Consider the following 72089-nt stretch of genomic DNA (forward strand, 5'->3'; position numbering starts at 1 on the left):
AGTGTGGGGCCTTCCTGCTGCTGCGGAGTCGGGGTGGTCTGCCTCCCCCCACCGCAGGGAAAAGGGTAACACCACCTGGGTCTGGGTGCAGTTCCCCCCTCCAGGGGCAAGGGTACCTAGACCCGGTTTGTACAGTACGCTTGGGGAGTGTGATCGTGTTTACAGCGTCTCTTTATGTCTGTCTCCACGTTGGTTGAGTGTGGAGTAAGTGCATATGAGAGCATGAGGGTGGGAATGGATGTTTGTATCTGTGTGTGCCTGTATGTCTGTGTCTATATGTCAGGTTGGATGTCAGGCGCCACCTCTCTGGGGACATCTCAGGCCCTCCAAGGTTTGGAGGCCTATCTCCCTCCACCACCACTTCCCCTGCCAGTGGCGGACTCCCTCAGACATCGGTGCGTTGGTGGTTCTTTGTGTCCGGGGATGGGCGTCCAGGTACACACCGGCTCACTCCTTGGCGGCCGCTTATCGGGGCCTGGAGCCTGGGGCTCGCTCGGGCCACTTCGGAGGTGGGGTGCCCCCGGCCTCTCGGCCTGGGGCTCGGTCACTCAGGCGCAGCTGGCTGCCGGCGGAGCTCACGGGCGCGTCACTGCAACTCCCCCTGGCTTCTGCTCCGCGGCTGCTGAGTGAGCCCTCATCTGGGACTCTCCTCAGCTCTTTCTGGGACAGTCTCAGTGATAGTTAACACTGAAGGACCAATGGTTGTAAGAGCCCCAAACAGGACAGAAAGACATAAAAACTCTAACAAAGATGATGACGGTTTTATTTTGTCCATTATTGTAAGTCATTTGATGTAATTGGAGAGAATGTGGTAAATAGCTCAGGGCACTGAAGGCCATATTTGTAAGGAGACCTTTAGAATATTTTGGATATCTCAAGCCCATTACCTTATTTTACACAGTGACTGAGACATAGATTACAGTCATCATCCAAGACTATCAAAACAAGCTGAGCTAAAGGAGAAACAATGTGGTTCATAGTATCAAATAATACCCTGGGATTAATATTCCTACAGTGTATAAAATTTTTGAAATCAGCTGAAGCCTTTAAAACATTCTCTAGGGACAACCAAACCTGTGGTCTTCAATGGACGATCTGATATCCTCGTGTTGGTGTTGTTCCCTCGTCATCATAAATAATGTTGTTCCAGATTCAACATTGCAAGTGACCAATCACCTTCTCCTGACATCATCCGCGACCTCAAAAAAAACAAACGCCTTCAAAAAATCGACTTCACTTGCGAGAAGAGAACCTACCTCTGTAAGGACAATATGTATAATGCTTACCGTTTATTAAAGAAAAGTATCCTGAAATTCAAAGAATTCAAGTTCCTGGATTGGTGGACAGAAGCGGTTTCTCTTCTCGCAAGTGAAGTCGATTTTTTTAAGGAGGTATTTTTCAAAGGCACAAACGGGAGACGTCACAACAATGTGATTGGTCACTTGCAATGTTGAACGTGGAACAACATTTATTATGATGATGTGGGAACAACACCGACACGAGGATATCAGATCATCCGGTCTTTCAATAGTTGTTCTCTTTTTTAATAAGGAGATCAACGGCTTTGACTGTAATCTTTAAAGAACTCCTTAAAGAAAAATGGAGGTATGCCAGTAGTGTTTGTGCTCAAGCAGTAGAAATGGAATCCCATTATGAGTGTCATTTATCATGGATGCAGGAGGACAACACTGGAAAAATACGAGTGATAAAAAATGTAAAGGAAGCATGTTTAAGTGAGAACCTTGTGTTGTCACTTAAATTGCGTTGATCAAGAGCAATAGTCCTAACTCATTACATTCTTTTAATCAGCATGAATGTGCTGTTTTCTAAAGTTTGTCTTGTGTAGATGAGTTAGTAACACAATCAGATGTCTTATCATGCCTTTTGATCCTTTCATCTGCCAATTACCAACCATTTCATTTTGCACAAATCTGGCCAACTCTTACAAGTTTGTGTGTTTTGTGCCATCTTTTCAACTGTCCACCTCTCGATACACTGTGTTTGGGAGCTAAAAGAGAAATCATTTCCTTTTAACTGAAACCTGATTCTAAAGTACAATTTCACTAACTTATCTACACAAGGCATTTTATAGCGTGTGTGAGTGTGAAACATGAAGCTTACTTAATAATGATGGTGAGAAGCCACAACAACACCCTCCAGGAGCCAGAGGCACATAGAGAAAAACCTAGGAGACCCAGACGCAGCAGAGTGCTGAAGATCCAAGGGTACACAGCGCAATGACAAGTGTGTGTCCGCCCCAGCAGAAGAGGGAGGGAGGAAGGTGAGCCTCAGATGGAGCCCTCACAACAAAGAGCAAGAGACTTATAGGCAACCCAGAGGCAACGGGCAACTGACCCCACCAGGCACCTGTCACCCCTGCAAGAATTGTGAATGGACCTCAGGGCCGTTTCGTCTATTGATGAAAGATCACTCTGCATACAAAGCAAATGTCTCTCCTGGAGACTCCTGCTTGGCTCTACAATATGGGACAGATCTTTTCTTTTTTTGCAATTTTATAACTGTGGGTAGATTTCACTATCGGTAAGGGTTTTGAATAGCAAAGTGACTTGAGTTGATTTTCCCTATTTTAAGCTGGTTACTTGGAAATAATGTGTGGTCTACTTCCGAACCTGAGATGAAGGGAGAACAAAATCATCAACTTCTGCCTACAGGGTCGAGATGCAGTACACGAGAAAACAAACTCTGTATATATAAACTTTTGAATGTGCTGCAAGTTTCCAAGGAGAAAGTGGTGGAATGTTAAATGCAATAATTTTTAGAAGTGCTGCAGACCTGACTCTAACTTTCTGGTTTTGTGCACCCCCACCCCCCTTACTTGAACACAGGAACACCACAGATGTAACAAGGTTGAATAAAACACTCAAAATTCAATGAAAGAAGTGATCATCACTTTTATATGTTCAAGTGCTCAGCTCACAGCTGAGCAGTGAGATTTAAAGTACATGGCTGATTGGCCTGAAGAAGGCGGGCAGAAAGATGACTAGACCAATGAACCTGACAGAATGGGAAAGTGGAAGTGATGTAAGCTTATATTAGCCACCAAACATCTGTGAAGCAGCCAGATGTGTGCTTACAGATCTTCTTTAATGAAATGAATAATAATAATAAATTTAACTCATAATAAGAAGTGTACTTCAATGCTGTTTCACTGGACACTTTTTTTTCTTTGTCTTTTTCAAAGTATAATGCAGAAGAGTGAAGAAAGACGATGGGTCATTCCATTTAATGTCAAACAAATTTGAAAACAGTAGTTCCCACTTGACCCTTCACAGTCCTGAAAGACAGAATTTTTCTCTTGTAAATCATAGGAAAACATACAAAACATCCAGGGTACAAATGTTTGTTTCTATTAATTTTAGTTTTGTATTATATTGGTGTAGGTTTTCTACTAAAACTGTAACAGATTTATTCTCAAAAGTCATGTTGAACATTTTTTCCATATTATGATGTTTGGAATAGATATAAAATCAATACAGGTTAAATACAGGTTAAATGTTGTCATCAGCCCTTAAATTTTCATGTGTACATTTCCTGTAATTGTGAATTCATTATGCTTATATTAATCAAAAATGTGGGGAAAATAAGGTGAATTTAAAAGGTGCCAAATTTCTCAAGCCCATCAAAGTTATTTTAGTTATGCATGTTCTAATTAGTCTTTATTTATATTTTAATTATTTTTAGTTGATAGTTTTTAAAAATTTGACAATGTTTATCATTTTTAAATATAATAATTGCCATGGAGGTGGGGGTAGAATTATCACGGGCAATATTTAAGAGAATAGGTATTACAATACACAAAGTCAGTTGACTCACAGATGTGTAGACATCAGTGGGCTTGAAGACAACTCTTAATAACTACCTTATCATGGAGGCTTTGTATCTATGAAATAACAAACACATTTGCTATGATTAATACATATGTGTGAAGAATTTGAAAGTCAAACACTCATTGTGTGCAGGAGAAGGCTAGAAACAATACCTGGTTACATTTGACTCTTTCCCATTGATCAAACAAATTATACAGACTGAGAAAGATTAAATATAAATTAATAAAGATAAAGCAATGCAATAGTCAGAAAACACCTAAAATAACCTTTCATTTAAAACCTTTTGCTGGGTTGTAATTCAATTGCATTTGTAGCTCCCTCGTTGATAGATTCCATTGACAAATATAAGGAAACCCTTAGAAACTACTGTTTCTGCCCTCTTCAAGTGTTAGACAATATCTCCCCCTCTCTCTCTCTCTCTCTCTCAATCACACGCACGCACACACACACACACACACACACACACACACACACACACACACACACACACACACACACACACACACACACACACACACACACACACAGAGTTTGAATTGAAGAGGCACCTTCTCAGTTGTGTATGTGTTTGAAGCTACAATACACATTGTGGAATCAGCTCTTTAGCCTACCAGCCACAGAGGTTGCAGACCAAGCTCCCCTCTGCTCTGCAGCATGAAATCCCTGGCTGTAGAGGGGGATTTGGCTTCTTGGTCTAAAGCCAAGCAGGGAATTGCATGACTGGCCATCACTTGCAGCTGCACCTGAACCTGGGATGTTTCCCCTCTTATCTGCCCCTCACCATCATGCTGCTGCAGCTCCTACCTCATGGTGCATAAGCAATATTTCCACCGGTGTCCTCCTCAAACCCTCCCCAGAGATTTATCTGGCTGTTGAAGTAGAAAATGAATATTTTACAGTTCACTTGCTTGATCAATTACCTACAAGCTGTTGCTGTATTTTTTGGCTGATCTCAGAAAAGGCTTGTAGGTAGTGATAGAACAGGCCATAGAGAGCCTTCTACTCTTTCATAACAACACCACCATTAAAATAAAGAGCAGTGGAGCTGTGCATGGTGGGCTATTTCATTTTGTATGTATGTAGCCCTGGAATTGTTGCAAAACAAATTACAGCTTGTGATGATAATTAGGGCAAGCTAATTTCCAGAGGTTACAGACATACCTGGTTGATTAAAAATTTCCAAATGGTTTTTGGTTCAGTTCCAGTTGAGTACTTAGTAAATAATTATGTGTTCAATCTTCAATAATTAAAATATATCTGCATTTGTCACTTGGTGTTCGCTCGCTCTGTGGTAGAGTATCACTTCCTGTTCCTAAGAGTAGCTTATTTGCTTAGCAATTTAATTAAAAACTTTTAAATACATTATTTTTTCATAGTATAATCTTCACGTGCTTCATCCGAAGCACACATTCTGTGTACTCACTACCTAATTTATAGCCAAAGTATTCACTCACTGTCTCTGTACTGTTTTGCTAGCTTAGCTTAGCTCGTAGCCGACTCGTTAGCACCATGGCTACTTCACCTGTCCGTCCTGCACTTTCTTGCTCATTGTGTCAGATGTTTAGTTACTCCTCGGCCTCCTTTAGCAGTAATGATATCTGTAACAAATGTAGCATATTTGCAGCTCTGGAGGCCAGGATTACTGAATTGGAGACTCGGCTTCGCACCCTTCATTCACCCGTAGCTAGCCAGGCCCCTGTAGCTGGTGCAGCCGAAGATAGTGTAGGCCCCGCTAGATGTTCCCCGGCAGACCCCAAGCAACTAGGGAAAGAGGGCGGCTGGGTGACGGTGAGGAGGAAGCAAAGTCCTAAACAGAAGCCCCAGGTACACCACCAACCTGTTCATGTGTCTAACCGTTTTTCCCCACTCGGCGACACACCTGTCGGGGGTCAAACTCTGGTAATTGGTGATTCTGTTCTCAGACATTTTAAGCTAGAGACACCGGCAACCATAGTCAATTGTCTTCCAGGGGCCAGAGCAGGCGACATTGAAGGAAATTTAAAACTGCTGGCTAAGGGTAAACGTAAATACAGTAAAATCATAATTCACGTCGGCAGTAATGACACCCGGTTACGCCAATCGGAGGTCACTAAAATCAATATTGAATCAGTGTGTAACTTTGCCAAAACAATGTGGAACTCTGTAGTTTTCTCTGGTCCCCTCCCCAATCAGACCAGGAGCGACATGTTTAGCCGCATGTTCTCCTTAAATTGCTGGCTGTCTGAGTGGTGTCCCAGAAACGATGTGGGCTTCATAGATAATTGGCAAACCTTCTGGAGGAAACCTGGTCTTGTTAGGAGAGACGGCATCCATCCCACTTTGGATGGAGCAACTCTCATTTCTAGAAATATGGACAAATTTATTAAACCCCCCAAAATATGACTATCCAGAGTTGGGACCAGGAAGCAGAGTTGCAGTTTTACACGCCTCTCTGCAGCTTCTCTCCTCCTGCTACCCCCCCCAAAAACCCATCTCCATAGAGACTGTGTCAGCTCCCAAACAGACAAAAAACAAACTAAGAACCAGCAATAAACAACTTAAACATAAACAATCACAAAGAAAGAACAATACAGTATCCACATCTGAACCAAAGAGTAAAACAGTGAAATGTGGATTATTAAATATTAGGTCTCTCTCCTCCAAGTCTCTGTTAGTACATGACTTAATAATTGATCAACAAATCGATTTACTCTGCCTTACAGAAACCTGGTTGCAGCAGGATGATTATGTTAGTTTAAATGAATCAACACCCCCGAGTCATTCTAACTACCAGAAATCTCGAAGCACAGGCCAAAGGGGCGGTGTGGCAGCAATTTTTCACACCAGCCTATTAATTAACGAAAGACCAAGACGAAGGAGCTTGCAAAGAAAAGCGTCTGGACTTCTTTAAGTTACTTGAAGACGTTTCACCTCTCATCCGAGAAGAGGTGAAACGTCTTCAAGTAACTTAAAGAAGTCCAGACGCTTTTCTTTGCAAGCTCCTTTGACTACGATGACCTGGATGACTGAGAACCTTCACAGACAGAAAGACCAAGACAGACTTTTAATTCATTTGAAAGCCTGATGCTTAGCCTTGTTCAAGTCTAATTGTCCCAAATAAGTGGCTTTCTCCTGAGCCCATTTTAATTTTGGAGAAACTCACTTTGCAACCGTTCACAACAACATGTTGTGTAGTTCTGTCTATTCAACGTTTGGATCTGCTTAGATGACAGAAAAATTATCAAACAAAACTTTCAGTGTACCATGAGAGTAACAAAATAAAAATAAAATAAAGGAAATAAAGGAAAGCAAAGGAAAGAAAGGCCTTGTTAATTCTCTGTCACGGTCTGGAGGGCAGACCGTGGGGGATGTAAGAGAAAGGACCCAAAACGCAGACTTAATGGAATGAACAGTGGGTTTATTTACAGTGAGGTAATTGTACACCACACATTAAATCTCCAAAAGTGCTCCCTCGACTCCCGTGACGTGTCTTCTCCCAAGTGCTGGTATCCCGTGCTCTCTGCCCCTGTGCCTTCACACACCCCGTGTGTCTTGCAGTCCTGTGTTCCGCTGTCCTCCTGGGGAAAAACACAGACACAGCCGTTATGGCACCAACTCCGGCAGGCATACACTTTAACAACACTAGAAACACTGACATGGAGTCTAACTCAACGATCCTGCGCCGGAGGAAGCTCCATCGCTCTGTTAAGTAGCTCCCCCGACGATCCTGATCAGAAGCAGGTGTGTGGTAAGCTAGGCGTGACCAGCAGCTGGCAGGGCCACACCCATCAGGCCTGCAGGTGGCTGTCCTTCATCCTCCAGCCTCACACACACACACACACACCAGCATGGAACACAAGAGCACAGTGCAGCAAACATACATCCAATACACTAATAACAATAAAGGTCCACACTGTTCACGAACCCCGAGTCCCCGGAACCCGGTCCGTGACATTCACGACACGTGTTCTTCAATTCAGGGGGATAAATCATACCAAACCCAATCCGGTTGTTCAGTCTGACGTCACTAGCCGTGTCTGGGTCTAAACTCCGCTGCAGGTCCATATATCAAACGATCACCATGGCATTACTGAGAGTTGAAAAACTGTCTAAAGTCTTTCATCTTTAATAAAATGATCAGCGTTCTGCTCTACCAGGTATAACAATTGAGTTTAACATCCAGGCATCCACACTCAGAAAAATAAAGGTGCCAACTGGAACCAAAAGTGGTTCTTTAGACTGATGCCATAGAAGAACCTTTTTTGGTGCCACAAAGAACCTTTCAAACAATGGTTCTTTGAAGAACCATTTCTTTCAGTGGTTCATTGAAGAACCTTTAAAGGTGCCTCAAAGAACCATCAAGAAATGGTTCTTTGGGGCACCTTTAATGGTTTTTCAAAGAACCTTTTTAAAAATGGTTCTTTAAAGAACCATTTTTAAAAAGGTCCTTCAAATGGTTCTTTAAAAGAACCATTTTAAAGAACCTTTTTTGAGTGGTTCTTTAAAAAACCATTTTAAATCTTTCAAAATAAAATGCATCATAAATTGAATTTGAGTAGGGTAAAATAAATACGAGCACAGCATAGACATATATTAATGGTTTATTGTCATTTTGTAGTATACCAAAAGACAAAAAGGGATTTTAACCCTCAGCACAACATCACTACTAATACATGTCACATATTAGTGTTTTAAACAGTAATAATTAAATATATTTGCTATGCTATAAATAAATATATATAAATACTATAGCTACAGATAACACAACAAATAATACATGTATTGTTTAATTAATAAAACATCAGAAAGTGATAAAACACATTAGAAATAGCAATAGCTTCATAACAGACCAATAAATCAACCATTAGGGGCAGGGATAGCTCAGTAGGTAAAGTGGTCACCCCATGATCGGAAGGTCGGCGGTTCGAATCCACTTAACGGCTACCCTGAGGTACCCCTGAGCAAGGTACCGTCCCTACACACTGCTCCCCGGGCGCCTGCTTAGTGGGCTGCCCACTGCTTCACTGAGTGAATGGGTCAAATGCAGAGAAAAAACAAGTAATTTCCCCATGGGGATCAATAAAGTATCTATTATTATTATTATTATTATCATTATTATTTTCATCAGCAGATGTTTGCATGTTCAGTAAAAACATTTCAACCAGTTTATGATTAAAATGATCAATGAACTTCAGCCTTACGTTATGTAATGTACGTTTCATGTTGTACTCATGGTCCTTTGTTAGTCCAGTTTAGGACAATGTCTCTGACGTATGTATCATATCAAATATGTCATATCAAAACAAGCCCACACCTGCAGTTGTTTCAGTTTTTCACTGGTGTTTCCTGTCAGCTGGTCAACCTCTCAGGCGGACATCCATATCAGCCAACCAAACGACAAGTTCCTCCCTTTGTGCTTCAAATCCCTCCCACTCTGAGACAAGGAGCTGAAAGAGAGAGAAAAGAGTCAATTATAAAGAAGAGAGAAAAGTGAAACCCCCCTCAGAAGGTCTGACTCGCATACCTGCAGTTGACCTGTGATGGACTCCAGTTTGGCGTTCACGTCATCCCTCGCCGATGCCAGCAGCCGAGTCTGCAGGGTGCCCTGGAAGAGCTGAGTTAATGTTCGACTCCTCCTGGTCAAGCTCTCCAGCTGGATGAGCCGAGGTCTCCCCTCTCGCCGCTGCCTCTGAACACAGAAACACAAATTGCATCTGAAGCAGGAGGTGCAGGTTTTTTTTGCTATTCTTTTCTAAATCACGTGGAGGTATTTGGAAAACTTTTTTGGCCAGTGGACGACTGTTGTCTTGCAGAAAGTCAAATCAAACATATGCGATACACAATCAATTCACAAGAACACATTATAAAAAATAAGTCCAGTTTTTGCCTGATTTCAAGTGAAATCTGCATCAAAACAGGGTGACAGAAGTAAAACGAGTGCACAAAGCCTCACTGTGTACAAGCCTGCTATTACAGTTCTCCTCTATGCAGACGACTTTCCTGTTTTCAAGGCACAACTTGGATCTGCTGTACGAATCTTATGGATACACACTAAATGAAACAATAGTGTGCATGACTCCAGATTCTGATCCCTCATCCTAATATGGTCCCAACATAGCAACAGCAATAAAGCAAATGTTGAGGCTTCAAAATACAAAGTCCATAAACCAATGGCTGACATGGGTGTCATCATAAGGGTGATAAATATACAGATTTCACTCTGTCTTAGAGATTTGATGTTCATTTACCTGCAGATGCACTATACGTACCTGCTCCATGGTTTTTCACAACATTTTGCACATCACTATTTAATACAGGAAGTAGGCGAACTAAAACAAGTCATCTTTCTTTGTGAGAGGACCATATTAATGAAACAAACCTCAATGACATGATAGGGATCCCTAAAGATGCTCCTGCTGCTTCTCTTCCTCCTCATCCTAAGCTTCCTTCTCCTTGTCCTCAACTTCCATCTAATTGTAATTCAACCTAATTGTGTTTCTCCCCCTCCTCTTCCTCATTTTGTTGGAGCTGTGAACACAATTAATGTGACTCTGGATTAATTTGTGCAAACAAGAAAAATCTACAGCTTTTTGGTCAGAGGTGCTCTTGTGATTTAAGCCGGGTAGAGTAGATTTATGTGTTGATGCTACCTGCTTCAGCTCTGGCTGCTGAGTGATATTTACACCCTGGCTGGATTACAAACTTTAACCATGTGCTGAACTTTGGCCCAGCGTTGATACCTCTTGTTAGTATAACGACCTCTTCTTAGCTTGTATGTATGATGTATGATGGTGGATAAATGAAATATACAAAAAAATTAACTATACTACAAAAGAACATCTATCTTGGAAACATCAAATGACCGGAGCATAACTTGTCAACTAGTCCGAAAATAAGTTATACAGGAACAGTCAAAGACACACCTTCTCATGTCACATTTCTATTCATTTCTATATAATTTGATTAGACAATAAAGAGTTACTGTATCTAATCTAATTATTCATTCAAAACTCTTATGCATAGCTGCATTTTATACAGCTCATACAGAATTCAAAGTACAGGTTCATGTGAGTATTTAATGTACGGCTCAGATCTACAGAATTTCAGAGTTTCTAGAGCAGACACAGAGCTCACGTCACAACAGGCTTCAGGCGCCATTTTAGTGACTTTAACAATATATTACATTTTAATTTCGGTCTAGCTGACATTAGGTTATGTACGCAGCACGCAATTGAACCACATATTTTAGAAGCCAAAGGTTGAAATTAGCTGGGAGCAGCTTCACTTAATTATAACAGTGGTTTTGTTAGGAAAACAGTTTCTGTATACCGGATACTAAATTGCGCTGACCTCAACGGCTAACGTATCTAGCTAATCGCTACTGTTAGCACATTAACAGCAAGCTACAATGACGAGTAACAAAAACAAAACAGTAATAAGGTTTTAATGGAAATGTTTTACCTTTTCCAACAGTCCCAGAATCCACAGCTTCAAAGTCCAGCAGGTACTGAAGACTGTTATCCGTTTCGCTGTCACCGTCCGTGAGAAAGTGTTTTTTTTTTCCCCGAAAGGTCAAGGCCCGCCGCTCGCGCACTCTGTCTGCGCATGCGCATCCCAACAACTGACCCTCTCCATCCGCTCCCGGGAGGTTATAGTATGACGTGTTCTGACGTCACTCTCTCTCTCCCTGTCATTTATTTGGCTCGAAACACATATTAACAAATTGATCAGTGATGAAGAACTACTCAGATCATTTACCTAAGCAGTGCGCTTTGTCAAAACGAAGTGTGTTCATCAGGCCCGGCCCTAACCAATCTGGCGCCCTAGGCAAGATTTTAGGTGGCGCCCCCCCTACATCGGCAGTGTAGTGTATGTACTCACAAGAAACCGAATAGCTTTGTCTTTGACCTTTTTTTTTTACTTAAAGAAAGCAAATTCACAATCAGAATAATTAACAAGATAAAAAAATATATGAATAAATAAATGAATACAAAAAATAAAAAGTGAATATATGAAATACAATAAATTTTACATATATAAACACAATAAAACGTGTCAACAAGTTGGACAAAATAAATTAAAAATACAATATAAATAAGGCACTGCACAAAACAAGATATTAAATAAACCAGTATGACTTTAACAACTATATTACAAAAAAGGGGATACTACAGAGTTCTCTAGTTGTGCTTTTTAATACTGCATTAACTAGAATGACTTACAAATTACTGTACACCACCCCCTCATCAACCTCACATCACCTGCTACAGCCTTACTCTCCTAGTCTTTCTCGCAGCAAAGTCATCTACAACATCATCATATGACAACTGATTTTAGACCACATGACTTATGCTTATGATGGAAAGTCCACTGAGACGTTCTTGCATCATAGTAGATCTCAGGTAGGTTTTAATGAGTTTGAGCTTAGAGAAGCTTCTTTCAGCAGCAGCCACTGTAACAGGAAGAGTGGCAAAGATTCTCAGAGCAACCCACATGTTGGGGTAAATTTCTGCCAGCTTCTTCTCATGCAGGAAGGTCAAGAGTTCCATGTTTGTCATGTTCTTTGATGGCAATGGTGGGAAATTCTGCATTTCCATTGCAAGTTCTGTGCCATTAATGTCCGGCTGGCTGTCATGGGTCAGAGTAGTGTTTGGCACTGCTGTAGCAGCTCTTCTTTTTGTAAGTTGTGGAAATTGAGGAGTACTCCAAACTTGTCATTCACCTCTCCAAGGTTCTGAAATCTCTCATCAAGTGAAGAGATGGCTGTATCCACTACCACATTAAAAAATGTGGTTTCCATTTTTTTAAGTGCATCTTGTATGGGCTCATCTGGAGACTCATAACCGAAGTGCCTTTTGGTGGTTCTCAATCGCTTTTGTTTGAGTTCAGCCTCCACATTCATTTCTTCACACATCTCCTTTGCCGTTGTCTGTGCATCAGAAAATCCAGTGTTTCTGTAGCTGGTGAGGGAATCTTTGGTTTTCTTCAGCAAGTCGACAGCCACATCTAGCTGCATGGAGGGCGACTGCATGAGTTTACTCACATACTGGATCTTGCTGAGAATGTCATACCAGATGGCTGTACAAATGCAAAAACGATAGGATCCAATCTCCTCAGCCAAAGACTGGGCTTCAACTCTGACCACAGGGTCTGTAGCTGTTTCCCTCTGACTTGCCGAGCCTGATATCTGACTGCCTCAATGCTTTTTATCCTGCTTTCCCATCTGGTCTCAGCCCATGATTTCAAGGTGGTTTTCACATGTTTCAGGAGAACACCCCACCTATGGGTGGAGGCTGAGAAGAGCTTGAATAATTTTGCTAAATGCCCAAAGTAGCCAAGGGCATCTGGTGAGCTTTTTGCAGCATCAGCTACTACCAGATTTAAAGTGTGGGCACCACATGGGACCAAAAAAGCTCTTGAGTTTAGCTGAAGCAACCTTGCCTGAACACCTTTATTTTTTCCCTTCATGTTGGCCCCATTGTCATAGGACTGTCCTCTGCAGTCTTCAAAAGGAATGTTAAGCTCCTCTATCCGTTTTAGCATGAGAGTTGACAAATGATCTCCTGTTGATTCCTCTGCAACAAGAAAGCCCAGGAAATGCTCTTTAACTTGTGGTATGTCTTCTTGTGACACTATCCTGACTATGACAGAGAGCTGTTCCTTATGACTCAGATCAGGTGTGCAATCTAAAATGATGGAGAAATACTTTGATGTTTTGATATCTTCCACAATGCGTTTTATTATTCTTGAACTGATGGTGTCAATCAGTTCATTTTGGATTGTTTTTCCCAGATAATGTATGTGACTGCTAGCTCCACTTTCTACTCTACTGACATGCTGCTTCATCACTGGATCAAATTTGGCCATAAGCTCCACTTCTTTCAGAAAATTGCCATTGTCTGGTTTATTTAATGTGTCTGTGGACCCCCTGAAAGCCATGTTTCTTTCAGCTAAGGACTGAATTATTGCCACCAAACGATGTAGAACTTCACGCCACCTTTTTCTCTCAGCCTCAGCAAGTGCCATCTCTTGTTTATCTATTGTGAGTCCTTTCGCAAAACGGACCTCCAAGTCCTTCCATGTTGCCATGTGAGCATTATGCTCCTGGCTATCCTCATGGACCTTGAGCAAGTGGCTTGCATTTTTCCAGTCCTTCAGACCTTCCCTACTCAGTTTGTAATCTCTCTTGGAAAACATTTTGCAGCAGAAGCAGTGCAAGCTATCCTCTTTTTTCGAATACATAAGCCAGGTTCTTCTCACCTTTTCCCCATTGATTAAGAGTCTGTTAAAATAATCATGCTGACACCTTCGCCCGTCTTTCTGTTTCGGGAATGTGAAGTCACTATCAATTACAAATGGACCTCTGTGAACTAACTCTGTTCGTACCTTTTCAGTTAAAGCAGAAGGCCAGTCAGCAGGGTCTATTGGTGCAGCAGGAAGACCGCTTGATGCTGCTGCATCACTGCTGGGTTGTGCTGCTGAGGTGGAGGCAACAGGAACACCGCTTGATGCTGCTGCAAAACTGGTGGGTTGTGCTGCTGAGGTGGAGGCAACAGGAAGACCGCTTGATGCTGCTGCAAAACTGGTGGGTTGTGCTGCTGAGGTGGAGGCAACAGGAAGACCGCTTGATGCCGCTGCATCGTGGCTGGGTTGTGCTGCTGAAGTGGAGGCAGCAGCGGTAGATGTGGTAGATGGCCCAGGGGTGGGATTTAGAAACTTCAACAGTGCATCTGAAGAGAGGAGTATGTGACACCACTGAGTATTAAAGTCTAATAATAAAAACATATGATTCCAGGAATAAAATGAAATGATATAATATAAATGAAAAACCAAAGAGATATATGTATGATGTTAACTGATATGCAAATTAGATTAGATTCAATTTATTGTCATCATTACAGTGAAATGCTGAATAGCAGAATGCAAAGTAACAGTATAATATCATATGAGAATGTTATGTTATGATTATCTTTGACCGAATCACAGCAGTGCTCATATTAAAAAACAGCATTCCCTCTCATGTGATATTGCTTAATTAACATTAATGATGTGCACTTTAACAACTAGGCTTACAACTATAATATATACAGGGGTGGAAATAAAGATTTAAAAAAAAAAGAAAAAAAGAAAAGTGACTATTACCTGCAGGGTAAACATTAGCTAACCAGAAGGCAATAACAATGTAAACAAAAAACACCTGCTTAAAAGATGAATACAAATGAGGAATGGTGGGAAAGGTGGGAGTACTGTAATTACCTAACGTTACATTATTATTTTCCATAACAATTTAGCCCCCTCCACAATATTAACTGACGTTAAAACAGTTAACTAGCTATTTATTGATTAGCAATTAGCGAATCATGTAACATTAGCTTAATGCTAAAAATTTAGGTTACTATCACATTCAGACAAATAATTTCATGTAGGCTAACGTTACCTACCTCTGTCTTTTTCTCGTTTCTCCTCCTCTTCTTTTCTCTTTTTTCTTTCTTGGGCACCTGACAGTTTTGGCCTTTTTGACATCTTGTGTTGATTTTTTGATGTGGTGACGTCCAAAAGGAACCATGATACGGGAAGGGAGGGGGCGCACCGTGCGGGGAGGGGGGGGGGGCGTAATGTTGTAACAAATAATATTTCTATTAAATAAGCTTTACTTTGCATTTTAATTAACGTGGGATTATTTTTTGTATTTAGAAATAATAGTACCAATTTTTTTTTTCTTCAACATTTGTGGCACTGGCGTGGCGCCCCCTGATGGACGGCGCCCTTAGCATTTGCCTATACGGCCTATGCCACGGGCCGGCCCTGGTGTTCATTACACTGACATTCTGTTCTGCAATTGTTATTTACTTGTATTTTATAATTTGACTTTACATACTGCTGGGTGGTTTGTAAAGTTTACAATAACTAGTATTATCATTATGCTATATTTTCAAAAATATATAATAATCTCAAAAGTAATGCCTTGGAGTAGAAAATAGTAATGCTTTATTAAAATTTAAAACTAAAGTACAGTATTTGAATGTGTGTATTGTGCCTACTGTTTGTTAACTCACCATATTCATAATGTGTTTGTGGGGTTAGGGGTGTGTGTGTGTGTGTGTGTGTGTGTGTGTGGGGGGGGGGGGGTTAGGGTCTTTAGGCTTTGGCCCCCACCCCTGCTACCAGTATATTTTTAAGCAAATATTTCTAACTTTTATTTGAATATTCAGTTTCCTACCATCTTCTCTTAAAGGGTAATTGCCAGGTATCCCGCCCTCTCCCTTCGCACACACATGCACACAAAGAAAACACACAGTATAATTCACAGCCTCATTATAGTGAATAAATATTTATGCCATTTACACCATCAAACTTAGATTGCTAAGGATGAAGAACCTTTTGTTCTTTAAAGAACCATTTGTAATAGCTGAAGAACCATCAACAAAATAAAAAGGTTCTTTGACGTATGATGGTTCTTTAAAGAACCATGAAGACATCTGAAGAACCATTTAAGAACCATAATTTTTCTGAGTGCATGAAAACGGAATTTATGACATTTAACGGAGTTAGAAGTTAGCAGGGAGTTAGCTCTCTAGCTTCTATCTAAATACAATATAGCATGTCCTGACTGCGGGGTTTTGGAAGCAAATTAAAACGTACTGCTCTGTTATCACTTCCAGCATAAATGAAGACAGAAAACTAAACAGCAGTGACGTTTGTAGGGTTACTGAAGTTTGGCTAGCTGCTATATAATGATGTGCTACGTGACCTCTAGCGACACAGCTATGTTAGCATAATATAAACAAGCTAACTTTTTTCCACTCGATAAAAGTTAACGTGAGTGTTCTCGGTGGTCAGGAACAAATGTAATCGCATGGCAGGATGCTGTAAAAGGACCAAACTTCAGCCAGGAGAACAACTGAGATAATCCATCCACAATACGAGGTTAGTCATTCATATACTGCTGCATGGGCTGGGCTGTAGTTACATCCTAAGGTTTTAAAAACTGAGCTTAAATAAATGATTAGCGGTAATAAAAGCCGAGGGAGGTCAACAGTGGTCGCTGACTGTTTTAGGAGCTTTTTGAGATCAAATAGAAGAAAATACATAACATTAAACATGTTAACAACACAAAAACCATATTAAACGCAGACTACTTTAGGCCCGGAAGTAGGATTCGTCGCATCATCACTGAACAACCGGTTTGGCAGGCTCAACTTAGTAACAAAAGCCAAATCAACAGCCAGTTTAATCTCAAACATTCATCCAATCAGCCACACACAACATACAGCATAACCCTGTTGTCTCATCACATAATAAGTTTCTTCTCATGTAACCAAATGTGTGCCATGTTAAAACTTCTTCACACACCAGAAACTCACAATCAGCTCACTCAGCTCACTCATGCAAGACCCCTCTTCAGCATTCTGTTTTCTCCTCTATGATGCAACCATCTGTCCTACTAATAATATTCAGTCCACTAGTCTATGTATCATTTTCATCTTACTAGTGACTTGGACAAGATGACAAACAGAATCTCATGCTTAAGATGCTGTCTGGTCTTCATGAGTGTCATTGCATGTGTATGTGCAGGTAGGGTTAATGCATTTTCTGTATGTTTTTGTGTTCCTCTCTTTTCATTATTCTCATCACTGCTTAAAACAACACACATCTCTCTCTCTCTGTTTTTTTAAACTGTCCTTTTCTCCAAAACTGTAGCATTGCAGTTGTTTCAGGCTGAGAAACACCTAACACTCTTCGTGCTATCATTCATGAACACCAAGGTTATTGTCGTTAACGAAAACTAACGAAATAACGAAAACTAGAAGTGAAAAAACATTTTCGTTAATGGAAATAAAAACAAAAACAAAAAAAGGAAAACTAACTAAAACTGTAATAAGTGTTCACAAAACTAACTAAAATTAACTGAATTTATAGCAAAAATGTGTTTCGTTTTCATTGATGTGTGCGTGTCATACAATAGTCAAGGGTGAAAATGAAGTTTAGTTTCCAGATTTTTTCTTGCTGTCTCATTATGCCAGCAGGTGGCAGCACGTTAGTCGAGTTGTCTGTGTTGCTGCTCCGTCCACGCGCAGAATCATGTCAGGAAAAGTCAGGAGAAAGCGCCAGAGTCCAATTTGGGATTACTTTGAATATGACTGTGTTTTGGATAAAGCAAGTGTCTTGTAGTGGAAAGAGACAAATTATGAGAGACATTTCTAAAGGGAAAAAAATCCCACAAACCTTAAAGTGCACTTGAAAAGCTCACACAAGAAGGCTAACCTAGCTTACCTTGAGAAGGTAAGGGAGCACACTCAACCCTCATCCCCAGAAAACAGAAGCTAACCTCAGGCAAGGCAGCGTGATGCATCCCGAGACAACAAGACGGGGATATCTACATAACTGTGTGAGTCAATTGCCTTCAAAAAGTTTATCAATTCACTTGAACCAAAATTACGAACACCCGGTGCTGCAAGAATTAATAGTCTCATTGGGGCCAAGATATACATTTTATAGTTGCCTGGTATCAATGGTTGTTCATCTGCCTTTATTTATTTATGTATTTATTTATTTATTTAAAGAACCCATAGATGGAAATGTGAGTTGTCTGTCTCTGCGTGTTAGCCCTGCGACAGACAGGCGACCTGTCCAGGGTGCAGGGTATGGTATAGTAGCTGGAATAGCAACATACCGGTTCAAGGTTCAAGGTTCAAGGTTCTTTATTTGTCACATGCATAGTTATACAAGTATAACACACAGTGAAATGTAGCCTGACACGCTCCTCGACATGTGCAAAAAAATTGGGGGGGGGGGGGGGGGGTGTAGAGGAAAAACATTGTATATATATATATATATATATATATATATATATATATATATATATACATACATATAGTATATACACTGGGTGAATGTGCAGTAGTAGCAGCAAGCAGGTGAATTCCGTACATTAATATGAATAGACATCTGACTATTTTACAGGATAGACAATATAAACATATTTAAAATTAAAGGAATTGAAATGTACATTGTGCCTTGGTTTAGTGTCTGGAAGAGTCCTGACTCAGTCAATTATAGATGATGTGAGAGGGCGGGTGTGTGTGTTTAGAGCACGGATGGCTTGGGGATAGAAGCTCCTCTTGAGTCTCTCTGTCCTTGGCCGGAAGATGCGGAACCTTCTACCAGATTGCAGAAGTTGGAACAGTTTGTTGCCAGGATGGGACGGGTCCTTCAGTATCTGCGCTGCTCTAGTCCGGCATCTCCTGGTGTAGGTGTCCTGAAGCGGGGGGAGAGCAATCCTGCAGCAGCGTTCTGCTGTACGGATCACTCTCTGGAGAGCTTTTTGGTCCTTCACACAGCTGTTCCCAAACCACGATGTCATGTTCTGTGTGAGGATGCTCTCCACAGCGCCTGTATAGAAAATCCTGAGGATCTTTGGAGAGACCCTGAACTTCCTCAGTTGTCGTAGGTGATACAGGCGCTGCCTAGCCTTTTTGGTCTGGACCTGAATGTGGGCAGCCCATGTCAGGTCTGAGGAGATGTGGACACCAAGATACTTGAAGGAGTGCACCCTCTCCACTGGAGCTCCATTGATGATAATGGGCTTGTAGTCTCTGTGCTGACCCCTTCTGAAGTCCACCACCAGCTCCTTGGTCTTGCTGACGTTCAGCTGGAGGTGGTTGTCCTGGCACCACGATGCCAGATTCTTCACTTCATCCATGTAGGCCGCCTCATCGTTGTTGGAGATGGCACCCAACACCACTGTGTCGTCAGCAAACTTCACAATGGTGTTGGAGCCATGGGTGGCCACACAGTCTGAAGTGTAGAGGGAGTAGAGCAGTGGCGAGAGGACACATCCCTGAGGTGCTCCTGTGTTGATGGTGATGCTGTTGGAGAAGCACCTGCCCACCCTCACCACCTGAGTTCTGCCAGTGAGGAAGTCCAACACCCATGCACACAGACGGCTGTTAAGTCCCAGATCCCTCAGCTTTGTGAACAGTCTGCAGGGCACTATTGTGTTAAACGCTGAACTGTAATCAACAAACAGCATTCGCACATAGTTACCCTGTTTCTTGTCCACGTGGCTGAGAGTGGTGTGTAGGACGTGGGCGATGGCATCCTCTGTGGATCTGTTGGATCTGTAGGCGAACTGCAGCGGATCTGTGGTGTCTGGGATGGAGGAGGAGATGATGTTCTTCAGCAGCCTCTCAAACACCTTCATTACTACCGAGGTCAGTGCAACTGGCCGGTAATCGTTCAGGGATGAGGGTTTGGGTCCATCTGCATTTGTCATAACACACACTAAGGTTTGACATATGGAATGTGCATGATGCTGGCTCCAGAGAGAAGTGGTTAAAGATATTTAACCAGCTTAAAAAGTTACAGGCAGACACTATTTCATTATGAAAGACTCATAGACCTGCCTCAGCTATAGATGAATTGAGTTCCTTAATACGTTCTCAGCCTGCTATAACTCTAGGCAAAGGGGAGTAGCAATTTTAATAAATAAAAATGTTCATTTCATAGTACTCACACAGTTATAGATCAAGAGTGTAGAATTCTAATCATTAAATTATCTGTACTAAACCAAAAGTTATGTATTGTCAGTGTATAGGTCCCAAATTTTGATGACCCCTCATTCTTCCAGACTTTTTTACTGCACTCTCTGAACGCCTAGATTGCTTACTTGTTCTTGGGGGCAACCTCAGCTTTGGATTAAATGAAGAAATGAACAGGCTCAGTAAAGCTGGAACTCAGCACAATTGGCAATTCACAAATGTAGTTAAACAGTACATGAGCGATTTCTGACTTTGTGATGCACTTTCTTCTCACATATCGATCACACTTACTCTCGTCTGGATTGTTTTCTAGTCAGTAGCTCACTGCTGAGTGATATTTCAGATACTGAGATTGTCATGTCTAGCGAGGCAAACGGGATGGCATGAGGAGATTGAGCACCCAAGTGCAGACAAATGGACACGAGGGTGGATGATAACAAAAAACAAGCTTTTATTGATGGCTGAACAAGAACTACAAACAGGTGGAACAGAGAAAGCTAACCAAAACCTAAACTGGGGAAAACTAAGCATAAACATATAACCTGAGAGTGGAGACCAGAAGCAAGAAACAAGAGACCAGGAAACACAACATCAGGAAGATGGCCTCAACTAATAGCGTGCTGAGTGAATACGTCAGGTAGCAGAAAGCTGATAGAGAAGAGGAGCATAATGAAAGGACAGGCCCCTGCATGGCATGTACCACCGGCAGATAGAAGATCCTAACATCCATCCATTCGCTTCCGCTTATCCTTTTCAGGGTCGCGGGGGGCGCTGGAGCCTATCCCAGCTGTCATAGGGCGAAAGGCGGGGTACACCCTGGACAGGTTGCCAGTCTGTCGCAGGGCTAACACATAGGGACAGACAACCATTCACACTCACATTCACTCGCACATTCACACCTAGTGACAATTTAGATTAATCAATTAACCTATCCCCACAAGCTGCATGTCTTTGGACGGTGGGAGGAAGCCGGAGTACCCGGAGAGAACCCACGCAAACACGGGGAGAACATGCAAACTCCACACAGAAAGACCCCGGCCTGATGGTGGAATTGAACTCAGGACCTTCTTGCTGTGCGGCAACAGTGCTAACCACCGTGCCACCGTGCTGCCTAAGAGCCTAACAATGACTGCATAGACCCCGGTGCAGGTTGTGCAAAGATGTCACTGAGACAGTCCAGCACATAACAGCAAGGTGTAAGATTCTACCAGACAGGGCCATGGGATGCCATAACCAGGTGGCTCACATGGTATAGCTGTATAGTATAGCATAGTCTGTGCCAACTATGGCCTGGAAGTCCCAAGGTCAAAATGGGATATACCCCCAGGGTGGTTGAGAATGAATGAGCTAAGATCATATGGGACTTCCAGGAACATATGGGCAAACCGGTGATGGCTAACTGTGGTGGAGGTGTGGTCTATGGCTCAGAGGGGCAGTGCCAGGGACATTGGCAGGGCAGCTGCTTCTGCATTCTGTAATCACACTATCACCCTTTTTTTTGATGCCTTGACCTGGAAGAAGGAGAGTGGAGTCAGCTGGGAGGCTGTCTGGCCGTGGACTAAACGGCGGTGCCAAAACTAAACTCATTGTCTATTGCAAATAAAAAGTATCACAAGCACACTGAGTGTTGTGATGTCATGACTCAGGTTCACACTAACCAACTAGACAAAATAGTGCTGAACAAGCAGACAACCATAGTGATAGATGTAGCTATACCAAGTGATAACAACATCAGGAAGAAGGAACACGAGAAGCAATCTTCTTCTTTGTATTTAAGAGTGTGTTTAAGATGGCCAAGCGCATACTACTCTTCACATTCGGTCCTATGTTTTCTATATTTTCTGTGTGTATATGTGTGGGTGTATGTGTAATAAAGTGGGGCGCCAGGTTAGTTCACTGAGGCCATGGTCATCTGAGGAGCTTGTGGCCCTATTCAATTCAATTCAATTTTATTTATATAGCGCCAAATCACAACAAAAGTGGCCTTAAGGCGCTTCATAGGTACAGAGAAAAACCCAACAATCATATGACCCCCTATGGCGACAGTGGGAAGGAAAAACTCCCTTTTAACAGGAAGAAACCTCCGGCAGAATCAGGCTCAGGGAGGGGCGGGGCCATCTGCTGCGACAGGTTGGGATGAGAGAAGGAAAATAGGATGAAAGACTTGCTGTGGAAGAGAGACAGAGGTTAATAACAGATATGATTCAATGCAGAGAGATCTATTAACACATAGTGAGTGAGAAAGGTGACTGGAAAGGAAAAACTCAATGCATCATGGGAATCCCTGGCAGTCTACATCTATTGCAGACCCTATGGGTCTTACAAATGTTGCAATATGGTTCTGCTAGAGGTGTGTTCCTGTTAAAAGGGAGTTTTTCCTTCCCACTGTTGCCAAAATGCTTGTACTGTCTTTCCCTCTTCACACTGCACAGAAGAGGAACCGGCAGCAAGGTTCAACACTTTTCTTCCATCAAGACTCTGAAGACCATTACTCTTTGTCCACAGGTTTAATGATGTAGAAAGTGTGAAACTGAAACAAACATAACACAATTATAATTACAGTATATTCTTTAAATCTTACATATACACTGTACTTACAAGTCTACAATAATCTAAATCAACATAGCGTAGCACTTTAGCTGCAAGAATAAGCATTAGCCGTGCTCTAAACATGTGGTTTCAACAACGTATCAAAGTTACACATTAAACTTCCCTCATGTCACAAAATGCAACCACAGAACTACAGATAAGCATCAAATAAACAATATGCATACAGACGATGCTCCAAAAGACGAAGGATTGAAGGCAGATGCATGTGGATTCATGGCAGTCTCCTTGGCCATGTGCAAACTTCACTAAACCTTACTACTTCCTGCTTCCTGTGATGTCACCAGGTATCAGAACTCTTAAAGGGACAGCTGCCCTAACACTATCGGCACACTCCCCGCCTGGCATGTTAGAATGCCACAACTAACACACAATACAGAACGGTTATACATGGTTATATATGTATATAGATATAGAGTAACAGTTCAGTCTTTGTCTGGATGTAACAGAAGAATGAGCTCCGACACAGGTCTCAAAAATACTTTTGTCCCATCTTGCCTGGATACCTTCACCTCCGCTGTGCGGACCTTATTGTCCTGGCTAGGGAAGACTTGGGTGATTACTCCAAGAGGCCATTCATTTCTCTTGAGCTGCTGATCTCTGAGAAGTACAATGCTCCCAGGCTCCAGATTGGGGTGACTGTCCTGCCACTTTCTTCTTGGCTGCAGTGAAGAAAGATACTGTCGTCTCCATTTGCTCCAGAAAGTCTGGGCCAGATGCTGCACCTGACGCCATTGTTGTTTACACATATCTTTGACATTGGAGTCTTCAGGTGGAGCTGATGGAGTGCCCATCTTCTGAGTTAAGAGAGTGGCTGGGGTTAGTAGAACTGGGTCACTTGGATCAGTAGATACTGGTATGAGAGGCCTGGCATTGATAATTGCCACCACTTCTGCCATCAGCGTAGTAAGGACCTCATGCGTCAAGTTTGATGTCTCAAGATGCAGGAACATTGAATCGAGGATTCTTTTGGCTATTCCTATCATCCTCTCCCATGCGCCACCCATGTGAGACGCATGTGGAGGATTAAAGACCCATGCACAACCTTTTCCAGCTAGGTACTTCTCAACAGACGTGGAATCAATATTGGATGGAATCTTTAGTTCAGTTGACGCACCCACGAAGTTTGTGCCTCTGTCCGAACGTATTTGTTTCACAGGACCTCGAATAGCTAGAAACCTCCTGAGGGCATTGATGAAGCATGAGGTGTCCAGAGATTCTATGACCTTTATGTGGACTGCTCTAACAGCCATACAAGTGAATATAACTGCCCATCTCTTACTATGGGCGAGACCACCTCTTGTACGCCGTGCAACAACACTCCATGGGCCAAACACGTCCAGTCCAACGTAGGTAAATGGAGGTTCCATAGAGAGGCGATCTGATGGCAGGTCAGCCATCTTTTGTTGTTCAGGGAGGCCGCGGAGCTTTCGACATGTGACACAATGGTGGATGACAGTGCTCACCAATCGCTTCATACCTATTATCCAGTAGCCTGCTGCACGGATGGCACCCTCTGTGAAGTGGCGTCCCTGGTGCAGGGTTTGTTCATGGAAATGTCTGACCAGCAATGTTGCAATATGGTACTTACAAGGAATGATCTTAGGGTTCTTTTCTTCATGAGGAACCTCTCCATGTCTTATCCGACCACCAACTCTGAGGATGTTGTGGTCGTCAATGAAGGGATCCAGGGTCCTAAGAGGACTCCCCTGAGGGATCACCTTATTCTTTTTGAGACAGGCCAACTCTTCAGCATATGCCTCTTCCTGCACAGTTTGAATAATGACGTGCTCTGATAAACTGAGTTGATCAGGTGTACCTGCTTTCTGACAGAAATGCCACCCCTTGCATTGCATGGTCCCTTTGACCTTACGTGTGTGAAAGCTGTTCACAATGTGAAGGAGATTAGCAATGGCACGTTTCAAAGCTTGCCAGGAAGAAAATTTGGAGAAACGGTGGGACCCAAGTAGTGTGCGAGAAGCCTGTGTTTGCAAAGTAGAGATTTGCGGGCGGATCTCAGCGTCCATGTTTGCATCCACAAGCTCAAAGGATTCTGGTTCTAGAGAATCTTGCATAGGCTCAGTCAGAAAAGGAGGTCCAGTGAGCCAAGAGGTATCTGAGAGAAAGGCAGCCGGTACAGACCTTGTCGCACAGTCTGCTGGATTTTCCCCTGTAGACACGTACTTCCACTGCTTAGGATGAGAGGACCTTCTGATGCGGACAATACGATTGCTGACATACACATAAAAGCGTCTTGTCTCGTTATTTATGTATCCGAGCACTACTTTGCTATCAGTGTAGAAGGTGATAGCATCGATGCGCATGTCAAGCTCTGATGATATGAAATCTGCTAACTCCACGGCAAGTACAGCACAAAGCTCAAGTCTGGGGATTGTGTGTTCAGGTCTGGGTGCCAGCTTCGCCTTACCCATAACAAAGCCAGTATGAGTATTCCCTGCTTCGTCCACCACCCTGAGATAGGCAACTGCTGCAATAGCCATTGTTGACGCATCAGAAAAGACAAACAGTTCTCTCGTCTTTGTTGTTGAAAGAAAGGCTTTGGTATAGGCTCTTGGGATCATCACGCCACTTAGGTATTTTAGTGAATCCCGCCAAGACTTCCATTGTTCCTGCATCCCTTCAGGGAGCTGAGAATCCCAGTCACATCTTTGTTGTGTGAGCTCTCTTAGAATGTGCTTCCCTTGAATGGTCACGGGAGCCACAAATCCCAAGGGGTCATACACGCTATTTACCACTGATAGGATGCCTCGGCGTGTGAAAGGCTTCTCTTCTTTGTTGACTTTAAAAACAAACATGTCGGACTCCAAGTTCCAATTTAGTCCCAAGCTGCGCTGTACAGGTAGAATATCTGAGCTCAGATCCAAATCCTTCAAGTCATTTGCGCGATCTTCAGGTGGGAAAGCCTCCATGACCTCTTTGCTGTTAGAGGCGATTTTGTGGAGCCTCAGGTTGGAGTTTGCCAGAACATCCTGAGTTTTCTTCAACAGACAGACAGCACTTTTTACAATTGAAAAAGATTTAAGTGCATCATCGACATAAAAGTCATGGCAAACAAACTGTTTCACCTCGGGGTCATGATGTGGTCCTCCATCCATCGTGGACTGCCTGAGGCAGTAAATGGCAACCGCTGGACTAGGACTATTACCGAACACATGTACGGTCATGCGGTACTCAATGACATCCTGTGTAGGACTGTTGTCTCTGAACCAGAAGAACCGTAGGAAGTTACGATCTTCTTCTCTCACAAGAAAGGAATGAAACATTTGCTTGATGTCTGCAGTTACTGCAATGGCATCCTTGCAAAACCTCATCAGAACTCCCAGAAGTAGGTTGTTGAGGTCAGGTCCTTTCAAGAGAACATCATTCAGAGACACTCCCTCATGCTGTGCACTTGAGTCAAAAACAACACGAATGTTGCCAGGCTTCTTTGGGTGGTACACTCTAAAAATGGGTAAATACCATCGTTCCTGGTTTGGAGTGAGAGGAGGAGCAACTTCAGCATGACCATTTTCGAATATTTTCCCCATGAATGAGAAGAAATGTTGGGACATCTCAGGTTTCCTTGCTAAGTTGCGTTTGAGGGAGCTGAAGTGGTTAAGAGCTTGCTGCCTGTTATCAGGGAGGTGTCGCCTTGGCTGCCTAAATGGCAAAGGAGCTACCCAGCTGTTACTGGCATCCTTCTTGAGCTCTCGTTTCATTATTGCCATAAAGGCAAGATCTTCAAACGATGGTGCTGGTTTATTATCCTCTTGAGTAAGCTGGAACACTGTGCAGCCTAGCCCACCATCTTCTACATCATAGGCACACTTTGAATGTTCGGGACCATATCTCTCTTTAACCTGGAGAACACTCGGACATGGTTCAAAAATAGTAGGATGAGACTGTTCAAGAGCATTGGTGAAGTACGTGTTCACACTGCGTGGCTTGTGAACACGTCCCAAACAGACATTGCCCACAATCACCCATCCCAACTCAAGTTTCTGAGCATAGGGGGCATCAGGCGGGCCATTGATGTATTTGTGAACCTTATGAAGTCTAATGACGTCACGTCCAAGTAAGAGCATAATGGGAACATCAGGTTCAAACTCTGGAATAAGGTGAGCAACTGGTTTTAGATGATCATGGAGGAGAGCAGCACTTGGTGATGGAATCTCTGCTCTGTTGTCTGGTATCTCACTACACTCCAACAGGCCTGGTAGTAGCTGAACTGTTTTACAATCCATTGACTCTATACAGAAGCCTGAAGCTATCCTCCCCATGTTCTCAGTCACACCAGAGCATGTCTTCAGTGTGTAAGATGCAGTAGGGCATTGCAAGTCAAACTTCTCAAAGAAATCTGAGTGAGCCAAAGATCTATTACTCTGCTCATCTATAATAACATAGGCCTTTATGGCCTTTTCACGTTCTCCTTTAGGATAGACTCTGGCCAGGCAGATCTTGGAGCAGTTCTTAACAGTGCGGTCCTCTCCACAGATCTCGGTACACTGAGCAGTAACTTCTGAAGTTTGTGTGGGTTCTGGCTCCCCGCCATGCTCCAAAGGCATGCTTATGTTCTTTATCCACGGTGCCTGACCTGGATGTAGAGCAGATGAGTGTCTATCACTGTTGCATTCAGTGCACTTAATGATACTTTGGCATTCACTCGCGGTGTGCGTTGAGGAGTTGCAACACTTAAAACAGATGCCATTCTCCCTGAGAAAGTTCATTCTTTCTTCGAAGTGTTTCTCTCGAAAGGCACGACACTTTTGTAATGTGTGAGGTTTCTTATGTATAGGACATCTCCTATCTGGATCCTCCACGTTCTTTTTGTTTCTGTTGTCTGAGCGAGCAGCAGGTGACACTTCTGTTTTGTTGACTAAAATCTCCCTTTGTCTACTGTTTTTCCAAGGAGGTTTTTCCATTTTAACCATCTCGGTTTGAGAAACAAAGTTGAAACTTGGATCATTCCTCATCTGTGCTTGCTGGTAGATGAAAGAAACGAACACTGAGAATGGGGGGAATGTTACACAATGTGACTGTTTGTAACTGGATCCATGAGAAAGCCATTTTTCTTGTATACCATATGGTAATTTTTGGGCTATTGCATTTACACCTCTGGGGGTATCAAGATACAAAAGACCAGGCAGATCTCCCTCGGCCTTGGCGGCATCTAGTTCCATCAGTAAATCACTGAGGTCCCGGAGCTTGGAGTAGTCTTTATTGCCAATTTTGGGGAAACTATCCAGTTTTTGGAACAAAGCTTTCTCAATAGCTTCAGATGAACCGTAAGAAGCATCTAGTCGGTTCCAGATCATGCTCAGCCCTTTAGCTGGTTGATTTATGTGGATGGACCTAATACGCTTTGCATGCTCAGCTGATTCACTTCCCAGCCATTTGACAAGAAGATCCATTTCTTCATCACTTGTTAGATTCAAGTCTCTCACCGCATTCTGGAATGAACGTCGCCAGGCCCTGTAGTTTTCAAGTCTATCGTTAAATTGTAGTAGACCACTTGTAACGAGCTCACGTCGTGCTAGAAATCTGACAAAGTCTGTCACATGTGGATCAGTGGAGTAACTAGGCCGCTGAGATGGGTGATGGGGAAGAGCTTCCATAGCGCTGTTGGTCTTCCAGGGTGGCTGATGTGCAGTTACACTGCATGAAGGCCTTAGAAAATCTTCATAATCATTTTCTTTGAGTACTCCGTAGTAGTGGTGCTCTGTCTGTTGAGCTGAGTTGCGATTCACATCTGATGTGACAAAGGGATTAAGGCTATTTTGTTTACGTGGAGGAGGCAGTGGAGTATCGAAGACAGTAATAGCAGCGTTGGGGGGACCATCACTCAGAGAATTGAGACGGGGCATGCACACCGTATTATGCAAAGGTTCCTCAGGAAGCGGCTGCTGTGTCTCATCCTGCAAGGGCAAATCCTCCTGTGATGCCATCTGGATGTCTCTTGATACTTCAGCTTGTTTCTCCACATACTCTTTTGTATGCTCAACAGAGTCGACTGATGTTGCAATGAGAGGAAGTTTACAACTGTGTTTTCCTTCACTAACGCCAACCGCTGCTTCTAAAGCTTCTGCCTTTGCTACAGCTGCAGCAGTTTCCTTTTCTGTGGTCAGCATTTCTATAGAAGCTTCCAGACGAGCCTTTTCCATTTTTAACTTCATTTCTTGCTCTGCAAACGCTAATCGTGCCTTTGCTGCTTCAGCATTAGCCCTAGCTCTTGCAGCTGCAGTGCTGGTAGCCGATCCATGAGAACGTGTGGTTGACATAGAAGCATAAGACCGTGTCTTCACTGACGATGGCTTTGAATCCATAGTGTAGGCAAGTAGAGGCTATGTAGCGTGGTAGCAGTAGCTGTTGTCACATGCACTGTGTTACCTTGTCTGTAACTCAACGTCTTTTCACTGTACTCTCTTTCCCTCTTCACACTGCACAGAAGAGGAACCGGCAGCAAGGTTCAACACTTTTCTTCCATCAAGACTCTGAAGACCATTACTCTTTGTCCACAGGTTTAATGATGTAGAAAGTGTGAAACTGAAACAAACATAACACAATTATAATTACAGTATATTCTTTAAATCTTACATATACACTGTACCTACAAGTCTACAATAATCTAAATCAACATAGCGTAGCACTTTAGCTGCAAGAATAAGCATTAGCCGTGCTCTAAACATGTGGTTTCAACAACGTATCAAAGTTACACATTAAACTTCCCTCATGTCACAAAATACAACCACAGAACTACAGATAAGCATCAAATAAACAATATACATACAGACGATGCTCCAAAAGACGAAGGATTGAAGGCAGATGCATGTGGATTCATGGCAGTCTCCTTGGCCATGTGCAAACTTCACTAAACCTTACTACTTCCTGCTTCCTGTGATGTCACCAGGTATCAGAACTCTTAAAGGGACAGCTGCCCTAACACTATCGGCACAGCGGTCATATGATTTTTAGGGTTTTCTGTGTATTCTTGTAGTGTCTTTACCTTCCAAAATGAAACGCCTCGAGGCAACTGTTGTTGTGATTTGGCGCTATGTAAATAAAACTGGATTGAATTGAATTAATGTCTAATATCTTAGTGCATGCTGAGAATGCCACCACCCAGCCCATTCAAAAGCTGATAAAGAAAAAAAAAACACACCTGCTTTACAGGGAGTGCAGAATTATTAGGCAAGTTGTATTTTTGAGGAATAATGTTATTATTGAACTACAACCATGTTCTCAATGAACCCAAAAAACTCATTAATATCAAAGCTGAATGTTTTTGGAAGTAGTTTTTAGTTTGTTTTTAGTTTTAGCTATTTTAGGGGGATATCTGTGTGTGCAGGTGACTATTACTGTGCATAAATATTAGGCAACTTAACAAAAAACAAATATATACCCATTTCAATTATTTATTTTTACCAGTCAAACCAATATAACATCTCCACATTCACAAATATACATTTCTGACATTCAAAAACAAAACAAAAACAAATCAGCGACCAATATAGCCACCTTTCTTTGCAAGGACACTCAAAAGCCTGCCATCCATGGATTCTGTCAGTGTTTTGATCTGTTCACCATCAACATTGCGTGCAGCAGCAACCACAGCCTCCCAGACACTGTTCAGAGAGGTGTACTGTTTTCTCTCCTTGTAAATCTCACATTTGATGATGGACCACAGGTTCTCAATGGGGTTCAGATCAGGTGAACAAGGTGGCCATGTCATTAGTTTTTCTTCTTTTATACCCTTTCTTGCCAGCCACGCTGTGGAGTACTTGGACGCGTGTGATGGAGCATTGTCCTGCATGAAAATCATGTTTTTCTTGAAGGATGCAGACTTCTTCCTGTACCACTGCTTGAAGAAGGTGTCTTCCAGAAACTGGCAGTAGGACTGGGAGTTGAGCTTGACTCCATCCTCAACCCGAAAAGGCCCCACAAGCTCATCTTTGATGATACCAGCCCAAACCAGTACTCCACCTCCACCTTGCTGGCGTCTGAGTCGGACTGGAGCTCTCTGCCCTTTACCAATCCAGCCACGGTCCAATCCATCTGGCCCATCAAGACTCACTCTCATTTCATCAGTCCATAAAACCTTAGAAAAACCAGTCTTGAGATATTTCTTGGCCCAGTCTTGACGTTTCAGCTTGTGTGTCTTGTTCAGTGGTGGTCGTCTTTCAGCCTTTCTTACCTTGGCCATGTCTCTGAGTATTGCACACCTTGTGCTTTTGGGCACTCCAGTGATGTTGCAGCTCTGAAATATGGCCAAATTGGTGGCAAGTGTTATCTTGGCAGCTGCACGCTTGACTTTTCTCAGTTCATGGGCAGTTATTTTGCGCCTTGGTTTTTCCACACGCTTCTTGCGACCCTGTTGACTATTTTGAATGAAACGCTTGATTGTTCGATGATCACGCTTCAGAAGCTTTGCAATTTTGAGACTGCTGCATCCCTCTGCAAGATATCTCACTATTTTTGACTTTTCTGAGCCTGTCAAGTCCTTCTTTTGACCCATTTTGCCAAAGGAAAGGAAGTTGCCTAATAATTATGCACACCTGATATAGGGTGTTGATGTCATTAGACCACACCCCTTCTCATTACAGAGATGCACATCACCTAATATGCTTAATTGGTAGTAGGCTTTCGAGCCTATACAGCTTGGAGTAAAACAACATGCATGAAGAGGATGATGTGGACAAAATACTCATTTGCCTAATAATTCTGCACTCCCTGTATACTGATGCAGCTATTTAAAAGAAGTACCAAAAACTAAACTTTGGAAGACATGTTGTATCCCCAATACTTTATAGACCTTAAACACAGTTTTGACCTCATTAGAAGAAGGTTGGCTGTGTGATTTTTGCCTCATGTCTGTATGCAGTTGATTTTCCTTTGAAGTCAAATTAGTGAAGTGTCTGATTATCTCTCAATCAAACACATCCATTGTCCTGCAATCAATGCCCTGATTGCAGCAGAGACAGAAATTGTGCCTGTCTTTTTTTTTTTTAAATAATAGAGTACTATTCATCAGACATGAAAGTTAGCAATCCCTCCATGCCACATCCCTCCACACTGATCAAAACGTTAGCATTTAGAAATGTATGTACTGCCAGCAGCCGTACAAACTTTTATATGTAAAATAAATAAAAATGGAAGGAAGCACCTGAATATCAGGTCTAGCAAACTCATGTTATGTTCAAATGTGTATTTTTGATTTTTGTGTTTTTGTCATATGCTGTCATGTCCACATGCCTGACTGAAGAATAACATGCTTAAAATAATAACATCAAAAATCAAAAGAATAAACAAAAAAAATGTAAAGAAAAAACCCCACAAACTCCAGTTTGACCATTTGCACAGGCTCTCCTAGCACATTTGGTCCCCTTGCAACATGTAATCATTATTTCTAAGACTAAAAGGCTGTAAAAAGAGCACAACACCAACAGTTTAATACATAAGCTATCTGGGGTTTCCAGTTCATTTAGTAGAAAAAGAAATCAAAACAAAACAAATTTTCTTGTTTACATTTACAATAAACTTTAAATTCCAAACCCTCTCACAGTATTAACTGAGTCCAAGTTAGTCTGAAAGCTTACACAATTTTAGCTGCAATGCAAGTAAAACACAAGACAAATGTGTTTGAATACATTGTGCTGTATTTTTCCTTATTTTTAGCTGGTTAACTGTCTGCTGAAGAACAATCATACCAAATTTGCAAGTCTTTCATTCTTGACTGGTACATTTTCAGCAAGTCTAATTTTCAGATCATTTTAAGTTATAAAACATTTATAGACTGCCTTCCAGTCCTGTGTGCTCAATGGTTTAGCTTAAGCAGTCTTCATTGCCAGTATAAAGATGTAATAATCAACTCTCTATTCAACATTTGGTGATATTTAATATAGTCCTTTTGTCTATCCAAACTGGTATTTTTAAATAGTGTATAATGTGGGAAGTCATGTTGCATGCCATTTGATACAATAAACAATGCCCTTATTGATACTTCAATAAATTATTTATGTTATAATTATTGCTTTAGTGTTCCTTATGCCACTGGCACAGTGTTTCCTTTTTTTTTTTTAAAGAAAAAGATGATGCCTTCTGGAATATGTTTAAAATAAGCAGGATAGCGTATCCTAGATGCATTTTTAAATGTAATATATTTAATTAGAATTATGAAAAAAATATTAGTAGTAATAGAAATATTAGTAGTCTTCAGTTTACACTCTAAAAAATCTATTTGGGTTGTAGTTCATGTTAGGGAATTATTTACATTAATCTCACTTGACTCCAAAAGTCAAACCTAAAATGAGGACGTTGTCCCAGCTAGTGAATTTATAAATACTCACAACCCACTCAAGCAGAAATGCTCCTTGTGAAATTTCAAAAGTAAATGTCTAGTATGTTTAATGCATAATTATTTGTGCAAAACTCAATTATTTGTGACTTTGTTACAATGAAATTAAAATGTTTCAACATAATATACAAGGTGTGTCACGATCCTGGGTCTTAGGACCCAGTGTTTTGAGTTTTAGTTCATTTTGATGTTTATAGTATGTTAAGCTCATCAGGTCTCCTATGTTCATTTGCTTATTAGTTCCCCCTTGTGTTTTCAACCCCTGTGAAGTCTCCCTTGCCCTTCGTGTGTTTCATGTCTGTTGTCTTATGTTGTCATGTCTGCCTCTCATTTTTCCTGTTTCATTTTGGAGAGATCTCGTGTTTTTATATTATGGATTATGTTTTGAGTCCTTTGTGGTACTGTTTCGTGTTTCCCTAGATCTCAGTTATGGTTATCTTAGGTTTTGCTCTTTGGCTTTGTCATATGGCTTCCCTGTGTTCCATGTTATGTCTCCCCTGTTGCAGTTAAGTTTGCATGTTTAGAATTCAGTCAGTGTGTTTCCTGTTTTACTTTGTAGGTCCATGCCTCATGTGAGTGTTTCTAGTTTTGCGTCTCTGTCTCGTCCAGCCTGATTACTCCCAGCTGTGCTCCCCTTCTGTGTCTCATTCCCTCGTTATCCCTCTGTGTATTTAAGCTCTGTGTTTCTCTTTGTCAGTGTCGTAGTCTCCCTCATGCTGTGTGTGATTCTCCCCGTGGTTCCTGGTATACTTTATGTTTAGCTTTCCCAGTTTAGTTTAGTACTGTTTTTGTGTTTCACCCTTTGCCAGCATTAAAGCTGTGTTTTTGAGTTTACGTTTTGTCTCCGTGAGTTTGCATTTGGGTCCTCTCCTGCCTGCCACACAGCCGAATCATGACAGAAGACTACGACCATTACATGGACCCAGCAAACCGCACTCAGCTGTATGAGCGCCAGGAGGCAGCCCTCGCCCAGCTGGAGGAGGAGCTCCGCTGGAAGCTGTGGTGCGCTCCGGATTATGAGCACTTATTCCGCGGAACTCGGCTGGATTTTGGAGGTCCCCGAAGTTGCCAAAAGCCTCCGCCTGTTGCCCCGCTCGCACCCAAGCCTCGGCCGCTTCAGGTGGGAGTGCTCCGTTTTTCTTCGGATGCTCACGCTCCAGCCTCTACATTGCCATCCCGCACGTCAGAGGCTCAGCTGTATGCCCCGTCAGCTTCCTCACCTCAGAGGAGGCGACGCTCACGCCGCCGTCACTTTTCACATGTTAAGCAACTCCCGGTGGTGAGTTACGCTGATTATCCTTCTTCCGCTTCTCTGGACATCAAAAACAATAGACTCACTCCTGATCCTGTCGATGTGTCCCTTTTGGACGATGACATAGACTGGGAAAAGTTTGTTCATTTTGCTCCCTCTGAACAGGGAGAGATCAAAGACAATAAGCGCTCTCCGAAGGCTGTAAATGCGGTTAAAGGAAAAACTGTGAACACTTCTACCAGGTCTACAACACTCAGTTCAGGTTCTGTCAGTTCAGGTTTTGTGAAGTCTGGTTCAGTCATCCCCAAGTCAGCTCACTCTACAACTGTTAACCCAAGGATTTCGAAAACTATTAAAACAAGGACTGCTAATACTAAGACTGCAAAACATGAAGTGGACGGCGGGTTCATTTTTGGTAGATCTGTTTTTGTCGACCCAGTACATATTGACCCTGAGCCTGCCGTTTCTCGGACTGTTTTTTCTGAGCCTGCTCCTTTTCCTGCTCGTGTTTCTCCTCCCGGGGCAGCTCGGGCCCAGCGTTCCTCTGCACCCGTACCAGTTCCTCGGGTGGGGGAGGCTGAGGCCCAGTTGGTCCCCGCTCTGGTTTCCAGGCCGGCTGGGGCTCTGTCCCTTTCAGCACCCGTACCAGCTCCTCGGGTGGGAAGGGCAGTTGCCCAGCCGTTGCCGGTGCCTGTTCCGGTCCCCAGGGTGAGGTCAGCCAGGATACAGCCCGTCTCCGCACCCGTATCTACTCCTCGGGTGGGAGTGGCTAGTGTCCGGCATGTGCCTGCAACCGTCCCTGTTTCTACTGAGGGCTCAGGAGAATTCAGTCCACAACCATCACCACCATCACTACTGCATGCTTTTCAGTCTATAGCTCAGTCATTAGCTCTGTTAGCAGCCCAGTCCATAGTTCACTTTCCTGTGCTTCCGTTAGCTCAGCCCTTAGCCCACTGTGCAGCTCAGCCAGCTCCCCATTGTTCAGCTCAGTTATTTGTTCCATCACCCACTCAGCCTTCTGTTCAGCCAGTAGTCTCTGCACCTACTGGTCCTGCCACTGCTTCAGCTGGAGGGCCCGAGGAGCCCGTCCAGCCTCATGCCACGTCAGCTGGAGGGTCCGAGGAGCCCGTCCAGCCTCAAGCCTCGTCTGCTGGAGGGCCCGAGGAGCCCGTCCAGCCTCATGCCTCGTCAGCTGGAGGGCCCGAGGAGCCCGTCCAGCCTCATGCCTTGTCAGCTGGAGGGCCCGAGGAGCCCGTCCAGCCTTATGCCACGTCAGCTGGGGGTTCAGGAGAACCGCACCAGCCTCCTGTCTCCGCTGGAGGGCCCGAGGGGCCCGTTCAGCCTCCTGTCTCCGCTGGAGGGTCCGAGGGGCCCGTTCAGCCTCACGTCTTCGCTGGAGGGTCCGAGGGGCCCGTTCAACCTCACGCCGCGTCAGCTGGAGGGCCCGAGGAGCCCGTCCAGCCGCCACCTGCGGCCGCCTCGTCAGGGTCTTCGTCCTCGTCTGGTCCGGCCTCGTCAGAGTCTTCGTCCTCGTCTGGTCCGGCCTCTGCCTCTGCTGCTACACCTGGTCCGGCCTCTGCCTCTGCTTCTACGCCTGGTCCGGCCTCTGCCTGTGCTGCTGCTACGCCTGGTCCGGCTTCTGCCGCGCCTGGTCCTGCCTCGGCCTCTGCTTCTGCCGCGCCTGGTCCGGCCTCTGCACCTCAGGATCGCCGGCCCCTTTCTGGGCCACCAGCTGGACGTCACCGCCGTCGAGGTCGGCCCCCTGAACCGTTTCTACACCAAAGCCGTCCGCACGGTCGGCCCCCTGAACTGTTTCCACGCCGTTGCCGTCCGCACGGTCGGCCCCCTGAACTGTTTCCACGCCGTTGCCGTCCGCACGGTCGGCCCCCTGAACTGTTTCCATGTCGCCACCGTTGCCGTCCGCACGGACGGCCCCCTGAACTGTTTCCATGTCGCCGCCGTTGCCGTCCGCACGGACGGCCCCCGGAACTGTTTGACCATGAACTCCTGTGCCGTCGGCCTCCGGGCCGGCCCCCTGATCATATGAACTATGGACTTCTGGACCGTCACCCTCCGGGTCGGCCCCCTGAGGAGTTGTGAACTGTTCCCTGTGCTCCTGTGTTTTTGATGGACATTGTGTTTTGGTGGCTTTGTTTCTGGCCCTCCGTCCTGGACCCCCGCCTGCCCTGGGTGGGTTGTTTTTGGTTTTGTTTTTCGTGGTTTTGGGCGTCTGGAATCCGCCCTTGAAGGGGGGGCTCTGTCACGATCCTGGGTCTTAGGACCCAGTGTTTTGAGTTTTAGTTCATTTTGATTTTTATAGTATGTTAAGCTCATCAGGTCTCCTATGTTCATTTGCTTATTAGTTCCCCCTTGTGTTTTCAACCCCTGTGAAGTCTCCCTTGCCCTTCGTGTGTTTCATGTCGGTTGTCTTATGTTGTCATGTCTGCCTCTCATGTTTCCTGTTTCATTTTGGAGAGATCTCGTGTTTTTATATTATGGATTATGTTTTGAGTCCTTTGTGGTACTGTTTCGTGTTTCCCTAGATCTCAGTTATGGTTATCTTAGGTTTTGCTCTTTGGCTTTGTCATATGGCTTCCCTGTGTTCCATGTTATGTCTCCCCTGTTGCTGTTAAGTTTGCATGTTTAGAATTCAGTCAGTGTGTTTCCTGTTTTACTTTGTAGGTCCATGCCTCATGTGAGTGTTTCTAGTTTTGCGTCTCTGTCTCGTCCAGCCTGATTACTCCCAGCTGTGCTCCCCTTCTGTGTCTCATTCCCTCGTTATCCCTCTGTGTATTTAAGCTCTGTGTTTCTCTTTGTCAGTGTCGTAGTCTCCCTCATGCTGTGTGTGATTCTCCCCGTGGTTCCTGGTATACTTTATGTTTAGCTTTCCCAGTTTAGTTTAGTACTGTTTTTGTGTTTCACCCTTTGCCAGCATTAAAGCTGTGTTTTTGAGTTTACGTTTTGTCTCCGTGAGTTTGCGTTTGGGTCCTCTCCTGCCTGCCACATAGCCGAATCATGACAAGGTGGGCCATTTGTATGGATACACTGTAATAAAATGGGAATGGTTGGTGATATTAAAGTCCTGTTTGTGAGTTTTTCCAGCAAGATGGTGCACCACCACAATATGGGTGCCAGGTCCGAGCATTCCTAGATGAACAGCTTCCTGGAAAGTGGATTGGTCGTCGTGGGCCAGTTGAATGGCCCCCAAGGTCTCCCGATCTGACCCCCTTAGACTTTTATCTTTGGGGTCATCTGAAGGCAATTGTCTATGGTGTGAAGATACGAGATGTGCAGCACCTGAAACTACGGATACTGGATGCCTGTGCTGGCATTTCTCCTGCGGTGTTGCTATCAGTGTGTGAAGAGTGGGAGAAGAGGGTTGCATTGACAATCCAACACATTGAACACATTTTATAAGTGGTCAGAAACTTGTAAATAACTCATGATAGAATAAAGTTACGTTGAAACCAAGCAAGCAAGCAATTTATATAGCGCTTTCAGATCAGCCACCAGAGCTGAACACAAAGTGCTGTACACTTGACATGCCAAACATGATACATTGAGCATGTTTAAAAAATGAGAAAAATATTAATAATAAGATAAGTAAAATATATATATATATATATATATATATATATATATATATATATATATATATATATATATATATATATATATATATATATATATATGAGTATTTTAGTTTAACCCTTTAAGACCTACCATAGAACCAAGTCCGCCAGAGCTTATATTATATTTTTACATGGTGTGGTGCCATTTTTGGGAGCATTTCAAGTTGCTATACATCAATACAACAATTATAGCCCAGATTTTAATAATATGTATTCATTAAGTGCATAGTAATTACATAAATTGCAAAAAAGTGCAATAAACTACAAAAAAATTGAAAATCGTTTTTGCTTTTTTAACATATATTTCTAGTTAGAGAAATTTAACAGTCTTATCCCTCAAAACTGTAAATACAAAAAAGTTGCACAAAACAGTTTCCTACCACAGGAAATTTATTTTGAGTGTCTTCATAGTTTTATTTTTGAAATACACCAATTTTTATACACTGCAGGAAAAACGAAAATAAATATTATACTGCAAATTTGCAAAAAAGCAGCATATGCATCAAAATAAACTATTTCCAGCAGTGCAATATGAGTTCTAAGCATCCCAGAAACGACACAGAAAGTCCAAAAGTCAAAGATAACTTTTAAAAACAGTATAGGCTCTGTGGCCCTGATGGTAAAAAAAAAAAAAAACTACATTTCTGCGAAAATGACGTCACTTCCGGTTTCGGGCAGGTAATGGCGGACATGCAAAAGTTCGTGCTGACGTCTATTCCAACGTAGGAAGTGTTATGAACAGCTGATCGGATCGGCAAAGCGTGACCGAGGACAAGCTGGTTTGCAAAAAAAAATATTGCGCTAGCTTACGTGGTTGCAGAGCTACCGGGATTTAAAAATAGTTATGCAAAACAGAGCGTGCCCGCTCCGACCGGCTCTAAAGGGTTAATATCACCAACCATTCATTCCCATTTTATTACGGTGTATCCATATAAATGGCCCACCCTGTATAATGAGAGTGATTATGTACATTTGGATAATTTAGTTTTTTGATTTAAAACTTTGAGTTGACTTTCCATAAAATTAAGTCAGATGGATTTGAAAGGAACTGAATGATTTGAGTAAGTCTGACTTAAACTTGTCAAGTTAAACAAACTTCATAAATTAACTTGGATAAACTTAATTGAATGACTTGTTACCAATTGAACAATTGAAGCAATTCATTTAAGTTGGATGAACTATTCTGTTTTTTATGTTTAAATTTACTCAGACAACCTTATTCATTCAGAACAATGATAACAGAGTTCTGGCTGATTGGAACTGGCTCATACGTGGTTACAGCTCTTCTAAACCTCACAAGGCACGATTGACGATGGGCAAGCCGTGAGTACACAGATTCTGTTTATTGAACGCAACATTGATGGAGAAGCTCACGGCTCTGCAACGGGAACTGAGAGACCTGATGTTCAGTGATGGACATTTAGACCAACTGAAATTGGAGTGCAGTTGTTTGTTCAAACCCAAACAACCATCTACTTCATGTGGCTATCCAAGGCTAAGACTGGCCAGAACAACAATTCTCCCTGATAACAAGACTGTGTTTTGAGCATCTGCTCCTATCCTTCAAGGTCACCTGCATCAGCTGGAGGACTGTTGACATTTGCTTAACCAGGTTAAAGGACATTCTCTGTCAAGTTGAACACAGGATACACACACGCACACGTATACAGACACAGACATACACTCGCCAGGCTTCCCCCCTCCAAGCGCCTCTGATGCTTGCTCCCACTCGATGCAAGTAGGGGTCAACATGGACCAGCGCAGAGATGCCGCAGGACAGGATGCTGCTGTCTATACCGGAAGACTCTCACCCCATACCCACCCCTGTTGCTTACGTGTTTTCATGGTGTTATGGTGTGAAGATTCATGTTCTTTTTGTGCTGAGGAGTTTCTTGTTTTCTGTTATTATACTGATCCCCTATCAGGAGCACAGCCTGAGTAGAGTTCTCTTTTTCTCTCCTCCATCCCCCTATTGAGTTGTACATTTCATTGTTTTTCTTTATGCTACCTGTTCTGACCTGTCTCCCCGATGTGATGTTTGTGTATTGTATGTATGATTGGAAGAGGTCCCATTTTGCTGCAGGCAGCTGCAAGTGAAAAATAAATGGTTTTATCATCATCATTCATTCAATGAAGTAACATTCAGATCCTGTGTACAGTAGAATAGTCGTTAACACTTTTGCTGCACTTTCCTCTAGCCGTACAATAATTTCTTTGCAGCATACCTGGAGGTGTTCCTACTTTCCCAGATCTTGTCAGTTTGACTTTGTTCATCTAAATAATGGTAAATGGATTAGATCTTGTACTCTACATGAGCACTCAAAGTGCCTCATGCAATATGCCACATCCACCGATTCATTCAAGCACTTTTCTTTTTTTTTTTTACACCCAAGTGCTTTCTAGCTAACATTGAGATTCCAATCGATGCATCGAAGAGTAAGCGTGACTGGAGCAGCCAGGGGTCGAACCACGAACCTTCCAATTAGATGATCTGTGCTACATCCTAAGCTACAGTTTAAACTGCAACTCGAAAGCATTTTAATATCATTATAGAACATTCACCAGCATTAGTTTGCTTCAATTACCATCCTCAGTCATTTGATTGGCGGCCGCTGGTGAATTGACTCACTAATCTTAGAACCTTCTATCTTTAACATTTAATGGAATCCTTGTAACAACAAGGCAGTTTAAAAAAAAAAAATTACATACGTTCTTTGAAACTGTGTTTTATTTCCCCTTTATCTTATTTTGTATAACCTTGGATCTTGTCACCTGGCTGCATCCTTTCACCTTTACCTTTTATTCTGTAGTGCTAGTCTTTGTCTTGGAAAAAAGAAAGAAAAAACTTATTAAAAAACAGAATAAATGAATTGTGTTTAAACAAGAAAATATAAAAACTGAAGTTATTTGAAAATATTAATAATAATAATAATAATAATAAGATGAAGACCTTCTACTTTAAAAAAGAAAAGCCAGGTTTACTGATCCGCTTGTGAGTGGAGTAGTTCAATTCACCTGTTATGAATGGAGCAATCAAGTTCATGGTTCCAGGCTCCAACTCTGGCTGTATCCCAATTCAGGGTCTGCAGCCTTAAAGTACGCAGGCTCAACGATCCTCAAGGGCCGCGTACTTAAAACCAAGTTAGTACAAACATCACTAATGTCACATAACTTTGCCGACATGTGGCCAACAGTAATGTTTTCATGTTCTTCGTTATTAAACATTTGCACATAAATAAGTGACATAATATTCAGTACTTACTTAAAGTTTACTCTTCGGGCGCCCCTCATCCGCCGTTTTTTTTCCGGCACAATTATCCACACCCACCGCCGCGCTATGCATTCTGGGATATGTTGGGCCACGAAGTCTACACCGCCACGTCCTTAAAATTCAGGGAAATGAAGGATGCATTTGAGGTCCGCATTTCGAGCAGCCTTCGAATTGGGACACCCTTTGTCGCGTCGCGGTGACGTATTCGGCCTTAAAATGCGGCCTTTAAGGCTGCAGACCCTGAATTCGGATACAGCCTCTGTATGTTATTTGAGTATCTCCAGATCTCAATTGTTTATCAAAGGGCAGGTGTATTCAGGCATCTGTTTGTCACACGTTAGCACGGGCGATGTCACCTTTGAAACATTTCTGTCTCAGTCTGACCAAACTAATTGTAAAAATCAATCACAGCTAAGCATCCCTCAAGCAGGTCAACCCAGAGCCATTGAATGGATGTTGTAAACTGTGAGTGTTGATGGGCCCTACATACTGGATTTAACAATGCGTGGGACTCTAGCAGTTGCAACCTGATGGTGATGGCTATACTTAATAACAGATTGATTATTTCTTGCGTTAATGGTTAAAAAAAAATTTGTAAAAAAATTCACGTCATTATTAATGACTACTTACTGCTCCGACCTTAGGAAATACATGGCTTGACAGAACTCTGACTCTATCTCAATCTGGCTATAAAGTTTGACAACTGTGTGTTTTTTTGTGCTTTCTTCCTCACCTCATCCTCAACCAGTAAATGCAAATGGCTGTCCTTCCCTGAGCCAGCTTCTGTCTGAATAATGATGTGAGACCAGCAATAAAGTAAGATGTCTCAGCTGCAAGGCATTTTAACGTAAGAAACTTGTAAGCTGCTTTAAGGTGTGCTCCTTTAATTCCCCTTTTCAAGGGAGCTACAGTATATAATGTCATGTGCAGCTACAACACTATTAACAAGATAACCTATTATGGATATAGAAATTACAGGTAACCGTTAGCAGAAAGTCAAACTGTGCAATTAGATAAAACACTGACACCACTTTTTCTGAAAACAATACACACACGCATACACACACACACACACACACACACACAAAGATATTAGTGGGATAATAAAAGCGCAGCAAAGTAAATGTGGCAAAAACTAGGTCATGACACTAGATTCACAAAAGGTTCGCTGGGGTTGGTGTGATTATTTCTGGCCTGGATAGTGTATATGAAAACTGACTTCTGTTTATCAGGAGGGAGATGATAAGATAATCCGGATTGTGAAAATTGCTGGATTAAACAGAAAACCATCACAATGGAAATGATTGAAAATTTGCAAAGCTCCTTTCTGTCTGGCAGAAAGTTGACACAAGTATAGATCATAACGTCAGATATAGTGAAAAAAGTAATTTAGGCTTTTGTGAATTTAAACTGTTATTCCACGCTAAGGGCTGCAACAAAGCTTTGGTAATCCTCACTCTTCATTCAACATGCAAGGCATAAATGATTGAAAAGATTATGGCTAGAATTATTTGATGAAAACTGCTGGCATGTGTCTATTAGAAAACAGTAAGTTTTCTCATGAGATTCTGCATGATGTGGATGTCTTGCAGGATGTCTAGAATCCAGAAGCTTGAATTATGAGCAAAAATCATCTCCATTATCAACGCTCCTTTTATCTGCTTGTACCAACGGAATCCATTCCATCTTATGCTAATCAAGTCATTTGTGAAATCTTGGAAATTAATTTCAGGCCAGTCTTGCTGACAGTCACAGTGAGCACATTCACTGAGTGTATTGTTACCATAGTGACAATGCAGGACAAAGCATTGTATCACAACACTTTAAATTCACAAAGAACGATTACTCTTTTTCAATTATCTTTAATACCTGATGTATTCAGCATATAGTATTCAGTTTTGTAACTGTCCGTGTTCAGGTTTTTGCAATGTTTTTAAGAATCTTGATGTAACTGTGATTACTTGTAGTTTTTAGGCTACACACAAGGTTTTATACACACACACACACACACACACAAAACTGATTTTTCTTTGTTCTATTTTTTATAGATCACTCCAAATCAGGCCACATTCAGACAAGCATCTGCCACGGTGCTGGGTCTTTGACCCAGCATTTTGAGCTTTGTGTGGATTAATGAATCGTTCCTTTGCATTAACTTGATTTCAGTTCTAGCTTTGTACAGTTAGGTCTTGAGTTTAGCTCTTTAAGTATCTGAGTTGGTATTTCTGGTTGTTGGTTTGTTGTTGTTAGGTTCTTTTTGTGTTTTTGTTTCGTTTTTGTGTCTTGTCCTCAGTGTCTCCTGTGGAAGTCAATCTCAATGTTTATTTACCTATTTGTTTCCCCAGTTATGTCTCTATGTCTGTCTGATCCCTCTGTGTTCTCTTTCCCTATGTCGCTCTCCGTATGTAACAGTCCCGCCCTCTGTCCCTCACTCCCTCTCTTTTGTCAGTCATTTGTCTGTCTTGTGTGGTAATGTCTTCCTATGTCAAGCTGTCTTTGTCTGTGTTGTGTTCAGTTTTGCTTCCCCCACTGTTATTTAAATTGGTTCATCTGTGTCTTGTTTTCCCCAGCTGTGTTCCGTCTCCCTACTTAGATTGTGTGTATTTAAATCCTCAGTTTTCTGCTGTTCTTCGTTACTTCTTTGTCATTCTTACCCCTCACGCCTTTTTTCTCCCTATTGCTTCAAGTTTCATGTTCCTGACTCATGCCTTGCTATGTCAAGGGTTTTGTATATTAGTTCGTATCTCCCAGCAATAAAGCTGTTTTTACGATAAAGCTGTTGTCATGGACCCAGTTCCGGGGACTCGGGGTCCGTGAGCAGTGGGGACGTTTATTATTATCATTTTTATTATAGTATTAGTATAGTATTATATAGTATTATAGTATATGTATCTATCTATCTATCTATCTATCTATCTATCTATCTATCTATCTATCTATCTATATATATATATATATATATATATATATATATATATATATATATATATATATATATATATAAGGGGCAGTACCCTCCATATATACAAGGGGCAGTACCCTCCATGGAGAAGGAGGCTAGAGGCTAAGTTCAAGGTAGAACGGAGGGAGGTTAGCCAACTATCGGAGTTGCAGAAAGGTGCAATGAAGAAGGTGCCTAAGAAGTACAACAAGCTGTCCATACCTGAGGCCTCAGAAACTGCCAAGCAATGACTCACAGCCTTGGCCAGCCATTTGAAGAGGTACACCAGAGAGATCGAAGGTAGGAGAATAAACCAACTGTTCTCCACAGAACCAGCCAAGGTGTACTCAGGGGCAGGGGAACAATATGAGAACAGCACCACCAAGGCTGGAGACAGAACAATACTGGAAGAGCATATAGGAGAAGGACGTAACCCATAACGGCAATGCTCAGTGGCTAGTGGATCTGAGGGCAGACCACAGCAACCTCCCTGAACAGAGTCCAGTAAACATCACAGTGGCAGACATCCAGGAAAGGGTCTCCAATATGAAGAGTTGAACAGCACCAGGCCCCAACATGGTTCACGCCTACGGGCTGAAGAAGCTGACTGCACTCCACGAGCTTCTGGCAACACAAATGAACCAGCTACTAGTAGACGAGAGCCACCCAGAATGGCTAACCGAAGGCCGGACAGTCCTGATCTTCAAGGACCCCCAGAAGGGACCCAGAGAAAAAGGAGAAGAGGAGGGATAGAAAGAGAATTGAACAGAGAGAAAAACAGAAACAGAGAATCTGCTTTAACACCAAAAGACAAACAAATAACCAAAAAAAAAAAAAAAAACAGCAGAGAAACCACAGCAAAAAAACAACATATACACACACTTGCTCATATCAATTGATGTGCACGCGTATAATCAGACAACACCAAGCACTACTTGGATCTACGTATTGAACTCTTATGGAACCTCTTGCCACACTTTTTTTTTCACACGCAATGGACGTGGGCACTAGAGATGGCACGATACCACTTTTTTATGTCCGATACCGATACCAATACCATAAATTTGGATATCTGCTGATACCGATATAATTCCGATATAGTGTATTTTTTAATCCATAAAACTGTTTTTTAAATATCTTGCTGCATTTTGTATAAGTTCATACTCAAGTCAAGTTATTCTTTTACACCTGTATGCAAGAACTATTTCATAGTTCACCAATACTGATCAATCTAATAAACTTAAACCTACACCATCCTCCCTATTCTGATATTTTAAAGAGTACCTAGCAGAAATATTAAACAACCTAACTAATAGGGTTGCCAACTCCCAGCAAAAAAAATAAAAATAGGGAACCACCCCCCGCCCTCTGCTTCGTGATGCTTAATCGATGTGATCAACTTTAATTTAATGCACGTGTAAAAAAAATAAATGCACAGAAATCAATTATTTTTCCACAATAATTAAATAGATTCAACATCTTTCTTCAACAGAATTGCAGAATGCACAGATGGTACCTTCCCAAAGGAAAACGTACTATAGCTTACTAGGGTATGTTAGACTTAGTAGTTACTATATACAGTAAGATAAGATAAGATGAGATAAGATAACCTTTATTAGTCCCACAGTAATGGACTTCTATACATTTTTCATCAGATTAAAATTTGGGTGTAAGATTCAAATAATTATTTATTAAAAGCTAGACATTTTAAATACACTGAACAAAAAAATAAATGCAACACTTTTGTTACTGCTCCCATTCCCCATGGGATGGATGTAGAGACCTAAAATTCATTCCAGATACACAATATAACCATCCCTCCCAAACAGTGGTCACAAATCAGTCCAAATGTGTGGTAGTGGGAACATCTGCTATATTGAGATAATCCATCCCACCTCACAGGTGTGCCACATCAGGATGCTGATCTGACATCATGAGTAGTGCACAGGTGTACCTCAGACTGCCCACAACAAAAGGCCACCCTGGAATGTGCAGTTTTTTGCACTATTGGGGGTCTGGGGACCCAGAACCGGTCAGTATCTGGTGTGACCACCATTTGCCTCATGCAGTGCAACACATCGTCGCATGGAGTCTATCAGATTGTCAATTGTGGCCTGTGGAATGTTGGTCCACTCCACTTCAATGGCTGTGCGAGGTTGTTGGATATTCGTGGGAACTGGTACACGCTGTCGTATATGCCGGTCAAGCACATCCCGAACATGCTCAATGGGTGACATGTCCGGTGAGTATGCTGGCCATGCAAGAACTGGGACATTCTCAGCTGCCATCTGCCCTGAACAATGTGAACCATGATTCATCCGTGAAGCGCACACCTCTCCAACGTGCCAGACGCCATCGAATGTGAGCATTTGCCCACACAAGTCTGTTACGGCGACGAGCTGGAGTCAGGTCAAGACCCCAATGAGGACGACGGGCATGCAGTTGAGCGTCCCTGAGACGGTTTCTGACAGTTTGTGCAGAAATTGTTTGGTTGTGCAAACCAATTGTTCCAGCAGCTGTCTGGGTGGCTGGTCTCAGACGATCTTGGAGGTGAACCTGCTGGATGTGGAGGTCCTGGGCTGGTGTGGTTACACGAGGTCTGCGGTTGTGAGGCCGGTTGGATGTGCTGCCATATTCTCTGAAACGCCTGTGGAGATGGCTTATGGTTGAGAAATGAACATTCAATGCACGGGCGACAGATCTGGTTGACATTCCTGCTGTCAGCATGCCAATTGCACGCTCCCTCATTGCTTGTGGCATCTGTGGCATTTTGCTGTGAGACAAAACTGCACATTCCAGGGTGGCCTTTTGTTGTGGGCAGTCTGAGGTACATCTGTGCACTACTCATGATGTCAGATCAGCATCCTGATGTGGCACACCTGTGAGGTGAGATGGATTATCTCAATATAGCAGATGTGCCCACTACCACACATTTGGACTGATTTGTGACCACTGTTTGGGAGGGATGGTTATATTGTGTATCTGGAATGAATTTTAGGTCTCTACGTCCATCCCATGGGGAATGGGAGCAAAAACAAAAGTGTTGCGTTTATATTTTTGTTCAGTGTAGAATAGAATATCATGGCTTTTTATTGTCACTGTTACAAGAACAGTGAAAGGCAGTTTGGCATTTCTCCATGTGTGTGACGTACACAATAGCGTAAGTATTTACACAATAACAGACAAATTTACATTTACACAAGAAAGATATGTATAAGTTATACATAAACCTGCATACATACACGCACATACATACGTATATGTATATATATACATATATGCATCTGTACACACACACACACACACACACACACACACACACACACACGTATTTCCACATACACGCTTACATCTATATACATACACATACATGCCATCTAACTAGCAGGTGCATTGAGAGGTGCAGTGCGATCAGTGATATTGCACATTGATTGGGGGGCTGCTGTTGCAACTATATAAATACGGTTATAATAAATACACTTTAAAGAGGTAGGGGTGTTGGTTGCATTGAAGTATATATAGAAATACGATTTATAAATAAGGTGTAATGTCCATGAGTGTTGGCAGTGCAGTTATCCTCCAATCAGGGTGGAGGTACAGCATGTTTGACAGCCTGTGAGTAAAAACTTCAGTTGAGTCTGTTTGTCTTCGACCTGATGGACCTGTAACGTTTACTAGAGAGAAGGGGGGAAAAAAGTGAGTGTCCAGGGTGCGAGGGATCTTTGATGATGATGCTGGCTTTCTGCTGAAGTCTGCCAGTATAGATGTATCTGAGGGGGGTTAGTGAAGTGCAGATTGCCCGCTCTGCTGCCCTCACCACCTGCTGCAGTTTCCTCTTGTCCTCTGCGGTGCAGCAGTTGAACCAGAGTGTGCAGCAGTAAGTCAGAAGGCTCAGAAGCGGTAGAAGTTTACTAGCAGTCTTTGGGGTAATTGGGCCTGACGTAGTTTCCTGAGGAAGTACAGCCTTTGTTGTGCTTTCCCTACCTGGTGGGAAACATTTGTGGACCAGGTAAGGTTGGCCGAGATGTGGACTCTGAGGAACTTAAAGCTTTCTACCCTATCTACCTCCTCCCCATCAATGTAGAGGGTAGAGCGCTCAGATCACTTTGTTCTCCTGAAGTCGATTACCATCTCCTTGGTCTTGGCTGTGTTCAGATGCAGGTTGATGTCGTCACACCATTGCTTCAGATGCTGAACCTCCTCTCTGTAGGCTGAATCATCGTTGTTGTCGATCAGTCCTATGATGGTGGTGTCATCAGCAAATTTTATAATGATGTTACTGGTGGGGATTGGTGAACAGTCATGGGTGAAAAGTGAGTATAAGAGGGGACTGAGGACACACCCCAGTGGGACACCCACATTTAGAATGAGGGTGGAGGAGGTGTGCTCTCTCATTCTGACGTTCTGGGGTCTGTTGCTCAGGAAGTCCAATGTCCAGCTGCACAGTGAGCTGCTGAGTCCAAAGTTGCTTAGTTTATTAACCGGTTTGTGGGGTTGAACTGTATTGAAGGCAAAGCTGAAGTCCATAACATAGGTGTTACTACTGTCCAGGTGTGTGAGGGCTGTGTGAAGAGCTGTTATTATGGCGTCCTTTGTCAACCTGTTTGCCCTGTATGCAGACTGGTATGGATCGAGGTCTGCAGGGATGGCAGCTTTAATGTGTGACATGATGAGCTGCTCAAAACATTTGGAAATTATGGGTGTTAAAGCAACAGGATGATAGTCATTCAAGCAGCTCACTGTGTTCTTCTTGGGCACTGGAACGATGGTGGCTGAATTAAGGCAGGATGGTACTACAGACTGTAGCAGTGAGAGGTTGAAGATGGTGGTGAAAACCTATGCTAGTTGGTCTGCGCACTTTAAGCACTCTACCGGCTACACCATCAGGACCAGCTGCTTTCCTTGCAGCATCAGGTCAGAGACACACTGCGCAGAGTCAGTGTGTCTCTGACCTGATGCTGCTCCAGCTGGAAGGGAGCATCATCCCTCTCTGTAACGGCAGGATGGGTGATGGTGTCCCTGTTTTCTTGGTCGAAGCGGGCGAAGAAATGGTTTAGGGTGTCAGGTAAGGGGATGTCCGGGCAGTTGGTTTGTGTGCAACTGTCTTTGTACCCAGTGAGTGTCTGGGGTAAAAAAGTCCAGCCAAGTCTCTGTGATGACACAGTAATCCAAACAGCGTGAGGTGATCCGCAGTCGTAGCTCATCCATCTTGTTATTTAGTGACCGTGAGTTGGTGAGGAAGAGACCTGGAATAACCGGTCCGTGTGGGTTAGCACGTAGCCTAGCCCTCAGCCCCGCTCTCTTCCCTCTCTTCTGTTTCCTGTGCCTCCGTCACCTACACCACTTCAGCTGTGGTATAGTCAGTGTTGCCAACTTAGCGACTTTGTAGCTATATTTAGCGAGTTTTCAGACCCCCTTTGCGACTTTTTTTCTAAAAAGCGAGTAACGACAAATCTGGTGACTTTTTCTGGTGTTGTTGGAGACTTAGTTATGACGACTTTTTGACATGAAAGCACGTATCGCTCTTACTCTCAACAAGCAGCGGGTGCAAAAGCACTCACAAGCGGCAGCTGTAACACAGTCAGTTCTTCTTTTACTGTTATTCTGTTTTGTGGATCACAAGGTTTTAAACTACTTATAAACACACACACACAAAGTACCCTGACCAGAGTGCCTATTTCGAGTCACTTTTGCCGGTCCAAGCCTGGAAAAAGGAGGTGGGTTGGAATTGTGACATTAAAAAAAAACCAAACAATAATTGAAATAAGAAATTTAATTTGTAGTTCTATATAAATTCTAAATGAATTTAGGAGGGTTTTTAATCACTTTATGTCTCTTCCAAGAGGTTATTTCTCTCCCCTACAACGTTGGTTACAATTACATAGGTATGACTGATTATGCAAATTAGATGATAACGTCATTTAGCGACTTCTAGCGACTTTTAGGACAGCCAATAGCGATTTTCCTTACTGAGGAGTTGGCAAAACTGGGTATGGTGAAATTAGAGTCAGTGACCCTCAGTGATCTCAGGGGGGATTGAGTCCCAGTCATTGTCAGCGAAGATGTGCAGGTTTTTGTGGTTTAGAACCACAAGCAGTTCAGTTTTGCTGTATTGCATATGTGCTCCTGCATGTCAGAGGAAAAGTGAAACAAAAATACACAAAATAAAAAGAAAACCGCTAAGTTGAGAAGAGCGCCAGGCCGCTGTGACATCTTGCACCGCCATCTTGAATGCTGCTAAATGAGAATAAGAAAGTATTACTTTATACCCTCTTTTCCCTGTTAATGCCCTACCTGCCCCCCTGGCTAAACTTTGCTAGACCCTCCCCTGCACAGTTACCAGCTGTCAGCTATGTAGAAAAGGATCCTGGTGTAGAAAGTAATATTAAATAAATTCTAACAACAGTTTATCAAGCTTAAATGTGCTGCTGTTGTTTATCTGCTGGTTTCCTCTTTCTGGCGCAAAGTGGACCAAAAACAAACAAGAGAGACTCGCGACAGAAAAGCCAATCAGCAGATCATTGATCAGTTTCGTGATTGAAGTAGCAACAGCAGAGGGAGGGAGAGAGAATGAGAGGCAGTCACTCCATATATTGGTTCTTAAGCTTAACGTGGGAATGCTTTACAAATATTCAGATATGAACTTACACAGTTGCTTTACTTCTAACTAACTTTCAAGATAGTTAGATAGGGACCCTGGATTGCTCAGATCCAGGTCCCTGACAGTGTGTGTGTGTGTGTGTGTGGGTGTGTGTGTCTGGTAGGACGGTTTAGAGGCACTATCAGGCCTGGTGGGTGTGCTCTGCCAGGTGGCTGGCCACACCCGAGGAAGATGCACACACACTTGCAGCTGATCAAGCCTCATCGGAGGAGCTACTGAGGAATGAGAGTTTTGTATTTTCGGCTGCTTCTGTTACTTTCCCAGGAGAATTGTGGGATGATAGGGCAACAAACACGGACCACACTAACACTAAGGAGTGGAGGCACAGAGCACTGACACTGGACACACGGGGATTTATTGTTGCTTTACTCCACCACCTTGTAAATAAACTCTGTTTGCACTGAAGAGTCCGACGTTTGGGTCCTGTTTCCCCACCTCTCCACGGTCTGCCAGCGCAGGCCGTGACACTTATGTTGTTTTGTGATTGTCAATGTTGTTGTACTGTAAATAATTGCAAGTTTTTAAATAATATGCATACAACTAAAGATTGGATGTTTATGTTCTTTTTTGTACTAAAATTTTATGTTACACGTGAAGTATAATAAGCCATGTAAATAATAAACATTTGATATAATGTATATTTTTAACGTAAGTAATTCATTTTTCACATAGTTTTGATTTTTTCTGTAATAAATTAATTAAGAAACAAAAATCCTCAAGAACAACTTGGGAGCAAAAAGAACCATCTCTCTTAAAAAAGCCGAAATTCCCGTTACTGCCTGACAGGCAACCATCACTGCGAATTACACCACATTTTAAGAGATACTTTTCATGATCTGTATTCTGGTCTACAAATGTAGAGAACACAGATATATTCAGTATGTATTGTTATTGGCTGAATGACCAAATTACTACTACTACTACTATTAATAATAATAATAATGTTTTATTATTAATGAGCTTGATTTCACTTGTCCTTTTTTATTTCTGCAGTCAAAGTCTTTTTAAATGTGTGCAGGTATATATACGATCCTTCCGTGTTCTATGGATTAGTACTGTTCGTGGCTTTGTATAATCCACCTTTGGACAATCATTTCTGGACTTGACAAATCCATTGTGCTTGCTTGGTTGCTTGCACAGAGCAGGAAACAATGACAAGATTACAGTTTATATTGAAATAGTCAACGTTTGAACTCAGATGTAATCCCATGATTCATCAATCCTCTCTGAGAGCTTACATTGATCTTAAGGATAGAATACTATTTTCCCTGAAGTAAGCAAAGCAATAAAACATTAAAATAAGTTTGTGTTTTGTAGCTTGGGTCTGGAGAAAGCTGTATTTTAATCCCACAGAGCTATTCATTATTTTGTTATTGTAGGTTCATTGTAGATAAAGCTTTCAAAGAAAAAAAATGGAGAAAAGTACTTGGTTTATTTTTGCTGAGCTTAATTATATTTCTAAATGCTTCAGTAAGGTTTTCAAGAGCTGCTATCTGTAATGAGTAATATTTCATATTTATGAAGTATCTGCATAATAAAGATAAGGTATTCAACTAACTCAGTCATAAAAACTCCATGTTATTAAATATTAATCATACCACATATTGCTTTGATTTCTAACTACTTAATTACAAACACATTGCTTTACCGAGGCACTGTGAGGTGGGCATGTGCTGTCTTTTGGAAGACTATAAAATATTTATCAAAGGACTTCACACAGAAATAGAAGCATGTCGGAGTTTAGTGAAGACCACCCAGTTCTATTCACATCACCCTCCTCTTCACAGCCATGGGATATTACAATATAGTGTTTGCTTTTATTACTCATTTCAAACATGAAAGTAACAGTAGTTGCTTATGAGAGTCTATTTGTTATGCAAATATATTCACCTGGCTTTCTCCTTCCTTTCAAAACAATATAATCAAAAATCCAGTGATTATCAGTTTACCTGAAATACCTTTGTCATATCAACTCCATTCTCTTCTATCATATTAATAACAATATGCTGAAAGGGTAAGAGTTATCTGGTGTGTGAGAAAACTACTCCTCTTTTCAGGCTTTATGAAAGCAACTATGTCTGAGCAGTCAAAGCGCTTTACACAACTTGCCTCATTCACCCATTCATACAAGCACTTTTTTCTGTGCTATTCTATTCACACACATTCATACTCTGATGGATATGCCACAGAGCCTGCATGCAGACTGGAGCCTGGAATAGACACGAATGTTGAGGAAGTCCCTCTGAACCCGGCTAGAAGCAGCAGGATGCCATTGTGGGGAGCGCCATGACATCCATGTGTTTGTGGAGCAGACCGAAAAGCCAAAAAACAACATGTCAGGGAGCCGACCCGGAGGTTGACAGCACATGAGTCCATAATTAAACAGTTCTGGAGGCCGACTTTCTGATTGAATTCTGATTGTTACACTGTTGGACAGGTAAAAATTTTTTTATTAATTTATTAAAATAAATTAATAAAATGAAATAAAATAAATGGAGAGCGGGTGAAATATGTTTCCACCTTCAAGTTTCTGGGCATGCAGATCTTCAATGCCTTGCAGCGGCTACACTTCCTCTGTCTCCTGGACCAGAAGCTGTAGCTGGCTCCTCAGTGGAGAGCATGCTCTCCTACTGCCTGGGTGTCTGGTACACTGCTCAAAAAAAGTCATTGGCTGCCCTCTGCCATCCCTAAAGGCCATTACCAGCCCCTCCTGTCTCAGGAAAACCAGAGTCATTACAGGTGACATCTTATAGGCATTCACAGTTTTAGAGGATTGATTTGTCATCTAAGAAGAGAAGTTTCTGGCATTTTAGGCTAAATAATTGAATGCTGCTCAAATTTCTGTGCTGTTTGTTTCAGAAGTTAGTTGTCATAACTGTTCAATAATTTGAATGGCATGTCCTTTTCAATGTCTTCACATTTTTTCTGTGCCTTACACATTGAGCATTTATCTTCAGGTTTAAGGAGTACTAGCGTTGGTAATAGCAGAAGTAGACCACCTGTGTTTCTTCCTGTCCTCCACAGGAGTGATTCCAGCATGGTTCTTAAAAGGTCAAATTGGAAATACAAGCATCTCCATATTTCATGCCATTATAGCAGCATATCCCTAGACACAATGCAGTAACACTTTCCAGTCTTCACTGACTGCAAACTCAATATGCATCTTTGAAAGGGCATGCAATTAGTAAATCGGTATCTCTATCTGTACATGGTGAAATTTCAAAGCTCTTCACTAAATAGGTACATATCAAATCCAGCATGCCCAAATTAACACTGTCAGATTTGATTTCATCACTATTAAAGTGTCTATATGGGTGTTAATTGAACTCTTTTGGAGAGTTGGTATCTTAACTCTGATGTAGCGTTAAATACCAAATCTGTCTGGAGTTGACTATCTCGGTGTCAAGAGTTTATATACTCTCACAAAGTATTCTTATTTTAACTACATAAGAGTTATCTTTTAGAAATTCCTTGGGAAATAAACATCACTATCCCAGCCTTGCAGGCAAAAACCATATTTAGAACCAGAGGTTAAAGCTGAACTAGAAAACAGCTGGAAATTAGTTAGGAAAGCAGTTAAATGATGAGATGCCTGAAAATGTGTAAACCACAGAGATGCATTAATTATATCAATCTATTTGCAGTCAGTTAACTATATTCGGTCAGACAAAGGGAAATGTGAGTATTGTATACCCTGAAACACTGTCCATATTTACTTTTTAAACTACTTTAAAAAACCCTAGGAACCAAAAGAAGAACAATTCTGTGAGTGAAGTGCTCTATACAGTGGGGCAAAAAAGTATTTAGTCAGCCACCGATTGTGCAAGTTCCCCCACTTAAAATGATGACAGAGGTCAGTAATTTGCACCAGAGGTACACTTCAACTGTGAGAGACAGAATGTGAAAAAAAAAATCCATGAATCCACATGGTAGGATTTGTAAAGAATTTATTCGGAAATCAGGGTGGAAAATAAGTATTTGGTCAATAACAAAAATACAACTAGATACTTTGTATCATAACCTTTGTTGGCAATAACAGAGGTCAAACGTTTACTATAGGTCTTTACCAGGTTTGCACACACAGTAGCTGGTATTTTGGCCCATTCCTCCATGCAGATCTTCTCGAGAGCAGTGATGTTTTGGGGCTGTCGCCGAGCAACACGGACTTTCAACTCCCGCCACAGATTTTCTATGGGGTTGAGGTCTGGAGACTGGCTAGGCCACTCCAGGACTTTCAAATGCTTCTTACGGAGCCACTCCTTTGTTGCCCGGGCGGTGTGTTTTGGATCATTGTCATGTTGGAAGACCCAGCCTCGTTTCATCTTCAAAGTTCTCACTGATGGAAGGAGGTTTTGGCTCAAAATCTCACGATACATGGCCCCATTCATTCTGTCCTTAACACGGATCAGTCGTCCTGTCCCCTTGGCAGAAAAACAGCCCCATAGCATGATGTTTCCACCCCCATGCTTCACAGTAGGTATGGTGTTCTTGGGATGCAACTCAGTATTCTTCTTCCTCCAAACACGACGAGTTGAGTTTATACCAAAAAGTTCTACTTTGGTTTCATCTGACCACATGACATTCTCCCAATCCTCTGCTGTATCATCCATGTGCTCTCTGGCAAACTTCAGACGGGCCTGGACATGCACTGGCTTCAGCAGCGGAACACGTCTGGCACTGCGGGATTTGATTCCCTGCCGTCGTAGTGTGTTACTGATGGTGACCTTTGTTACTTTGGTCCCAGCTCTCTGCAGGTCATTCACCAGGTCCCCCCGTGTGGTTCTGGGATCTTTGCTCACCGTTCTCATGATCATTGTGACCCCACGGGATGAGATCTTGCGTGGAGCCCCAGATCGTGGGAGATTATCAGTGGTCTTGTATGTCTTCCATTTTCTGATGATTGCTCCCACAGTTGATTTTTTTCACACCAAGCTGCTTGCCTATTGTAGATTCACTCTTCCCAGTCTGGTGCAGGTCTACAATACTTTTCCTGGTGTCCTTCGAGAGCTCTTTGGTCTTGGCCATGGCGGAGTTTGGAGTCTGACTGTTTGAGGCTGTGGACAGGTGTCTTTTATACAGATGATGAGTTCAAACAGGTGCCATTCATACAGGTAACGAGTGGGGGACAGAAAAGCTTCTTACAGAAGACGTTACAGGTCTGTGAGAGCCAGAGATTTTCCTTGTTTGAGGTGACCAAATACTTATTTTCCACCCTAATTTACGAATAAATTCTTTACAAATCCTACCATGTGAATTCATGGATTTTTTTTTCACATTCTGTCTCTCACAGTTGAAGTGTACCTCTGGTGCAAATTACTGACCTCTGTCATCATTTTAAGTGGGGGAACTTGCACAGTCGGTGGCTGACTAAATACTTTTTTGCCCCACTGTACAAGCTTGTAGCATGAGCGATAACCTTGTGTTTTCTGGTATTCCAGAATCTGCTGGAGAGGAATCGGAAACAAAGGTGAAAAGCTTCATTAAAACCCACCTGAAGCTGCTGGAGGACAGTGTGAAAAACATCGCCTTTGAAAGAGTGCATCGTAAAAGGGCCTTGAGGTTGGTGACCGGGAGACCGCCTCCAATTGTGACCATATTCGTCCACTTCAAACAGAAGGAACAGGTGAAGAGTTGCAGCAGGGAGCTGAAAGGAAAGGACTTCAGCGTGAACGACCAGTTCCCCAAAGAGATCCTGGAACGACGCTAGGTCCTGTTCCCAGTCCGACGTAGTTTCATCCAGAGAGGCTCCCGCGCTGTCATCGCGGACCGGCTCTACGTGGACGGACAGCTCTACCGCGACCCCAGCACCACTCCGTGGTTATATTGACTGCGCTCCAGATAACAATCCGCTACACTCTTTTCTTATCCACTCACAATCTCTCCTTTAACATGTGTTTAGCCTAGCAATATCAGTATGATGTCATAGCAGATATAACATATAATTGGAATGTTTCTGGGTTTTTTTCTTTTCTTTTTTTGTTGTCACTCACCATTCTCGTGGTTTCTTTCTCTTTTCTTTCACTGTGTCGATCACCTACTTCCCCTCTCACCTACAAACAACACCCTCTGTTTCTACATATTCGCACACTACAGTCATGCAAACACATGCGGTCAACGGCAGCACATTTACAACAGCCTCACAAGTGCACACAGACTTATAGGACACACACGCAAGCCACGCTTGCTCATATAAGTTAATATACACACACATAGACTCATGGAGCCTCTCGCCAAACATTTTAATTCTTTCTATTTACAAACAGGTAATGTGTTTCCATTCTCTTCACCTGTCTAAACCCGTATGGCATCTTTAGCCATACACACAAACAAATATGGGCACACTAAGGTTTGTCACATGCAATGTAAATGGAGCAGGCACCAGAGAAAAGAGGTTAAAGATATTTAACCAGCTCAAGAAAACTACAAGCAGACGTTTTATTACAAGAGACTCACAGGGCTGTCACAGGTTTAAATGAACTTAAAACACCTGACTTCCCTAATGTGTTCGCAGCCTGTTATAATTCTAGACAAAAGAGATTAGTAATTTTAATACATAAAATGTTCATTTTACAGTACTCAATACAGTTATAGTTCCAGAGGGTAGATTCCTAATTATTAAACTATCTACACTTAACAAAAAGCTATGTATTGTAAGTATATATGGTCCAAATGTTGATGACCCCTCATTCTTCCACAGATTCTTTAGTGCACTCTCTGAACACCTCTAAGAAATGATACATTGATGTTGCTAGCATTATGTAAACGTTTTATGTTAAAATTAATGTCACCAATTGATTTTTAACTCTAAACACAAGGATATTGTTTTGATTTTAATTAATAACACAATATTTCAATACAACAAAATGCAGTACATTAAATCCAACGTAAAAAGTTCATTTAAAATGAACAGCACTTTAATTTGAAGAGGATTGTCCTAACTGGCTCTCCGTACTTCTCAGTTTACACATGTGCAGTGTGGAAGTTTGAACAACTGCCATTTTCAACCGAAACTTGCATCATGCTCAGAAGCCTGGATAAAATCCATTGCCATTTGAGGATTATTTGGTAAGTACAACCATTTAAGGATGACAAATTTGGTTAATGTGTACTAAATGATAAACATCCGACATTTTCGGGAGTACTTCTGTATGTTTTATTTTAAAACAAATGATGTCTGGTAAAAAATTTTTTAGCATTCTAGCTTGTATGCCTCTCACAGGTGTTAGTAGTCAGGCATTTAACAAATATTATTGGGCCCACTTCGGTGTAATTTCCCAAAATGTTTTACGATTCATGTTAAGCTGCAACTTGCCTACTAAGAACTGCAGCTTTAAAATTACTCCCAACATCTACCGCGCATGCTCCCTGGTGTCAGTAATGAGCACCAGGAGCGCCAGCGATCCTATCCGTTTGAAGAATGAAATATATGTATAGTGTATTTTAGAAACATGCATCAAATAAGTTGCTACATTGTTTGAAGGAATTCTACCCCGTGTTGATATCTGGTTTAGTGTTAATATCAGTGATTAAAGTGTAAGACATGCATTTATCTTGTGTCATTAAAATGCAGCATTATGTGTAATACAGCTATATGTAATGCATTTAACTCCTTGTATCAGTTCCATTGATTATCAAAGTGACAATTTGTGTGTTCCCCCCTTCATTTTATGTTGGTCAGCTAGTTCTGTCTGTCAGTAGATGCAACAAAAGTGGCTCAGATGTGATTGTGGTTACTGGTATCTTTTATTGTAACTCTTGTTATCGTAATAAATACCAGAAAATATTGTGATAGGATTTTGAATCCATATTGCCGAGTTCTAATCTTCTATTTCATTTTAACATTTTTAGGGGTACAATTAATAATTATATTGTTGAACAGTATAGAATTGATTAAAGCAAAAGTGAAAGCTTTCATGTATTGTCAAAATTGAAAAGCTTCTAGTTTTGTGTTCATATATTTGTTGATCTGACTCAGAAGAGTCAGTGCCTAACCAATCATTAACCTCACTGAATGTCACTAATGTGAGTTGTCAAACATTGTTTAATTACTCATCGCTAATCACTCATCTGTTAATATTTTTGACTTTGGTTTGGGAAGAGGTGGAAAAGAACCAAAATCTTGTCTCACATTGAGTTCTTATCTCCACCAGAATATCAGCATTGATGTTCGACGGGAATGCGTTCTAAAAACTATCTGTGTCTACTTAAATAAAAAGCCAGATGACCTGTTCAAGGAATTCTTGGTAAGTTAGAAAAGGGGAAAGATCAGTTCGTTTGTTTGTTTGTTTTTTTTAATTTGGGATAGTAAATTGAAGGTGGGCTCATTTGTTCATATGTATCTATATGCAATTAGCTTTCCCCCCCCCCCCCCCCCCCCCCTTTGTTTTCATTTTAAGGATGTGGATCTTAGTGCAAGAAGAGAAACGGAGCAGCTGACTTTAGGAGTCTGTGTTGTCAGACATGAAGGAGCAGACTCTGCAGATACACCTGAGGACATTGGTGTCATCATAGAAGGATACACTGTGCTGAAAGCTCTTAGTGATGTGGCAAAGGGGTGTGCCCTCCTGCTTGGACTAATCTACAGTCTAAATCTGAGGTACCCAAAACACCTGAAATACATATTTGAATTTCTTCAAAAGGTGCTGATGGAGTTGGATGGGAACAACTTATCCATGAATGTGCAAGTTCTGAAAAACAAACTGCTTGAGTGAAACAGCCTGCACTGAACTATAGAGGACACTGAACTGGTTACAAGATTCTCAAACCCATTTCCTTGCACTTTATAAACTGTTCAGTTTGAATTCCGCAAGAACTTCTGCAAGGCCTCGTACTTTTTGGCATGCTTTGTTCATGTTGAACTTTTACCACCATCCAGCTACATTGAACAAGACTGCTCCTAAGTTTGGACTTCATTTTAAGTTTTGGAAAAAAAAAAGTTTTTTTTAAATATGGACAAAAATGCCACTAAAATCATTTCTACTTGTTGTTTATAGGACTGTATTGTGAGTTTTCCATTGTACCCGAAGCAAGTTTAAATTAAGTCATGTTAATGTTAAAAATATTGGAATCACAACACTTTCCAGTTTTAATAACTTGATTTTAACATTCTGTATTATGTCTTCCTGTACTTAATATGCACTTGCATATATGTGAAGATATTTTTGTTTAGGAAAAAGGCATTGATCTAGAATTTTGAACAGCTCAAAGTTTGCTTCAGCACATTTTACACCAAGTGTTATTAAAGTTGGGTTAACTGAATAAAATTGTGTTTGATTTATTCAATTTACTTTAAATAGAGTAAGTAATTTAATCCTATAGTTTCAGTAGAGCTCGTTTAGGGTTAGTCAATTTATCAGATGTACTTAAAATTTGTTGTTCAAATTAAATGTGTCATACATTTTAGATTTCACTAACCTAGTTGTGTGGAACCGGTTGACATAACTGGGTGGAGTAAATGCAACATCTTATTTTATAGAGTAAGTAGGGCTTGTTTTGGTTGAGTAGATTTTATTTAGTGTTGTCAATTTAAGTCAACATGTTAGTTAGATCAACATTATGATATTTAGTTAATACAACACCATTCTTGTGATTTGCATTTAATTAGCCAAAGCTTGACAGATGTACTTAAAATTTGTTGTTCAAATTAAGTGTATCATACATTTTATATTTCACTAACCCAGTTATGTGGAACCGGTTGACATAACTGGGTGGAGTAAATGCAACATTTTATTTCTTAGAGTATAGATTGCACACTTGTTCTTGGGGGCGACCTCGGCATGGGACTAAATGAAGAAATGCATAGGCTCAGACTTTGTAAAATATTTTATAAAGTCTTTTATAAAGGAGTGGACTCTACGTTTAGACTATAATGGCACTCCTGGAACCTCAGCATTTGTTCTCTGGGAAGCAGGGAAAGCTGTGATGAGAAGTAAAAAAAAAAATTCTTTCTCATCACATAAAAAGAAAGAAGAAAACAAAAATATTCAGGAGCTGGAAAAAAACCATTAAATCATTAGAAGAAGCCTACATGTCACACCAAGATCAGGAAATACTGAACAAAATACACAAAACAAGACTAGAATTAAATGAAATTATTAATAAAAAAAAAAAACCTCAATTCCTAGTACAAAGACTTCGCTTGCAGAATTTTGAACGCAGTAACAAATCCGGTGGATTTCTAGCTAACCATCCATCCATCCATCTTCATCTGCTTTATCTGGGGCCCGGTCGCGGGGGCAGCAGCCTAAGCAGAGAAGCCCAGACCTCCCTCTCCCCAGCCACCTCCCCCAGCTTATCCGTGGGAACACCAAGGCATTCCCAGGCCCGCCGAGAGATATAATCTCTCCAGCGTGTCCTGGGTCTGCCCCGGGGCCTCCACCAACCCCAGGAGGCGCCCAGGAGGCATCCTTGTCAGATGCCTGAACCACCTCCTTTCAATGTGGAGGAGCAGCAGCTCTACTCTGAGCCCCTCCCGGATGGCCGAACTTCTCACAATATCTCTAAGGGAGAGGGTCAGCCACCCTTTGGAGGAAGCTCATTTCCGCCGCTTGTATCGGCGATCTCATTCTTTCGGTCACTACCCACAGCTCGTGGCCATAGGTGAGGGTAGGGACGTAGATCGACCGGTAAATTGAGAGCTTTGCTTTTACACTCAGATACTCCTCCACTTGGGGCAGGAACTCATCCCCAACCCCGGGTTCTAGCTAACCAGTTAAAAATAAATAAAGAAAAAACAACCATATGTGCTGTTAAAGATTTATCTGGGAACATAATATATGACCTTGAAAGAATAAACAACATTTTTAGGAATTTCTATGAAACTTTATATTCACCACAAATAAACCCATCTCAAAATGAAATCAATGATCAATTTATTGACATCGTAATTACCCCATATGGAAAAGAAATAGTAAAAACTTATAAAAGACTTTCATAAGATATGGCCTACTTCTTATAGTGAATCATATAAGGCTTATATGATTTACTCATGAAAGTGGCCACTTTCTCATTACTTTCATATATTGTTTTAGGAAGTATCCAAAACATGCAAGTTTCATTTATCGGATTTATCAGTGGATCTTATATCTCAGCGGTCCCCAACCTTTGTTGCGCCATGGACCGGTTTATGCCTGACAATATTTTCACGGACCAGCCTTTAAGGTGTCGCGGATAAATACAACAAAATAAAACTAGTACCGGTACCGAAAAAAAGAAGATTTATTAATAACACACGTGAAAAGACCCAGGAAAACAGAGTTAACGATAAAAACAATAACAAAATAACACTGAAAACCGATAAAAACCCTGAAAACCAAAGCCTCAACTCTTGCGGCCCGGTACCAAACGACTCATGGACCGGTACCGGTCCGAGGCCCGGGGGTTGGGGGCCGCTGTTATATCTGTTTTCACTCTTGTATGCTTTTCATTCAAGTTTCACACAAGACAGATATAAACTTTATAAGATTTATATATATCTTTTCCATATGGGACTAGACAGTCAAGCAATGGCACTGGATTGGCCACTGACACCAGGTGAACTCCAGAAAGCTCTGATAAGTATGCCCAATAATAAGGCTCCAGGTCTGGATGGATTTCCAGCAGAATTATACAAAGAATTCTGGACAATTCTGGCACCAGTATTCCAGAGAATATTGCAGGAAATCAAGGAAAATGACAGACTACCACCAAATATGAACTATGCCAATATTAGTCTCCTGCTAACACCAGGCAAAGACTCTGTATTTCCCTCAAGCTATCGTCCAATATCCCTTATAAATGTATAACTGCAGTCGGGAAATATAAAATATTTAGGTATCAATATCTCTCCTAAGCTTGCAGAATTAACCAAATTAAACCACATCCCACTTTTAAAGACAGTAGAAGGCGATCTGGCTAGATGGAAATGTCTACCCATATCACTCATGGGAAGGGTTGCTGCTATAAAAATGGTCTTGCCAAAAATAAATTTATCTTCAATGATCCCGAACAAACCATCATCAGATTGATTCAGATCTCTAGACTCGTATATTTCTAAATTCCTTTGGAAAGATAAACCCCTGCATATCAGCTTAAAAACACTACAAAGAACCAAGGACAAAGGAGGATCTGCCTAACTTTAATCACTACTTTTTGGCCAACAGGCTTCAGTTCATTAAAACATACCTTCTTAGATGAGTCTTTGCTAGATGTAGACCAGGCACTTTGCAATAATCTAGAAATGTCAGACCTACCATTTATCAGCTCAAACATCAAACAACATGAATGCTTCTCTGACAGCATGGTGGGAGTTTCTAAAAATAATGGAGTCTTCATTAATCCCATGCAAATGTACACCTATCTGGAATAACGCTGACATACTACAAAACAATAATATGATTAATTTTCCAGATTGGAGTTGTAAAGGAATTCAATACTTGGAACATGTATTAGAAGGAACAGACTTTATTCCGTTTGACAGACTAGTTATACAATATGGGGTCAACAAGAAAAGATTTTTAGAATATCGACAAATTAAGTCCATAGTAAAAAAAGAAATTCAAACTGGGTCCACTTGAATTACAAACACCACCAAGTGTGGTACAATTTCTTACTCTTAAATCCCCCAAATAATTGTTTAAAATATACAGAACACTTTCTAAAATAGATGAAACAATATCTCTTCCTATTGCTAAATGGGAAGCGGATTTATCGATCAGCTTAGACCAAAACCTTTGGTCTCAGATATGCTTAAAAACCTTTCAATTGATTAGAAATCTCAGTCTGCAATTAATACAATACAAAATACTACACAGAGTGCACTATACTGGTCATCGGATGTTCCAGACGGGCCTTACGTCTTCCAACAACTGCTCACACTGTCAAGGCAATACACTGGACAATTACATCCACACTCTTTGGTTTTGTGCCAAGTTTTGGCGCGAGATATGTGAAGACTTATCAAAGTGTCTGAAATATAAAATTCCAACCTTCCCTTTAGTGTGCTTGTTGGGCAAATGTTGTTGCTACAGAAACTAATACAGTCCACATGGTTTTTACTGCCATCTGCATTGCCAAGAAAATGGTCCTCATGAACTGGAAAAATAAAAATAATCTTAATTCTAGCCAATATAGAAACCCTCTAATAGATCACATTAGTCTTGATACAGCCTCTGCCACCACATTAGATCGATCCCTCTGGGCTCCTTTGATCGGCTCTGTCACCTAGCGAGGGTGGGGGGGTCGTGGTTTGGTCCTACCTTCGCTATTGTGGTTGGTGTGGAGGTAGGGACGGGCTTAGGGCATCTGGAGAGTCCCTAGGGACGTCATCCCTGGAGGGCTTAACCTGGCTCACTCCCAGTGGCTGCTTGGCGGGGCCTGGCGCCCGTGGCTTGGTCAGACCTCTTCAGGGGGGCAGGGGGCCCTCAGGCCTCCGGTCTCTGGGCTTGCGGCTCGGTTAACTCTGGTGCAGCTGGCTGCTGGCAGAGCCTGCAGGCACGCCACTGCAACCCCCACTGGCTTCTGCTCCGTGACTGCTGGGTGACCCCACGCCTGGGGCTCTCCTCAGCTCTTCCGATGAGGGTGGCACGGATGCCCCTCTGGTGGTCCTTCTTGGGCTCTCGCACTCTGGGGACTCTGGATGTCTGGGGCGTGGATCTCCTCCATGCCTGCTCCATTCCCTAGTGGACGGGGCTATGGCTCCCCACACCTTCAAGCAGATCAATACAAGCAGAAACCTTTTGAATACAAGTGTGCTGATCCACACAGGTGTGCACACAGGTGTGCACATGGGTGTTCAATGTTCATAGACACAAACTACACCTTTCTTGGCTGCTACCTCAAAGCACATTGTGCGCTGTCGGTCCTGCGTGCTGCACAACGACATTCGTTATTTTGTATTTACTATTATTTTCACTTATCTAGATTAATGCGATGGTGTTGTGTTTATTATGTTGCTCATTTTTTGCTTGTTTTCTCCTTTTTTCTTTTTTTTTTTCTTTCAATAGGTGACCTGGGAGATGTTTTTCTTTTTAAGTGCTCTTTCTCACTGTCCCTCTTCCCCTCTGTGTTTCTTTTCCTTCATCTTTCTTTCTCCCTTTCCTATCCCCCAGCCATGTCAGTCCCATCTGTAATAACTGAAAAAAAAACATGAGATAAAATAAATAACAACAACAAAGGTCAATCCAATGGACCAATATGGCAAGGCCATGATGATCCACTTGGTAAAGTAAATCCGTCGGGTGTCTTTGTGGCCTTCAGACAACAATTCTGACGGCTAAAGAACCAAACAGGACAGGTAAAAAGAAAAAAAAATGTTGTTTCTCTTCCAAAGGTTGTATTATAGAAATGATCCAAAACATAAAGAATGATCTCAAATTTTTCAAATGTTCAAGGAAAAAGGGGGAATTTGTGAAAAGAAAGGTAAATGCTCCAAGGTTCAACCCATTAGGTCTTTGTACTACAGACAAATTTTAGTTGGAACAGGATTTAGAGGCTGCTAAATGATGGTCTGGAGTAATCCCAGGCTAAGCCATGGATGTTTGTGCAGCTGAACCTGCAGAAGCTAGACAGAGAGAGTGAAACTTTGACCTAGTATGCAAATCTATAGATTTGCTGTTTCACAGGAGTACTGCAAATAATGCCTTATTTCACTGCTGCAGGAATTTTGTATCCAAAATTTTGGAACATTATAATTTCCCCAAAATCTCTCAGTATATATGATGTGATGAATTTTGATTGATTGATTGATTGAATCTTTATTTTGAACATGTTGAAAAAGTATAAAAAAAAATAGAATTAAAAGAGACAAATGAACAAAGCAAACAAAAGGAAAACGAGCAACCACAACTCCAAATAACGTCCATGTTCAAAAAGGAGCAGGAAGAAGCATAAGCTTATTTAATCCCACCCCTTTTCCACTATCTAGTATCAATAGACTACAGAAATACCTCCTTGTAATTACATTATATGTTATGTTTCTGTTCAGTATTTAACTTACACTGGTATTGGTTAAAATATAACTAAAGCCCCACCAGGTCTAATTTAACAAGGACATACTAGTAACAAATGGCCTACTAGAAAAGGCAAAACAGTTCAGGTGGCCTACTTCTAACCCCTTGATGGAAACGCAGCAGCTCCGGCGGGCGGCCACAGGTCCGGCAGCAGCGGCGAAACGGTTCTGGTGGCCTGCCACGGGTCCGGTGGCAGCAGCGGCGCTGCTCCTCCGGCGGCCTGCCCCGGGTCCGATGGCAACGGCGCTGCTCCGTTGAGCAACAGCGAGGTGTGGCACATGGCCTATGACGCGCTGGTCGCTGACATGGACGCACTGGACGTGGATGGCATGGAGGGCGCGCTAGACGTGGGCGGCGTGGAGGGCACGCTAGACGTGGGCGGCGTGGATGGCGTGGAGGGCGCGTTAGACATGGAGGTCCCTCCGGCTCGCTGACCTCCGGCTTCGGCTGAGCGGGTCCCTCCGGCTCGCCGAGATCTTCCGCTGGCAGCACGGGCTCCTCCCGCTTGCCGAGGTCTTCCGCTGGCAACGCCGGTCCCTCCGGTTCGTTGAACTCCTCAGCTGGTGGCACGCTGAGCTCCGGCTCCTGCTCGCTGAGCTCCAGCTCTGGCTCCCGCTCGCTGAGCTCCACCGGCTGCGGCGCGGGCTCCTCCCGCTCGCTGAGCTCCACCGGCTGCGGCGCGGGCTCCTCCCGCTCGGTGAGCTCCTCACCTGGCGGTGATGACGGTGACACGGCAGCAGCAGGCAGTGGATGTGGAGGTAGAGCAGTGGATGCGGACGATGGAACGGATGACAGTTGAGCGACTAGCTGGGCGGCAGACAGAATAGGGGGTGATATGTCTAACATGAAGGGTGGAGAGGAGAACAATGTTACCGCTGGCTCAGCAATTTCCAGGGGGCCAGAGGCAACTGAGGCCTCCAGTTCAGCCTCTGGGGAAGCCCTGGGGAGAATCTCAGTCTCCCGATTGTCTGTAGTGGCAGGCTCGTGTTCTTGCACCGGGTCCTGTAACAAATCAACAGCCACAAAAACAGCTTCAACTTGCGTATTAGCACAGTGCAGTGACTCCGATTTAACGGCTTCTGTCCAGTTAGCTGCCACACCAGCGCCTTCAGAGTTCACCATCTCAGAGCTAACTGGCTCAGAAATTAAGACTCCACATCCAGCACCCGAAAAACAATCATCACTACTCCTCACATTAATAAATGACCCAGAATTAGCTTCCGGCCCATCTCCCTTCTCTTGCAATGCAGACCTTTTAAGCTTATCCTCCATTGTGAGCCCAGTTTTGTTGTTAACTGACTGGGCACTGTCCCTAGGTTTAGATGAAGCTATTTCTGTTTTCATAACAAAAACGTCTTTACTGAAAACAGAGTCCGTTTCACTCACTGCGGCTCCTTGTGCGGTTAAAATGTAAAATGGTAAATGGCCTGTATTTATATAGCGCTTTACTAGTCCCTAAGGACCCCAAAGCGCTCTACATATCCAGTCATCCACCCATTCACACAGACATTCACACACTGGTGATGGCAAGCTACATTATAGCCACAGCCACCCTGGGGCGCACTGACAGAGGTTAGTCCAGAGTCAGCTGGTTCTTCCGAAACCCCAGGAGTGAGGTGAGCTTCGATTTGACGAAGATGACTCTTTCGTGATGGCGGGGCAAATGAACCTGTCCCCTGTTCATCTGTGACTGGATTAATTAAAATTTAAAGTTTACTCACTGTGGTGACCAGCACTGCTGGTCTTTGGTCTGCCGACACAGAGGCCATTGAAGGAGTGAGAGGAGATGGAGTAGGGTGCCGTCTTCCTTGCAGTGGAGGGTCCAATAAGTGAGCAGCAAGCGGCGGTAGGAAAACCCTCTGCCTATTAAGAAAAAACCAGGCAGCAAGGGCTGCCAGGGAGGCAGCCGCATCCTCCTTGCCCGGACAGCCCAAACCAAACAGTTCAAAGCTAGAGCTTGCCCTCAGCACAGTTATAATTTGAATTAGTTTTGCAATGTCCAGAAAGTTCATAGAGAAGGTAGAGGAGAGGTAATTGTCAAAAAACACTACCTGTATGTGTCTTTTGTGTGGATCAACAGCCCGAATTACGCTTCGGCAGTAACCCCACAGCTGTGTGAATGATCCCTCCTCCATGGCGACTCCCGAGTCTGCTTGGTCCATGGTGGTTGGTGGAATTATTCTGTCACCTCCCTCCTGAACCTCTCCGAAAAGTCCGCTGGGTCCGTCTGGTGGGATCGTTCTGTCACGGTCTGGCTGGCAGACCATGGGGGATGTTGGAGAAAGGACCCAAATGCTGGACTTAGTGGAATGAACAGTGGGTTTATTTACAGTGAGGTAAATGTACACCACACAATAAATCTCCAAAGTGCTCCCTCAACTCCCGTGACGTGTCTTCTCCTAAGTGCTGGTATTTCGTGCTCTCGGCCCCTGTGCCTTCGCACACCCCGTGTGTCTTGCAGTCCTGTGTTCCGCTGTCCTCCTGAGGAAAAACAACAGACAGCCGTTATGGCACCAACTCCAGCAGGCATACTCTGAACAGCACTTTAAACACTGACATGGAGTCTAACTCAAGGATCCTACGCCGGGGGAAGCTCCATCGCTCTGTTAAGTAGCGCCCCCGACGGGCAGGTGTGTGGGAACCTAGGCATGACCAGCAGCTGGCAGGGCCACGCCCATCAGGCCTGCAGGTGGCTGTCCTTCATCCTCCAGCCACACACACACGTACACACACCAGCATGGAACACAAGAGCACAGTGCAGCAAACATACATCTAATAATAATAATAATAATAATAATAATAATAATAAAGGTCCACACTATTCACGGACCCCGAGTCCCCGGAACCGGGTCGGTGACACTGGTTCATGACCCAGATGCAACATCATCAATCTTGAATGTCTTCCCTCATTTCCTTGATACACCTGTGTTGGTGAGTACATTTATGGACATGAATGTCCATAAATGTACTCATGTCTAAAAACTAAAGATAACATTTTGCCAGAACACTCAAGTAACCATTATTTGGTTGCTGTTTTGCCTTATTAAAAGATTTATCAGGATTTTGCAATGACGCTTGGAGCTGAAGCCTCTGGAAGATTTCTTACAAAGTGGCCATCGTATTAATAGATATCAATTGAGTTTGAAGTATTTTTTTAGTACAGAATATTTGTACTTTTACTTCCTTTTAAGCTCCGCCTCCAAACATTGCATGCACAACAGCTTCTTTGTGCGTGTGGCGTGGGTTTTACATGCACAGAATGTAATTGTGCCCGTGAAATGAAATTATTTTCTCGGATTATGTTTTTTCTCATGCACGACAGTTACATTTGTGCATTCATTACAGTGCAGCTACTTTGAGCTGCAGTGATTTCTAAGGTTTCATATATCAAGTTCAGAGAAAGTAACTGCAAAGTTAGGGAGTCTGATTTCCTTATCAATACCGATTATCAATTCCTCATCCATTCTCATTGGGTTCTTACTGGCTTTGAGAGTCACTACTATGGCTAAGGAGCATATCAAAGACATTACATTTGTGCAAATTAATTGCATGCTGTGTGGTCAAATGTTTGTTGTGTTATTTTCCTCCAACTATATTCAACTGCATGTTGGAGCAATAGGAAATACCTCCAACATGCTAAAAGTAATAATCAACAAAATTAATACATTACTTTTGTTACGTAAAGAGCGTTGAGGTCATTGTTTAACAAGAGTATTACACATATTACACACCTTTCTTAAAATTAATGAGTGCGTTGTAGCTTATTACACTATTCGTTACATAACTTTAGCATTTGTCTATGAAATGACCTGACTGTCTCATAATTACCGTTACCAACAAAACTCCCTATCCTAATAAGGAAAGACATATGATATTTCCTCCTCCCACATACAAACTGAAATCAGCTGACTGTAGCGCAAATGGAACTGATAAGCAGGATCGATAGGCAAACAGACAAACAATTCCAAGGAACTGAACTTCTTGGAACCAGTTTTTGTAGAGGGTGGTTTACACTGTTTATTTTTCTTCCTTCATCTTATAAGGAGTTGTGCATGGATTACCCTTACCACCACCCATGATGGGGGCTTACTGCCACACAACTGTAGCTCATTTGTATCATCAGCGCTGTGTACTTACAAAACAGCGTTGGCTGTGATTAAGATTGTTTCCCTGATAGAATTACCTGCCTACTGCCTTTCTTTTAAGTCAACCTTTCTGGAGTTCAGCACTATAGCCAGATATTCAAAGCGCACAACCTCAAATCCTGTTACTACTTGTGGAAAAAAATGATCTGAAAATCACCTGCCTCAACCAAACATCCTCAGCCTCCTTTGGAGCTTTCCATTCACCACTCCCAAGTAAGAACTCAAAGACAATTCTTTCTGAGCCATTGTAGTCTCCTTTCCTCTGCCAGTCATTGCCCTCTTAGAGCCTCTCAGAATGCCAAATTAGAATTGAGCTCTCACACAGCCATTAACCTATCTTGTTAACTTTGTAAATAAACCTTTTTCACTCCATTATCAGAGTTAGCTTTTTTTTCCCCCCACAGTGAAATTATGACAGTGTCAGTATTTAATAAAAACTATGCCAAATGCAGAAACAGCATATGGAAAAACTAAGTACAGTTGGGTTCATTTTGAGTGAGGGAAGACAAATATGCTCCAATTATAAGTTTTCACAATTCATTATCAAAACAGAATTTCAAATTTGTTTTACATGGCACCATGGACCTCCTCTCTCTTGCTCAGAGACAAAATGCTACCACTCCCAGTCAGTAAACAGTTTTTATTATGTGGATACTAAGGTAATTGGTTAAAGTTGGAGGAAAGCCACAGTTCTCCTTATTTGGCTGAGATCCAACACTTTGGCTCACATTTCTTCTTCTACAGCTTTCTGATCATCTCCTTATTTGGAGATGACCCTTCGGCTGGTATTGCTCCCATTACCATGGCAACCATTTCTTGTCCTCCAGTCAGGCCTGTAGAGTAAAAGACAGGGTATAGAGTGCATGCCATAAGAGCAGATTTATGTTTGAGGCCACATTCTTGTGAGCAGGTTGTGAGGAAGTGTTGTGTCTGTTAGTATCAGAGTGAATTCAAAACTCTTCTACAATACACTGTGTGCAGTAAAAGACAAAACACAAATATGTGATGCTAATTATGGGATATTAGCCTTAAAGATAAAAATTAATTCCAACAGTACATCCATGTTTCAGTAGTTTAGCTGTAATAACTTGAGGCACTGTATAACTTTAGTCTCTCATGTTGTTATGGACAAATTCTGGCCCACTCATACTGACAAATTAGTTTAAATTTGTTGACATTTGTAAACATTCATTTAAGCACAGCTCTGTAACTATTCTATTCACAGCAAACTAGCACACATATTTGGTATAAGTCATTTGTGTTGATATGCTGTTTGGTTTTTACTAATTGTGTTGCTTGATTGGAAAACATCTCTGATTGATCGTGTCCAAAGCACATATTTTGAGTAGTCCTGTGGATTGCTCCGACCACTTACAACTGTAAGTGGTCTGGCCTTCTCAAGTACTAAGCAAGTTGTGGACCCAAATGCAGGCTCATAGACCCAAGACAAAAGGTAAAATGCACCTGTAAATTCAGGTGCAAATTCACAAGGCAGGAGAACTAAGGAAAACTCAAGGCCTAAATACACGTATGGGGCAGTCAGGAAGATGGAAAACACCGGGGAACACAGCTGAACCTAATTGGGGAAAACAAGACAAGGAAAGAGAAACTAAATAACACACACACACGACAAGAGAGTGGCAAAATAAACAGGATATACCAAAACAGGATAAGTCTATGTAATTGTATTACCTAAGACACAGAAGACACAGATAGGCATTAAAAACTTAAACTCGGGGCATTAACAATAAATAACTGAGGTTATAAAGTTCAAAAGAAAACAATCAAAGCTGAAAACCAAACAGGAAAAAGAAAAGATAGATTACTAACTATCTTGAATGTTTTCCACTTGTGGATAATCTTTCTCACTGTAG

At 42.3% G+C, this 72089-nt stretch overlaps 1 protein-coding gene and 3 long non-coding RNA genes across 4 annotated transcripts; 1 reads left to right on the forward strand and 3 right to left on the reverse strand.

Moving 5' to 3' along the window:
- Window positions 1-9029: 9029 nt before the first annotated feature.
- Window positions 9030-12182, reverse strand: LOC145423620 (uncharacterized). The gene is made up of 4 exons (XM_080296308.1): window positions 11289-12182; window positions 10207-10355; window positions 9352-9516; window positions 9030-9274 (listed from the first exon to the last, which is right to left on the reverse strand). Exons 2-4 carry the CDS (start codon window positions 10261-10263, stop codon window positions 9185-9187), a joined length of 312 nt encoding a protein of 103 aa, XP_080152434.1. The 5' UTR covers window positions 10264-10355; window positions 11289-12182; the 3' UTR covers window positions 9030-9184.
- A 10678-nt stretch (window positions 12183-22860) lies between these two features.
- Window positions 22861-23250, reverse strand: LOC113028236 (uncharacterized). The gene is made up of 2 exons (XR_013904434.1): window positions 23143-23250; window positions 22861-22898 (listed from the first exon to the last, which is right to left on the reverse strand). It is a non-coding gene; the product is annotated as an uncharacterized LOC113028236 (long non-coding RNA).
- Window positions 23251-29479: 6229 nt separating this feature from the next.
- LOC145423382 (uncharacterized) lies at window positions 29480-29870 on the reverse strand. The gene is made up of 2 exons (XR_013904435.1): window positions 29763-29870; window positions 29480-29518 (listed from the first exon to the last, which is right to left on the reverse strand). It is a non-coding gene; the product is annotated as an uncharacterized LOC145423382 (long non-coding RNA).
- A 28190-nt stretch (window positions 29871-58060) lies between these two features.
- Window positions 58061-59686, forward strand: LOC113014990 (uncharacterized). Its single transcript, XR_003271043.2, has 3 exons — window positions 58061-58148; window positions 59234-59326; window positions 59480-59686. It is a non-coding gene; the product is annotated as an uncharacterized LOC113014990 (long non-coding RNA).
- The last annotated feature ends 12403 nt before the right edge of the window (window positions 59687-72089 follow it).

Source organism: Astatotilapia calliptera, chromosome 22 (assembly GCF_964374335.1).
Source record: "Astatotilapia calliptera chromosome 22, fAstCal68.1, whole genome shotgun sequence".
Lineage (NCBI taxonomy): Eukaryota > Metazoa > Chordata > Actinopteri > Cichliformes > Cichlidae > Astatotilapia > Astatotilapia calliptera.

Excerpts from the sequence above, each read along its gene's own strand:
- LOC145423620 (XM_080296308.1), bottom strand. The coding sequence starts at position 10,263 with ATGAGGAGGAAGAGAAGCAGCAGGAGCATCTTTAGGGATCCCTATCAT. Across the intron at positions 9,517-10,206 it reads ATCCCTATCATGTCATTGAG|AGGCAGCGGCGAGAGGGGAG; the intron begins GTTTGTTTCATT and ends TTCTGTGTTCAG. Across the intron at positions 9,275-9,351 it reads CCATCACAGGTCAACTGCAG|CTCCTTGTCTCAGAGTGGGA; the intron begins GTATGCGAGTCA and ends TCTCTCTTTCAG.